Below are 72,089 nucleotides of genomic sequence, written 5' to 3'. Positions count from 1 at the left end.
AACTCTTCTGCGAGAAACAAAACTCCCGTAACTCTGCGAGAAACGAAACTCCCACAACTTCTCATGACGTTGGACACTTACCGCTTCCGCTTCCATAACCACAAACCACATCCTAAAGAACTAACGCATCACATTAATATACCTAAAGGTCGCACGTTACATGAAAACAATTCTCGAGTTTACTCAGAAGGGTACTAAACCTTAGAAAAGGACAAGTGACAAGGACAAAATCCGCAAGAACTTGTAAAGATTGTTGGGATCATAAGCAATCAAGGATATACAATGAATGAAGAGTGCCAGAAAGAAAATCACTTTGGCAACCTCAAGAATTACACTTGAATCAAAGAAGTCCGATAGGAACGATAAAAGGAAAGGTAGTGCAGTAGTTATACCAAAATCAAGCTGAGTCAAAGAAGTGTGAGTTTTACAGAAGAATGTCTAAAACCGAAGACAAGGCTTATAAGACTCAAGAGTAGGATTAAGATTACTTCCGAATGCATTGCTCATGAAGAGTGAAAAACTTTTCAAAAACTATTTCACGTTTTCAGGGAAAAGGTGCGCAACAAACACTATGTAAAAGAAATAACAAAAGTATAATTGTGGCATTACGTTAATACAATTTCATGTTGAAATCGATTATGTAGAGTTTTTAAAACAAAATGAACACCGGTTTGGTTAAGAGCAAAAATATTTCCTCAAATATTTTAGAAAGATATTTATGTGTACAACTTAACCAAAAGCAAGCATAAAACTCAGAAGAAAATCAAATGGTTGTTCAAATGTCTCAAAGTTCATATTCAAACAAGCGTATATAAAAGTTATAGCAAAGATGGAAAAAGAAGTTAAACTCTATTTAGAAAAGAATATCCAAGGTAAAAATTTTTGCGAACACACCTTCAACAAAAACAGGGTTCCGCGTACGCGAACACCCTTCCGCGTACGTGAGTGTGTGAAACAGAAAAGCTAGTCCGCGTAGAATGCCAACTGCTGCGTACGCAAATGTCTGAAAAAGTTCATCCTCGCGTACGCACGCCAGCACCGCGTACGCACAATAAGTGCATGCTAAATTCAAAACAACTTTATCAAAATTTGAAGTATGGTTTCAATTACAATCAAGCAACAAAAAAAAATTTGATTTACAATATCTTTAAAGAGGAATCAAAACATCTTTAAAAAGGTTCAAAATAAAACTCCTAGAGTATACTTGAAATCACCACTTTACAAGAATATTCGAGAAGATTAAGACACACTAAAAAGGAAATCAACTCATCAATAGCAAATTCCCAAGAAAGAATCTTTGACTAAAGAACTGGTAAGAACAATGAGAGGATAAACGATGCACTAAATTGGAATAAATTCAAGCTGACTCGGATGAGTATGAGATTCACAAGAGAAGAAAAACTAAGACTAATGGTGATGTTCATAAAAGTAAAGGAATATAAAAAAAAGGTTAAATTACACAGTTAGTCCCTACACTTTCAGTGAAATTGTAAATTGGTCCTTATAGTTTAAAAGTTTCTAATTGAGTCCCTAAAAAAATTAAAATTTGTAATTAGGTCCTCAATAACGTTTACTGTCAAAAAATACACATTTACCATAATGTCCACTTCTTCTTTTTTCTTTTCTTCCATTATCCTTTCTCTTCCCCTCTTCCCCTCTCTTCTTCACAGGCAGCCATGGATAAAACCATGAATGGAAATTCCCAACACTAATGGCAATAAACTTCACTCCAAATAAGAAACATCCATATAACAACAGATAAGTACAATCCATAACATTCTCCCTCAGTGATTGAGTATAGTAACTATAAGAATAATAATCATATCAACCAAGAAAAAAAGAGAACCATTTATCCACATTAATCCTAACCAAGACAATCAATAGTCATATTAATCCTTTCTAGCTATTAATGTATCTGAAACTCCTCTTCTTCCAACAAACTGAAATCACTAACGACGTTGTTTTTGCTATTGTTGATGTTGCTGGTGGTGGTGGTGTTAGGGTTTGGAATTGGATCCACGACGATTGGAGTTGGAGAGGGAAGAGCAGAAAAGGAAGCGAAAGAAGTAGAGGGAGCGATAATCAACGGCGGCGGCGGCACGTGGTGGATGGCGGTGGTGGCGCCACCGATGTGAAGCTTTTGAAGGAGATGCTTCATTTTGGGCATGGGTGTGGATTGAGATCAGGATGAGGATCATGAACGCAGGCACGGAGTACGGTAGACAATTAATTTAATTAGGTTGGTTGGTTTGGGTTTGTGTACAAGTTTTCAAGTTTGAGGAAGAAGAACAGAAATCACCACCACTTAAATTAACCGCTCACAGTTTCTCTCTCATACACACAAACCCCATTCATTCATTCATTCCCTCCAATGCCTACTCTTCTTCTCGTGTATATGAGGAGCAACGTGTTTCTTCAATTCATGACGTTCTTTCCTCTTTCTCCTCTGTTTTGGAAAGTGGAGAAGTGATAGTGAGAGGGCTGGGGAGTGGGAAGGGGATGGGTTAGGTATTTTTTAGTCATTTTCAAATTGTTAAATTATAGTGTTGGTCCCTATATTTTTACTAAAATTGCAAATTAGCCCTTACTGCTAAACATGTGCAACTCACATGTTTAAAATAGCGAATATTCTGAAGAATATTCCATTAAATCAAACGGTGTTTGAACGGTAGGGACCCAATTACAAATTTTAATTTTCTTCAGGGATCTACTTACAAACTTTTAAACTATAGGGACCAAAATTTCACTGAAAGTGTAGGGACTAACTGTGTAATTTAACCTAAAAAAAAATAGAACCAAGTATGACATCCATAGAAATTAAAAGTTTAAGAAATTAGCCCAATATTTCAAAAGGACAACAAGTGCATAAAATAATGTGTTAGGCTAAATCAAATCCAATTTAAAATAATTTAGGTAAAGTTTGTCAAACGAAGATCAACAGAATAAAGGCGAAAATATTTTCTTTCAAAAATTTTGAAAAATACCTAAGAACATACATAATCAAATAAAGATATGCATAAGAACTGTAGTAAAGCTATTAGAAAATCAAGTTGTATTTAGAGTAAGTATAATTCCATAAACCAGTAAAAGAACATGTGAGGTATTAGAAATAAATAGTTTTTAAATTGTATAAGGAATACTCAAAGTTTTATATAGATAAGTGTATATTGAATCAAAAGCGATTTTATAAAAATTTGAAATTGGTTGTAAATACAGTCAAATAAGAGAAAATCTGAATAGCAATTTCTTTAAAAAATAGACTCAGAATAAGGACTTAAAAAGGTAGACTGCATCAAGACAAGTTCAAAGTTATGTAAGATATTAAAGAACATGTAAGATATTAAAAATAAATAGTTTTTAAATTCTATAAGGAATTTTCAAAGTTTTATATAGATAAGTATATATTGAATCAAAAGCGATTTTATAAAAATTTGAAAATTGGTTGTAAATACAGTCAAATAAGAGAAAATCTGAATCACAATTTCTTTAAAAAATAGACTCGAAATAAGGACTTAAAAAGGCACACTGCATCAAGAGAAGTTCAAAGTTATGTCAAAAAATTACATGAATCAAGAAGAAGAGTTTGAACAGAGAAAGACAGATACACCAAGAATTTCAAACAGGCATATACAATTAGGATCAAACAAGAATGCATATGAACAGAAATATAGGATTGGAAAAACCAAACTGCTTTCCAAAAGCTAAGGCAAAAAGAATAAGTGTAGAGTGTGTGGGTGAGGGGGTTGGGTAGCTAGGGTTAGGATTAGGTCAAAAATTAGGGTTTTAATTTGGGGATTTGGGTTTAATTTGAGTAAGGTAATTTTAATAAAATTGGAGCATAGAGTTTTAATTTGAAAAACTAATTTAATCTCTATAATTATTTTAAAATATTATTTGTGGTAAAAAATACTAATTGATTTTCAATCAATTTCTCTAATTGAAAATACATAATAATATAATTAATTTTCTTTATCCCTAAAACTTAAAGTATTGAATTATCAAAATATAAAGTATTTAAATTAAGTCATATAAAATTTTTATTATTTAACAACTACTAACTTTATAATTTAAATATAGAGAATAATTCAATAATTATAAAATTAGATAAAATCCTAATTTAAATAACCCAAACCTCACTATTTTTGAATTTCTAAAACTTTAAGTCATAAATAGGAAAATAATTCATAATTATAGAGTTTAGATAAAAACCTTAATTTATTTAAATTCTAATTAATCAAAGCTGCCTTTGATTATCTTTAATTAAATAATTTTTGAAATTAAAACTGTAAATAAATATATAATTTTAAATTAGTTCATAATAAACTTTTCAAAAATTCAGCGTCTTACAATTTTCTAAACTCATTTCATTCCAACACCACCCCAAAACCAATTCCAGGCATTACCTTTACACAATTACCAAGTTCAATTCATTCCCTAGCCACTTAAACCCCAAACAATCAAATCCAATCCATCAAAAACCCAATTAATCCAATTCCAATATAATAATTCATTTTCCAACATTATCCTACCAATAATCAAACCAATAATCAATTCATAAAACAAATTCTCATTATTCCAACAACCAATCACTCATGACAAATACACCACTTACCATGACTTACCAAATAGGAGATACCTAATCCTATCACAGTCTTCGGCCCAATTTTCATATCATAATTCAAGCTACCATTGATAAGCAGATATTTCATACAATTTTTTAGCATTATTTTCTTATTTTTAGATTCTACTATGAGTTTGTGTGTTTTTATGCAATTTCAGGTATTTTCTGGCTGAAATTGAGGAGCTGGAGCAAAGTCTGATTCAAAGACAGAGAAAGTACTGCAGATGCTGTCTAGATCTGACCTTCTTGCACTCGTTCTTAACGACTATGGAAAGCTGACTTTCAGATCTTTTCAGCAATGTATAATAGTCTATACTTTGCTTCAGATTAGAAGGCCCAAAACGGGCATCCAACGCCAGCCTCCTGCCCTATTCTAGGCGACCAGCGCCCAAAGGAGGAGACTAGCATCCAAACGCCCAAACAGGACCCCCTAGCCAGCGTTCAACGCCCTAGAGGCCTCATAGCACGTGGATCTCATCAAAGCTCAGCCCAAACACTCACCAAGTGGGCCCCAGAAGTGGATTTTAGCACTAAAATACTGTTTTACCCTTTCTTATGTAATCCTTAGCCATTAGTTTAGTATTTAAGGGATATTTTACATCTTCTTCCAGACTTTTCAGCATATTTTCGAATTCCATCACTGTATTTTCTATCAGTATGAGTTTCTAAACCTCCTGCTGAGTTCTATGAATTAATAAAAATACTACTATTTCTCTTTAATCTGTGTTTGATTCAATTCTAAGATGTATATTTGTTTTTCAACATGATAAATGGGATGATCTGTGACAATCAGCTCCATTCTTCATACTAAGACCGTGTGCCTGACAACCACCCGTGTCTTTTTGGTTCCTTTTGCATACTTGACTGGAAAGCATCGAACCGCCAGCTTGATTATACATCTCTTAAACGGCTAATCCACGACTTCGTTGGGGACTTCTCGAGACACCAGTTCAGTTGAGGAATGGGGAGATTAGGGTCTCTATGGTAGAGGGTAAAACCCAAAGGCGCAGCATTCTCTGATTTGGAATATTGGACCTTGTCTGTGGCGTTTTGAGTAGGATCACTAAGGAAATAGACTGCTAGAGCTTCACCTCCGTTTAAATTGGATGACTGCGGCCATACGACGTTTGATCTGAAGCAGAGAAGATTGGCACCCACAGCCATACAGCGTTAGTCACATATAGCCTGCCATAGAAGAAATCATTCACAATTGAAGAAGACAGTAATACCAGAGTTAATCCAGAAAGACAAAGCAACTCCAAGCCTTAACCATCTAAGATTTAAGATTATCATTGTAAACATATCAACCTAGTTCAGATCTCATAAATCCAACAACTCCTCTGGCCGCCTGACTAAGACCTACAAAGTAACCATAGCTTGCTTCAAACCACAATCCTCATGGGATCGACCCTGACTCGCTCAGGTAATTGGATGACCCAGTGCCCCTGTTGGTTCAGCTGTACAAAGTGTGGGGATTCGTGCACCAATCATCCAACCAATTAATCACAATAACAATTAATTCTATTCAATCCTATCCTAGGGACAATAAACCTAGGATTTCTCACAATTTTATATAATGCCTACCTAAAACCAAAATCCGTACCTTTTTTACGGTGGTTTCAACCTCGCAAAATTCTCTCTCCGGTCAATTTCAAATCCAACCAGTTCAAGCCCCATCAAAATCTCACTGCTTTGATCTTCAACTCAACCCCGCACCAATCCCATGCTAAGAAAATCTGCTTTGCGCCAAATTCAAGCCAAACAACTCCTAATTCATCTAATCTCATCAATTTTCTCATAGTTCAAGTCTAGATTTTTTGCATATAGTGAGAAAATTTGGGAGATTGAAATTTCTTATCTTGTCTCACATAACCTTGAGTTGAAACTCCACTTAAACTCAAGATTGAACCTCCCCTAAACATTAAAAGTCAAAATTTTCTCAACACCTCAACCAAAAACGCAAAATTGAAGAGAAAGGGAAAATGGGATAAAGATTTTGAAGTTCCTTACCACAACATTTAGAGGGAATCGAAGAGCACGACAAAGGTCGCATGGTCACAAACTAGTCTTCGATCGGAGCTACGGTTTGGAAGATATGTGAATTTAATTATATACATGAATAGTAACTTAGGGCAAGTTCTTCACTCTCTTCTCCTCTATCGTGACTCTCTCTTTCTTTCAACAATGGGGAATGGTTGTGAGGAGAGTGTTAGTGTATGGGTTTGGACTTGGGCTTGGGTCCAATTGAAGGCTTATTGTGATTTATGTCTGTGTGGCTCAACTTACGGCCAAAATCTTTAAAATAAGTGTTTTAATTCATATCTTAAATATTTTTATTTCTCCCAATTATAAATTTTAAATTCTTAACCATTTTTGTTTATGATTAGTTTATTACTTATCATTTAACTGGATTTTATACTATCTCTCTCTCTTTCTCTCTTTTTTGTTGGAACTTTCACTCTCACATTGTTGTTGTTTATGTTGTGGATTAGCGGTATGCATATTTGATTCTATCCTCTATTTGAAAAGTGTGTTAAGAATCCAAATTCTTTTTTGGCGCCGTTGTCGGAGAGTGTTCGAGTTTGGACAACTGACGGATTGTCTTGTTCCTTAGATCAGGTATTGTCTTTAATTTTGTTAGATTTTCCTTTTATTTTCTTCTTCTTTATTTTCGAAAAAAAATTAAAAACTTTTCAAAAAATTTTTTTTGTTTAATCTTTGTTTTTGGTTTGAGTCTTTTCTTTCTAAAACCTTTTCAAAAATAGTTTTTTTTGTTTAAATCTTGTGTCAATCTTAAAGTTTGGTGTTTTCTTGTGTCTTTTCTTTATAATTTTCAAAAATTTAATCTTTGGTTTTCAAAAATTTTAAATTTGTTGTCTTTTGCATGTTCTTGTGTTCTTTGAATTTTTTGAGTTTTGTTCTTGGTGTTCTTCTTGATCTTCAAAGTGTTCTTGTTTTTCTTTTTGTTTTGATCTTAAAATTTTTAAGTTTGGTGTCTCTTTGTGTTTTTCTTCTCAATTTTCGAAAATTAATCTTCTTAGATCTAAAAATTTTAAGTTTGGTGTCTTTTTGTTGTACTTCTCTTTCCTCAATAAATTCAAAAATAAAAAATATCTTTTCTAACTTAATTTTAATTAATTTTTGAAAATTATATAAAAAATTCGGATTTTAAATTTAAAATTTTTATCTTATCTTATCTTGATTTTAAATTTCAAAATTCATATCTTTTCAAAATCAAATCTTTTCAAAAATCTTATCTTTTTCAAAATCCTATCTTATCTTCTTATCTTTCTTCAAAATTCAAAAATTTAAAATCCAAAATTCAAAAAAAAAATCTCATCTTATCTTATTTCAAATTTTAAAATTCAATTTCAAAAATTCAAAAAATTCAAATTTTAAATTTCAAAATTTTAAAAATTTAACCTTTTCAAAATTCAAATCTTTTTCAAATCTTTATTTTATCTTGTTGACTTTTTCAAAATTCAAAATTTAAAACTTCAAAATTTAAAATTCAAATTTCAAAATTCAAATTTCAATTTTATATTTTAAATTCAAATCTTTTCTAATCTTCTATCTTATCTTATTTTCAAATCTTTTCTTAAATTAATTACTTATCTTCTCTCTCGTCTTTTTCAGAAGTTCCTAACTACTTCTTCTCTCTTCTAATTTTCGAAAATTTCTTTCTATTTCTCTCTCTTCTTTTTCGAAATAAATAAATAAATAAAATAAAAACAAAAAATATTTTAATTCTTGTTTATCTTTTCTACTTCTAATTCTTCAACTTTCTTTATTCGAATTCTTCTTCTGCTTCTTCTATCCTCATTCTTCTTTCTCTTCTTCTACCTTTCTTCATCATGAACCCAAATGGGAATGAGGAGTTCAGAAGAACTCTGGGGTCATATACAAACCCCACTGCTGACTTCTATAGAAGAAGTATTAGCATACCACACATTAGAGCAAGTAGCTTTGAACTAAATCCTCAACTCATTACTATAGTGCAGCAAAAGTGTTAGTACTCTGGACTTCCACAGGAAGAACCTACTGAGTTTCTGGAAGATTTCTTAAAGATTGCTGACACAATACACAATGAGGGAGTAGACCAAGATGTCTACAGACTATTACTCTTCCCTTTTGCTGTAAAGGACCAAGCAAAGAGGTGGTTGGATAACCAGCCGAAAGATAGCTTGAAAACTTGGAAACCGTTAGTAGACAAGTTTTTAAATCAATACTTTTCTCCAAGAAAGATGATCCAGCTGAGGCTGGACATCCAAAGCTTCAAACAAAGAGATAGTGAATCTCTTTATGTTGCCTGGGAGAGATATAGAAGGATGCTAAGAAAATGTCCCACTGAAATGTTTTCAAGATGGGTACAATTAGACATCTTCTACTTTGGACTTTCAAACATGGCTAAAATGTCTTTGGACTACTCTGCTGGTGGATCCATACATATGAGAAAGACCATTGAAGAGGCTCGCGAGCTTATTGAGACAGTTACCACTAATCAGCATCTGTACTCATCTGCTGAGACTTCTATAAAAGGAGAGGTTAAGGCAATATCTACTGAATCTAACCCTCGAGAATAGGATGGCCCATTGACTCAGTGTTCGAGGAAAAATTATCGGTAAAGATTTTTCACAAAAATAAGCGCGTTGTAAGTATAATTCTAAACCGACAATTCAACCTCAATCAAATTTAATTTGTTTGTCAGTTAAGCAAACCCAGTAAAAATAAGCCGAGGTATTAAACCTCGGGTCGTGTCTCAAGAAATTACAGGGAAGTGTAGTTATTATTGGTTATGCGAAAGTATCTTTTTGGGTTTTTAAATGTTGAACAAGGAATTTAAATGACACAGAAATAAAATAATAATTAAGAGAAGTCTTAGCAAGGATTGATAATTGGAATTCCTATCCTCATTATCAACGTCAATTGTGATGGTAATTACAAATTGCACTCGCTTAGTTAACCTCTAACAAATGAAGGAAAGTCAAGCGAGAAAATCAACTTGAATTCACAAGTCCTAATCAGATACTAGAGTTAGTGAAGTTCAAGCTAACTAGCTAGTTTCAATCACCAACCAACAAGAGACTTTGATGATTCAAGAGTCTCCAATTAATCAATTTAAGCTAAGAATATAAAAATCTAACTTAAAACCCTCCCAAACATTTTATCAAATACTTGGAAGGCACACTATAAAAGCATAGAAAAGCAATAAGAGATAATAAAATCCAAACAACCAATTGAAAGCATTAATAACATAAATTGAAGAAAGTAATCATAAATATGAAATACCTCAAATTGCATTAAATAGAAAATCAAATCTAACATGAGAATTCATAAATTAAAGTGGATAAATAAATAAATCACCAAGAGAAGAGAAACTAAAGTGCTAGAATAAATAAGAGTAGAAGAGAAACTAAATTAAAGTTAAGTAGAAATCTAAAATTGAAAATAGCTAAACCTAAGAATCCTAAAACCTATAGAGAGGAGAGAGCCTCTCTCTCCAGAAAACTACATCTAAAACCTAAAATTATGTGAATGAAATTTGTATTTTAATGAATGAATCATTGATTTCCCCACTCTGCAGCCTCTAATATGTGTTTTCGGGCTTGGAATTGGGCTAAAACCAGCCCAAAATTGCCCCCAGCGTCTTCTGCAATTTCTGCACGTGGCGCATGTCACGCATACGCGTAAGTCACACGTACACGTCGATGGTCTTCTGCGCGTGTCACGCGTACGCGTCTCTGTGCAACTTCGCTTGTCACACGTACGCGTCAGTTACGCGCACGCATCGCTGTGAAAATCTCCAACTCACACGAACGCGTGAGCCATGCGTGAACGTCGATCCTCGCTGGTCATCTCCTTTGCTTCTTGTGTTCCTTCCATTTTTGCAAGCTTCCTCTCCATTCTCTAAGTCATTCCTGCCCTATATAGCCTGAAAATACTTAACACACAGATCACGGCATCGAATGGTATAAAGGACATTAGAAATTGACAATTTAAAGGCTTAGGAAGCAAGTTTTCAATCATAGAACAAAATTAGGAAGGATTTGTAAAACCATGCAAATTGTATGAATAAGTGTGCAAAGAATTGCTAAAAATCACTCAATTTAGCACAAGATAAACCATAAAATAGTGGTTTATCAATCTCCCCACACTTAAACATTAGCATGTCCTCATGCTAGGCTCAAGAAAACCAAAAGAATGAATGGGGGAAAGTAAGACTCATGCAATGCAGCCTATGTAAATGAATGCAACTATACGCTAAGATGTTTTGACCTACTTGGTTAGAAGTAAACAAGTTTTCCAAGACAAACATAAATCAGATTCCACTCTACTCTTCTCTAGTCATGCTTTCTAAAACTTTGTTCTTCATCTAACCAATCAACAAATATTTAGTATACATACGCAAACATCATGAGGTCTTTTCAAGGTTGTAATGGGGCTAAGGTAAGGGTGAGGATATATGTATGGCCAAGTGAGCTATAATATGAATCTTTGACTAACCTAAGTTCTCACCTAACACACACACACTCTATATAACTCTAAAATCATGTCTAGCTACCCAAAAATCCCACTTTTGCATCACATACTCCTGTATTAATTTTTTTTAATTCCATCACATATGCATTGATCTTTTATTGAACTTTGCATTGGGGTGATTTTATCCCCTATTTATTTATTACTTTATATATATATATATATATATATATATATATATATAAATGAAAGCATAATATATCAATGCATATGGTTTTTCAATTTCTACATGAGTAAGCACCCAAATTCCCAATATTTTTTTCAATAAAACACAACACATTCTCATCAACCCAAGTTTCCACAATTCCCCACACTTAGTTGACACACACTACCTTAAGCTAACCAAAGATTCAAATCAGGTAATTAATTATTTTTTCGCTTAAGGCTAGTGATGTGGTAATATAAAGAACAAATGGGGATTAAAAAGGCTCAAAGTGGCAACCAAAGACAGATGGAATGGTAGGCTATTTGGGATAAGTAAGCTAATATCAAATGATGGCCTCAATCATATGTATGCATGCAAATACACTAAACAATGGACATATAGAATGAAACAAACTATAGATTACAATCATAGAGAAGGAAACACACAAGAGTAGAATTATGGTTAAATAATGTAACCATATAATTAAGCTCAAAATCTCACAGGTTGTGTGTTCTTAGCTCAAAAACCATGTTCCAAATTAAAATCTTCAAACAAGTTTAACAGAGAAAAGTTTTAATTTAAATTAGTGAAATGCTATAAAAAGGGTCTTGAAAAAGAACTTATCACTCCAACCAAGTAGTGGTAGAAGAACATGCACAAAATCAAACAAACATACAATCAAAAATGCAAATGCAACAACTAATTTAACAAGAAAAATTAAATATTGGTGTTGAAATAGGAAATAACTAACCCACGGAAGTCGGTATCGACCTTCCCACACTTAAAGAAGGCACCGTCCTCGGTGCATGCTAAGATGTGCAAGTGGACGGGTGGCTCCAACTGACGCTTTTTCTCCAAAGAATGTGCGTTGAAACTTGTTTGCCGCCCCATGTAAAAGTTATCCGTTTTCCTTCTGGATGGCCATCCTGAAAGAAGAGAAAAGGGAAGAAAACTAACCTAGGAACAAAGATAGAAAATAAATAAAATATGGGTGGGTTAGTGCCAAATAACGAGATTCTCAAGTACATGGTAGCTACAACATGTAAGTAAGAAAATAGTAGAAGCAAATGGCATGTTAATAGTGTAAAAATTGCAACAAAGGGGAAGAGAGAGTGGGTCATGAAAGACAATATAAGTTCATATCAATGCAAGGGAATATAAGTATCATATAAGATTAGCATTGACTTAAATAATATTACCCAGTCAGGATAAAACAAGTCATGAAGCACGAGAATAATGCAAGAGATATTTAACAGTTGAATAAGAGCATTTAATACCAATGGTAAAATAATAGACTGAGAAAAGAAAATAAAAATATGCACAAGATTAAAATGCGATGAATGAAAGTATGCAAATAAATTAAGTAAGAGAAATTGAAAGAGAATATGGATGAGAAGTTAAAGAAACAAAGAAGAAGAAGAAAGCAAGAAGGGAGGAGGAAAGAAGGAGAAAGGAGAGAAGAAAGAAGTAAGAAATGAAAAACAGGGTGCGACGCGCACGCATGCATCACACATAAGCGTGAAAACTGAATTAGCCATGCGACGCGTAAGCGTCTCCCACGCGTACGCGTGGGTGGCAAAAATTGCACAGTGACGCGTGAGCGTCGTTCATGTGTACGCGTGACTACTCACGCGACTCCAGCGCCATGGCATCACAACTCTCTGTTCAAGCATCCTTTTACGCTGATTGGCAAGCCCATGCGTACGCGTCACTGACGCTTACGCGTTGATTGGCAAAAATGCAGGGAATGCGTACGCGTGCTTCACGCGTACGCGTGGAGTGGCTTGTGCGTCACGTACCCCTCCTGCGTATTTCCATCGCAACTCTCTGGTCAATTCAAAGGTGTTGCACATTCACGCATGATGTGTACGCGTCATAGACGCTTGCGTGTCAAATGCTCTCTTTTTTTTATGCAGAATGCAAGTGATTATGCAGAATTTTATAAATGAACACTGAGAAAAATAAAATAAAACTAATAAATAAAAGTGACGATCATACCATGGTGGGTTGTCTCCCACCTAGCACTTTTAGTTAAAGTCCTTAAGTTGGACATTTGGTGAGCTCCTTGTCATGGTCGCTTGTGCTTGAACTCATCTTGAAACTGCCACTAATGCTTGGACTTCCAATAAGCTCTATTAATTCCAAGTAAATTACCCAAGCTTTGATGGAGTTCTTCACAAGCCTTGAGCTCCCAAGGTTGATCCTCTTGTATGCCGGGATCCCAAATCCTGTTTCTACACCCGTCTTCAAGTTGATCATCATGATTCCATCTGGGTGGTTTAGCCTTGGAATTCTCATTTAAGCACCCAAATATCCTCCTAGACCCAATCAATTGAGAATTATACCAACCCTTGCAATTAGGCCTTGAGCTTCCAACCATAACGAACCTAGGATGGTGTTACCAACCGCTAACCATCTTTCTTTTACTCTTAAAACCTCAAATAGCTCTAAGTTATCCATCCGTTTCAAGCAGACCATATTCAAGTGGAAAGGTAGAGTTTAAGGATAAGAATTTTATCCACTTGAATATTTGTGTTGGTTGGTAATGGCTTGGGGGGAGGTATCTCCAGTGGCAGCCTTGCCAATGTATGCTTTACTCTCTTGGGCTCTTCTTTGATGATCTCCACCTCTTGACAAGCTTCTGCAACATTAACCTCTTCCTCTAGTTCAATGGGAGAGGGTTCAATTCTAGGTAAAAACTCATTAATTATTTAATCCATCTCATGATCAACCTCCTCAAAGTCTTCAACCATGATATGCCTTGGAGGTTGTACACCCTCTTCAACATCAAATTCAAACGTCTTGGAAGGAGGCTCTATGACTTGAGTTTCCCATGGAGGTTCCGCATCTACTAAGTCCTCAACCACTTCCTCTTCTTTGATAATTTCAGTTTTCTCCACTTGGTCTAGTACGAAATCTAACTCTTCCTTGATAACTTTCATCTCTTGACAACTTTCTTCAATTCCCCCTATATCTTCAACTACTCCTTCATCTTCAAGGGTCTCTCCTACCTCCACTTTTTAGGCCTCCTCTTGCTTCTCTTGAAGTATGTATGCGTGAACCCGATCCATTATGTCCCTAAGATGATCCCTTCTCTCTTGTTTCATGTCAATAGCGTAATTGGGATCATGTTGCTCTTGGATTGATGGATATGGGTGAAAAGTAAGTGCACCAGAGCTTGAGGGTTGAGTATTGGGGGTAAAGAATGGATCCACACGAGATATAAGAGCTTGGAGAGTAGAGGTGAGACCGGTGAGAGCAGAGGTAAGTGTAGTTTGAAGCTCCTATTGCCCTTGACGAATAACACTAAAGGTATCATCTATGAGAGCTTGGGGTGGATAGGAGGGTTCATTTGTTGGGAGAAAAGGCTCATAATATAGAGGTGGTTCTTCTTGATAAGGGTATGGAGATGGTGTATATTGAGGTGGTGATTCTGGGTACGGTTCATATAGTTCGTATGGTGGTTGGTATGGTGGATAAGGGTTAGGGTCATATGGAGGTGAATGGTGAAAAGGGACTTGTGAGTATGGTGGTTCAAGACTATGTTGAGGAGGGGGTTCATAGGCATATGGTGGGGCTTGTTGGTAACTACAAGGGGTCTACCATATCCATTGTCTTGGTACGCACCTTGGAATGGCTCTTGCTCATAGTAAATTGGTGGAGGTTGATTGTCACGAAAAGGTTCACCATAACCATTGTCTTGGGGGGCATCATAGAATGGTTGTTGCTCATGGCACATTGGAGGAGGTTGTTACCGAAAGGGTTGATCAAATCCTTGTGGCTCTTCCCATCTTTGATTGTTCCAACCTTGATGCAAGCTTCCATTGTAATCTCCTCTTCCTACAACATGATTGTAACCAAACTCATAGCCAAAGGGGTGCGAATTCATAGTAACAAAAGAAATTAAAAACAAAAACTAATAAGAAAATAATGATAATAAACTCCTAAAACTAGAAACAACTAACAAAGAAACGAAAAAACAAAATTATTCACAATATTCACATAACCAATAATAAGGCACACGTTTGCAATTCCCCGGCAACGGTGCCAAAAATTGATGGGAAAAAAATCGTCGGTAAAGATTTTTCACAAAAATAAGTGCATTGTAAGTATAGTTCTAAACCGACAATTCCACCTCAATCAAATTTAATTTGTTTGTCACTTAAGCAAACCTAATAAAAATAAGCCGAAGTATTAAACCTCGGGTCGTCTTTCAAGGAATTGCAGGAAAGTGTAGTTATTATTGGTTATGGAAAAGTATCATTTTCGGTTTTTAAATGTTGAACAAGGAATTTAAATGACACGAAAATAAAATAATAATTAAGAAAAGTCTTAGCAAGGATTGATAATTGGAATTCCTATCCTCATTATCAATGTCAATTGTGATGGTAATTGTAAATTGCACTCGCTTAGTTAACCTCTAACAAATGAAGGAAAGTCAAGCAAGAAAATCAACTTGAATTCACAAGTCCTAATCAGAGACTAGAGTTAGTGAAGTTCAAGCCAACTAGCTAGTTTCAATCACCAACCAACAAGAGACTTTGATGATTTAAGAGTCTCCAATTAATCAATTCAAGCTAAGAACATAAAAATCTAACTTAAAACCCTCCCAAGAATTTTATCAAACACTTGGAAAGTAAAATATAAAAAGCATAGAAAAGCAATAAGAGATAATAAAATCCAAACAACCAATTGAAAGCATCAATAACATAAATTGAAGAAAGCAATCATAAATATGAAATACCTCAAATTGCATTAAATAGAAAATCAAATCTAACATGAGAATTCATAAACTAAAGTGGATAAATAAATAAATCACCAAGAGAAGAGAAACTAAAGTGCTAGAATAAATAAGAGTATAAGAGAAACTAAATTAAAGTAAAGTAGAAATCTAAAATTGAAAATAGCTAAACCTAAGAATCCTAAAATCTACAGAGAGGAGAGAGCCTCTCTCTCTAGAAAACTACATCTGAAACCTAAAATTATGTGAATGAAAGTTGTATTTTAATGAATGAATCATTGATTCCCCCACTCTGCAGCCTCTAATATGTGTTTTCGGGCTTGGAATTGGGCCAAAACCAGCCCAAAATCGACCCCAACGTCTTCTGCAATTGCTGCACGTGGTGCATGTCACGCGTACGCATCGATGGTCTTCTGCGCGTGTCACGCGTACGTGTCAGTCACGCATACGCGCCTCTGTGTAGCTTCGCTTGTCACGCGTACGCGTCAGTTACACACATGCGTCGCTGTGAAAAGCTCCAAGTCACGTACACGCGTGAGCCATGCATGCGCGTCGATCCTCGCTGGTCATCCCCTTTGTTTCTTGTATTCCTTCCATTTTTGTAAGCTTCCTCTCCATCCTCTAAGCTATTCCTGCCCTATATAACTTGAAAACACTTAACACACAGATAACGGCATCGAATGGTATAAAGGACATTAAAAATTGACAATTTAAAGGCTTAGAAGCAAGTTTTCAATCATAGAACAAAATTGGGAAGGATTTGTAAATCCATGAAAATTGTATGAATAAGTGTGCAAAGAATTGCTAAAAACCACTCAATTTAGCACAAGATAAACCATAAAATAGTGGTTTATCACTCATCAACTACACACCCTTGCCCAGCAATTACTGGAATTGCAAGAGGCTTTGCAAGAAACTCAAGCTTCTAATAGGAATGTAGAAGCCCAGCTGAATCAACAAGACAGCAGTTATCTAAGTAGATAACAGAGGAATGCCAGGCTATCCAACTGAGGAGCAGAAAATCTTTAAACACCCAACCTCAGTACAATAAGAAAGAAAAGCCTACAGAGGAACACCAGGCTGATGCCCAAGACGTCTCTGAGGGCATTGAATGCCAAAAAAGGAATGTCATTGGGGGCACCAACAAGGGCGTTGAACGCCCAAAAGGGAATGGCATTCCTGGCGTTAAACACCAGGAAGGGGGCAGCAGTGTGGACGTTGAACGCCCAAGCAAGGGAGGCCAGTCACATACTGATAACAACCTTCCTAAGCAAGCTAGTAACCCCCCTTCCAACACACACGGCACTCAGCCTTCATCAACCAAGGATGATGAGTATAGGGCTAAGATGCCATTTTCTCAGAAGCTCCGTTAAGAGAAAAAAGATAAACAGTTTACCCGCTTTGCGGAGTATCTCAGAACACTAGAGATCAAGATCCCTTTTGCAGAGGCTCTTGAACAGATACCTTCTTATGCTAAGTTCATGAAGGACATTTTGAGTCATAAGAAGGATTAGAGAGAGACGGAAATAGTCTTCTTCACTAAAGAGTGCAGTGCAATCATTCAAAATAGCTTACCAGAGAAACTTAAAGATCCTGGGAGTTTTATGATACCATACACTCTAGGTGATGCTTGTATAAGGACAGCTCTATGTGACCTTAGAGCAAGCATCAACCTAATACCTACTTCATTAATAAAGAAGCTTTGCTTGACTGAGGAAGTCAAACCAACCCGCATATGCCTTCAACTTGCTGATGGTTCTATTAAGATACCATCAGGAGTAGTCGAAGACATGATTGTCAGGGTTGGACCCTTTGCTTTTCCCACTGACTTTGTGGTGTTGGACATGGAAGGGCACAAGAATGCATCCCTGATTCTAGGGAGACCCTTCCTAGTTACAGGACGAACCCTCATTGATGTTGAAAAAGGGGAAGTAACCCTGAGAGTGAATGAGGAAAAATTTGTATTGAATGCTGTAAAAGCCATGCAGTATCAAGACACCCCAGAGGAATGCATGAGTATTGACCTCATTGATTCCCTAGTGGAAGAAGTAAACATGGCTAAGAGTTTCAAGGAAGGGCTAAATGACATCCTTACTGATGAACAGCCTGACTTGGAGGATCCTTTGGAAACTCCTAAGGAAAAGGAGAAGACTCCAAAGCTTGAGCTCAAGCCACTACCATCCTCCCTGAAATATACATTTCTGGGAGATGGAGATACTTATCCTATGATCATAAACTCTGCTTAGAGCCACAGGAAGAAGAAGCACTAATTCAAGTGCCTAAGACACATATGACTGCCCTTGGGTGGACTATAAGTGACCTTAAGGGCATTAGCCCGACCTGATGCATGCATAAAATCCTGCTGGAGAATGACGCCAAACCAGTGGTGCAACCACAAAGGTGGCTGAATCCAGCCATGAAGGAAGTAATGTAGAAGGAAGTCTCTAAGCTCTGGGAGGCTGGGATTATTTATCCCATTTCGGATAGTCCCTGGGTGAGCCCTGTCCAAGTTATTCCCAAGAAGGGAGGCGTGACAGTGGTTCATAATGAAAAGAATGAACTAATTCCTACAAGGACAGTTATAGGGTGGCGTATGTGCATTGACTATAGAAGACTCAATAACGCCACCAGGAAGTATCATTTTCCTTTACCATTTATTGACCAAATGCTAGAGAGACTAGCAGGGCATGCATTTTATTGTTTCCTGGATGGATATTCCGGGTACAATCAAATAGCAGTGGATCCACAGGATCAAGAGAAGACAGCATTCACATGCCCATGTGGCATGTTTCCCTACAGGCGAATGCCCTTTGACTTGTGCAATGCACCTACCACCTTTCAGAGATGTATGCTGTCCATCTTCTCTAATATGGTAGAGAAGTTTCTTGAAGTGTTCATGGATGACTTCTCTATCTTTGGAGACTCATTTGACTCCTGCCTTGATCATTTGGCCCTATTTCTGAAAAGATATCAAGAAACAAACCTAGTTCTAAACTGGAAAAAATGCCACTTCATGGTAACTGAAGGCATTGTTCTTGGGCATCGAATTTCAAACAAGGGAAAAGAAGTAGATTAAGCTAAGGTGGAAGTGATTGAACGATTGCCACCACCTACTAATGTCAAGGCAATCAGAAGTTTCCTGGGACATGCAGGATTCTACATGAGGTTCATAAAAAGATTTTTTAAAAATTACAAAATCCCTGTGTAATCTCTTGGCCACTGATGTCTCGTTTGTCTTTGACCAAGAATGTCTGCATGCCTTTGAAACCCTGAAAGCTAAGCTTGTCACTGCTCCTATCATCTCTGTACCCAATTGGGACTTGCCATTCGAACTAATGTGTGATGCCAGTGATCATGCCATTGGCGCAGTTCTGGGGCAGAGACATGACAAGCTTCTGCATGTCATTTACTATGCTAGTTGTGTACTAAATGATGCGTAGAAAAATTACACTACTACAGAAAAGGAGCTACTTGCAGTTGTTCATGCCATTGACAAGTTCAAATCCTACCTAGTAGGATCTAAGGTTATTTATCTACACTGACCATGCTGCTCTGAGGTATCTACTAACTAACCAGGATTCTAAGCCCAGGCTCATAAGATGGGTATTACTCCTACAAGAGATTGATATAGAAATCAGAGACAAAAAAGGTATAGAAAATCAAATAGCTGACCACTTGTCTCGGATTGAACCAGTGGCAGGGACCTCTTCTCCCTCCATTGACATATCCGAAACATTTCCAGATGAGCAACTCTATGCCATCCAGACTGCACCTTGGTTTGCAAATATTGCAAACTACAAGGCTATAAGGTTCATTCCCAAGGAGTTTAATAGGTAGCAAGCCTGGAAACTCATGCATGATGCAAAATACTACCTGTGGAATGAGCTATATCTCTTTAAGAGATGCTTGGATGGAATAATCCGACGCTGTGTTTCTGAAGAAGAGGCACAGAGAATCCTATGGCATTGCCATAGCTTAGACTATGGAGGACACTTTGGAGGTGAGCGGACAGCCACCAAAGTTCTCCAAAGTGGCTTCTACTGGCCCACACTCTTCAAGGATTCTAGAGAGTTTGTCTGTAACTATGACAGTAGCCAGAGAGCTAGTAATCTCCCTCATGGTCACGGCATGCCTCAATAGGGATCCTAGAGATTGAGTTGTTTGATGTGGGGTATATAGATTTCATGGGACCCTTCCCGCCTTCATACTCAAACACCTACATTCTTGTAGCAGTGGATTATGTGTCTAAAAGGGTTTAAGCAATAGCATCACCCACTAATGACACTAGAGTAGTGATAAAGTTCCTCCAAAAGAACATCTTCAGCAGATTTGGTGTCCCTAGGACACTAATTAGTGATGGAGGTACTCATTTCTGCAACAGACAGCTGGATTCTGTCTTAAGCCGTTACGAAGTTCGCCATAAAGTAGCAACACCGTATCATCCCCAAACAATTGGGCAAACTGAAGTCTCAAATAGAGAACTAAAGCGAATTCTAGAGAGGACAGTAAGCACCTCTAGAAGAGATTGGGCTAAAAAGGTTGATGATGCTCTGTGGGCATACAGAACAGCTTTCAAAACCCCCATTGGAACCTCACCATATCAGCTGGTATATGGGTAATCCTGTCATCTGCCAGTGGAACTAGAACATAAGGCCTATTGGGCTATTAGATTCCTTAATCTTGATGCTAAAGCAGCAGGAGAGAAATGGCTTCTCCAACAAAATGAGTTGGACGAATTCCACTTAGATGCATTTGAAAATACAAAGATCTATAAGGAAAAGGCAAAAAGGTGGCATGACAGCAAGATATCTTCCAGAGTCTTTGAACCAGGACAGAAGGTCCTGCTCTTCAACTCAAGACTCAAACTATTCCCAGAGAAACTCAAATCCCGTTGGACGAGACCGTTTGTGGTTACTAGTGTGTCACCTTACGGGCACATAGAGCTTCAAGGTAAAGAAAATAGATTCACTGTCAATGGACAGAGGGTTAAGCATTACCTTCAAGGAGATATAGAGCCAGGAGGCTCAACATTGTTACTGAGTTAAGTACAGTGAAGTCTAGCTAAAGACATTAAAAAAGCGCTTGTTGGGAGGCAACCCAATGATTATTCGTATATTATTTTATTTTTTATTAATTTTTAATCTTTTATTTTCTAATTATTTCTATTTTAATTAGTTTTTCCTTATAATTTGTTTTTAATTAGGTTGATTTTAATATCAATGATCACGAACAGTGCTTAAACAGAGGCAGAATGATATAGAACAACAAATAGAATACCCTGGAGAAGGGATCTCTATGGCATTAAACGCCAGAAAAGAGTGGCAATTGGGCGTTCAAACACCCATGGAGGCAGCAAGCCTGGCATTAAACGCTAGCCAGGGAGCCCTGGCTAGGCGTTCAACGCCCCATGGGGAAGACAAGCCTGGCGTTAAACGCCAGCCAGGGAGCCCTAGCTTGGCGTTTAACGCCCAAGAAGGAAGGCAATATGGCGTTGAACGCCAGAATGGGTGCCATTCTGGACGTTCAACGCCCAGCAAGCAAAGGGAGCAACGTTAAACACCAGAATGCAGCCATTTGGGCGTTTAAACGCCAGCTAGACAATATGGGAGGTAATTTCCAAAATCTTATCTTTTCTTTATCCAATCTATCTTTTTCAAATTCAATTTTGAATTTCTTTGATTTTCAAATCAATTTTTGTTTAAATATTTCAATTTCAATTTAATTTCAAATTTAACATATTTTCAAATCTTTTCAAATCTTTTTCAAAATCTCATATCTTTTTCAACTAGTTTTCAATTTCTTTCAATTCTTTCCTTATCTTTTGAAATTCTTGTTCCTATCTTTTATTAAACTTTAAAATCTTTTTCATACTTCTTATCTTATCTTTAAAATCTTTTATATCTTTTTCACATCTTTTCTTATCTTTCAAATTTAACAACTTATCTTTTCTATCTTTTTCAAAACTTCTTTATCTTTCTTCAAAGATTATTTTCGAAATTCCCTCCCCCTCCCTATATATATGTGTGTCTGTGCCCCCTTTCCCTGACTCACCACCTCCCATTCAAATTCTATTCTCTTCTTCTCCTCTACTTCACTTCTCTTCTTCTTCCTTTCTTACCTTTTTCTTGAGGACGAGAAAATCTTCTAAGTTTGGTGTGGAAGGAGCCATGTTCTCTCATTAAAAATTTGAATCTCATGGCTCCAAGAAGTGGCAAGACCGTCCCAAAGAACAAAAAAGAATATAACCCAACAGTTGTTTTCAAACCTGTTCGATTCCTTACCAAGCAACATAAAAAACATTATCACAAGATAATGAGTAAAAGGCCAGTAATCCCTGAGGTGGGATTCAAATTAGGAGAAGAAAAATACCCGGAGATCCAAGAGCAAATTCGAAGGAGAGGCTGGAAGATTCTAACTAATCCTGAGTTTAATGTTGGATATCACATGATCCATGAATTTTATGAAAATCTGTGGATGACAGATAAGCAAAAGAAAGATGGAACAGCATTCCATACTTTTCGCACTATGGTCAAGGGGATGATCATCTATTTTCATCTGGATAGGGTGAGAGAGATCTTCAAATTACCCTTGCAGAGGGATGACCCTGAATCCTACAATAGAAGGGTAGTAGCCAACCCAAAGCTGGATCAAGTCCTAGAGGACATATGCCTACTTGAAACTCAATGGATTAAGAATGCAAAAGGCAAGCCAAACTAGCTGAAAAGGGTGAACCTCAAGCAAATTGCTAGAGGATAGCTGGACTTCATTGGGCGTTCTATACGCCCCATGAGTAACCACTCTGAAGTCACTATTCCAAGAGCTATGATAATTCACTGCATCATGATGGGAATGAGGTAGAAGTCCACCAAATAATCCCCTGTGAGATCTACAAGTTGGCAAACAGGATGTCTACTAATGCGATGCTGGCTTATCCAAATCTCATCTTTCACCTACGCCAAGAGGCTAAGGTTCTAATCCATGTGGACAATTTTATTCCAGTGGAAAGCCCAATCACCAAGCATGTGATGGGAAATTCCAAGATACAAGAGGATCAACCTAAAAGGAAGGCACCTGAGCCTCCCCAAAAGATCCCTCTAATTGAGTATTGGGACCAGCTGAAGGCATCTGTGATGCACTTGCAAAGCACCTTAGATCAACTCAGAGAGGAGCAGAAAGATCAGACTAGCATGATTTGCAAACTGATCAAGGAGCAAGAGAAGCAGGGGCGTGAGATGGAGGAGTTGAAGCGCCAGAAGCTCTCCCCTGAAGAGCCCAACACCCTTCAAACTGAAAAGCCCAGCGCCCCTCAAGCTGAAGGTTGTTGAGTTTCAACCCTGTGACTATTCCAAATCCTGTTTCATGTATTTCCATCCTAATTTAAAGTTACATGATCACTAGTAGTATTTAAGTCTTTTTATTTTTATTTTATTTTATTATTGTCTTTTAATTTAAGAGTTGCATGAGCATTAACAAAAATAAAATTTTATTTTCCAGTTAGCCATAAAATATTCCTTTTATCATCATTAAACATGAATAAAATAGTGATTTTTTTAGAAAAATTAAAGATGCATAAATTTTTGAGTTGTACAATAATGAATAATAAACTATTTTGATGTGGTGGCATTGCTTTAGTTTTCTGAATGTATGGATGAACAGTGCATATTTGAAGTTGAAATTAAGGATGCTAGCTCTTGAAAGAATGATGAAAATGGAAAAGTATTATTAGTGATCTGAAAATTCCAAATTTTGATTCTTGAAGCAAGAAAAAACAGCGAAGAAAAAGAAAAAGCATATTTCAAAAAAAAATGGCGAAAAGAAAAGAAAAATAGAAAAAGAAAGAAAAAGCCATTAGCTCTTTAAACCAAAATGCAAGAGTAAAAAGCCAATAACCCTTTAAACCAAAAGGCAAGGGTAAAAGGATCCAAGGCTTTGAGCATCAATGGTTAGGAGGGCCTATAAAGAATAAAATCATGGCCTAAGCGGCTCAACCAAGTTGTCCCTAACCGTGTGCTTGTGGTTTTAAGGTATCAAGTGAAAATTTTGAGATTGAGTAGTTAAAGTCGTGGTCCAAAGCAAAAAGAATGTGCTTAAAAACTCTGGACACCTCTATCTGGGGATTCTAGCAAAGCTGAATCACAATCCGAAAGGGTTCACCCAGTTAAAGTGTCTGTGGCATTTATGTATCCGGTGGTAATACTTGAAAACAAAGTGCTTAGGGTCACGGCCAAGACTCTGAAAGCTATGTTCAAGAATAAAAAAGAACTAAACTAGGAGAGTCAATAATATCATCTGGATTCTGAGTTCTTAAGGAGACCAACATTTCTAAGTTTCAATGGATAGTGAGATGCCAAAACTATTCAGAAACAAAAAGCTACTAAGTCCCACTCATCTAATTGAAACTGAGCTTCATTGGAAACTCTGAGATTTATTGTATCTTACTCTTCTTTTTATCTTATTTTATTTTTAGTTGCTTGGGGACAAGCAACAGCTTAAGTTTGGTGTTGTGATGAGCAGATATTTTATACGCTTTTTGGCATCATTTTCATATAGTTTTTAGCATGTTTTGTCTAATTTTTATTAAGTTTTCATAGATTTTAGTGTTAAATTCACATTTTTGGATTCTACTATGAGTTTGTGTATTTTTATGCAATTACAAGTATTTTCTGGCTGAAATTGAGGAGCTGGAGCAAAAGTCTGATTCAGAGACAGAGAAAGCACTGCAGATGCTGTCCGGATCTAACCTCCTTACACTCGGAAGAGCTTTTCTGGAGCTGCAAAAGTTTAAATAGAGCATTCTCAATGGCTATGGAAAGCTGACTTCAAGAGCTTTCCAGCAATATATAATAGTTTATACTTTGCTTCAGATTAGAAGGCCCAAAACTAGCGTCCAGTGCCCAAAGGAGGAGACCAGTGTCCAAGCGCCCAAAGAGGACCCCTAGCCAGCGTTCAATGCCCTAGAGGCCTCATAGCATGTGGATCTCATCAAAGCTCGGCCCAAACACTCACCAAGGGGGCCCAGAAGTGGATTTTAGCACTAAAAGACTGTTTTACCCTTTCTTATGTAATCCTTAGTCATTACTTTAGTATTTAAGGGATATTTTACATCTTCTTCAAGACTTTTCACCATATTTTCGAAATCCATCATTGTATTTTCTATCGGTATGAGTTTCTAAATCTTCTAGGTTGAGGGGAGGAGTCCTGCTGAGTTCTATTAATTAATAAAAGTACTACTGTTTCTCTTCAATCCGTGTTTGAATCAATTCTAAAATATATATTCGTTCTTCAACATGATGAATGGGATGATCCGTGACAATCAGCTCCGTTCTTCATATTAAGACCACGTGCTTAACAACCACCCGTGTCTTCTTGGGTTCGTGTGAATACGTGACTGGAAAGCACCGAACCGCCAGCTTGATTATACATCTCTTAGACGGCTAATCCACGACTTCGTTGGGGACTTCTCGAGACACCAGTTCAGCCGAGGTATAGGGAGATTAGGGTCTCTGTGGTAGAGGCTGGAACCCAAACATTCTCTGATCTGAAAGCTTTGACCTTGTCTGTGGCATTTTGAGTGGGATCACCAAGGGAATAGACTGCTAGAGCTTCACCCCCGTTCAGATTGGATGACCGCGGCCATACGCATTTGATATGAAGCAGAGGAGATTGGCGACCGTGGCCATATGGCGTTAATCACATACAGCCTACCATAGAAGAAATCATTCACAATTGTAGAATACAGTAATACCAGAGTTAATCCAGAAAGACAAAGCAACTCCAAGCCTTAACCGTCTAAGATTTAAGATTATCATTGTAAACATATCAACCTAGTTCAGATCTCATAAATCCAACAACTCTTCTGTCTGCCTGACTAAGACCTACAAGATAACCATAGCTTGCTTCAAACCACAATCCTTGTGGGATCGACCCTGACTCGCTCAGGTATTACTTGGACAACCCACTGCACTTGCTGGTTCAGCTGTACGAAGCCAGGGGATTTGTGCACCAACTATCCAACCAATTAATCACAACAACAATCAATTCTATTCAATCCTATCCTAGGGACAATAAACCTACGATTTCACACAATTTTATATAATGCCTACCTGAAACCAAAACCCATACCTCTTTGACGGTGGTTTCAACCTCGGGAAATTCTCTCTCCGGCCAATTTCAAATCCAACCGGTCCAAGCCCCATCAAAATCTCACTGCTTTGATCCTCAACTCAACCTCGCACCGATCCCATGCCAAGAAAATCCGATTCACGCCAAATTCAAGCCAAACAACTCCTAATTCATCTAATCTCATCAATTTCATAGTTCAAGTCTAGATTTTTTGCATATAGTGAGAAAATTTGGGAGATTGAGATTTCTTAGCTTGTCTCATGTAACCTTGAGTTGAAACCCACTTAAACTCAAGATTGAACCTCCCCTAAACATTAAAATCAAAATTTTCTCAACACCTCAACCAAAAATGAAAAATTGAAGCGAAATGAAAATGGGATAAGGATTTTGAAGTTTCTTACCACAATATTTAGATAGAATCGAAGAGCACAACTGATGAGCGGATATTTTATACGCTTTTTGGGGTTAATTTCTTGTAGTTTTTAGTATGTTTTAGTTAGTTTTTAGTATATTTTTATTAGTTTCTAGAAAAAATTCATATTTCTAGACTTTACTATGAGTTTGTGTGTTTTTCTATAATTTCAGGTATTTTCTGGCTGAAATTGAGGGAGCTGAGCAAAAAATCTGATTCAGGCTGAAAAAGGACTGCTGATGCTGTTGGATTCTGACCTCCCTGCACTCAGAATAGATTTTTTGGAGCTACAGGAGTTCAATTGGTGCGCTCTCAAATGCGTTGGAAAGTATACATCCAGGGCTTTCCAGAAATATATAATAGTCCATACTTTGTTCAAGAATAGACGACATAAACTGGCATTCAACGCCAGTTCCATGTTGCATTCTAGCGTTAAACACCAGAAACAGGTTACAAATTGGAGTTAAACGCCAGAAACAGGTTACAACCTGGCATTTAACTCTAAAAACAGCCTAGGCATGTGTGAAGCTCAAGTCTCAGCCCCAGCACACACCAAGTGGGCCCCAGAAGTAGATTTCTGCACTATCTATCTTAGTTTACTCATTTTCTGTAAACCTAGGTTACTAGTTTAGTATTTAAACAACTTTTAGAGATTTATTTTGTATCTCATGACATTTTAGATCTGAACTTTGTACTCTTTGACGGCATGAGTCTCTAAACTCCATTTTTGGGGGTGAGGAGCTCTGCTGTGTCTCGATGAATTAATGCAATTATTTCTGTTTTCTATTCAAACATGCTTGTTTCTATCTAAGATGTTCATTCGCACTTCAATATGATGAATGTGATGATTCGTGACACTCATCACCATCCTCAACCTATGAACGCGTGCCTGACAACTACCTCCATTCTACCTTCTATTGAATGAGTATCTCTTGGATTCCTTAATCAGAATCTTCGTGGTATAAGCTAGAATCCATTGGCAGCATTCTTGAGAATCCAGAAAGTCTAAACCTTGTCTGTGGTATTCCGAGTAGGATCAGGGATTGAATGACTGTGACGAGCTTCAAACTCACAAGGGTTGGGCGTAGTGACAGATGCAAAAGGACCAATGGATCCTATTCCAGCATGAGTGAGAACCGACAGATGATTAGCCGTACGGTGACAGCGCACCTGGACCATTTTCACTGAGAGGACAGATGGTAGCCATTGACAACAGTGATCCACCAACACATAGCTTGCTATAGGAGGAACCTTGCGTGTGTGAAGAAGATGACAGTAGGAAAGCAGAGATTCAGACGACAAAGCATCTCCAAAACTCTAACATATTCTCCATTACTGCATAACAAGTATTTATTTCATGCTCTTTTATTCTTTGCAATTCAAACTGAAAATTATAATTGACATCCTGACTAAGAGTTACGAGATAACCATAGATTGCTTCAAGCCAACAATCTCCGTGGGATTCGACCCTTACTCATGTAAGGTATTACTTGGACGACCCAGTGCACTTGCTGGTTAGTGGTACGAGATTGCATGTTTTAAGTTTGGTGTCAATTGCATGCTTTTCTTTGTCTTTTAATTTTCGAATTGCATGTTCTTGTTCTTCTTTGATCTTCAAGTTGTTCTTGTCAATTTTTCTTGTTCTGTGTCTTTTCTTGTTTTTCTTGTGCTTTTTCAAAATATCAGTTTTCAAAATTTTTTTTATTAAATACCTTATTAAAACACGTTAAATTTATAGCTCAATTGGCTAGAGCGTTGTACTTATGTTCTCGGTAATTGGCTATCTCCCTTTTAAAACCTCTTTTTCAAAAATAATTTTTCTTTGATTAAATCTTGTGCCAAACTTTAAGTTTGGTGTTTTCTTGTTAATTTTTCTTTAGTTTTCGAAAATTTTATTTTGGTTTTCTAAAAATTTTAAGTTTGGTGTTCTATCTTCATGTTATTGTTGTTCTTGTGAGTCTTCAAAGTGTTCTTGAGTCTTCCTTGTGTTTTGATCTTAAAATTTTTATGTTTGGTGTTCCTTGGTGTTTCCCTCCAAAATTTTCAAAAATAAGGAACATTAGATCTAAAAATTTTAAGTTGTGTGTCTTTTGTGTGTTTTTCTCTTTCATCATAAAATTCAAAAATCAAAAAAAATAAAAATAAAAAATATCTTTTTTAACTATTTTTAAGCAAATATTTCGAAATTTTTTTTTCATAAAAATTCATATCTCAATTTCAAAATTTTATTTTATCATATCTTTTTCAAAACCTCCTAACCACTTTCTCTCTCCTCATTTTTTTTGAAAATCTTCATAAAATATTTTCAATTCTCTTTTTTTATTGCAGTTTTTATTTTATTTTATTTTATTATTTCGAAATTTTTTTTATAAAATAAATAAAATAAATCCACATCATCTCCCTTTCTCCATCATGGACCTAAGTGGAAATGAACAGTCCAGAAGGACTCTGGGGTCATATGCTAACCCCACTACTGCTTCATATGGGAGTAGTATCTGTATACCCTCCATCGGAGTCAGTAACTTTGAGTTGAATCCTCAGCTCATTATCATGGTGCAGCAAAGTTGCCAGTATTTCGATCTTCCACAGGAAGAACCTACAGAGTTTTTGGCACAGTTTTTACAAATTGCTGACACAGTACATGATAAGAAAGTAGATCAGGATGTCTACAGATTATTACTATTTCCATTTGCTGTAAAAGACCAAGCTAAGAGGTGGTTAAATAACCAACCTAAGGCTAGCATAAGGACATGGAAACAGCTGTCAAAAAAAATTCCTAAATCAATACTTCCCTCCAAAACGGATGACACAGCTAAGGCTGGACATCCAAGGCTTTAAACAAGGAGATAATGAATCTCTTTATGATGCCTGGGAGAGATACAGAGAGATGCTAAGAAAATGCCCCTCTGAAATGTTTTCAGAATGGGTGCAGTTAGACATCTTCTATTATGGGCTTACAGAGAAAGCTCAGATTTCTCTAGACCACTCAGCTCGTGGATCTATACACATGAGAAAGATAATTGAAGAAGCTCAAGAGCTCATTGATATAGTTGCCAGAAATCAGCATCTGTACCTAAGTAGTGAATCTTCCATGAAAGAAGAGGCTAAAACAGTAACTGCTGAACTCAATCCTATAGAACAAATTACAGAATTCAATCAGCAATTAGATTTTCTAACAAAACAGCTGGCCGAATTCAAGAAAATACTACAAGACACAAGAATGGCTAATATGAATATGGAGGTACAGTTGAAGCAAACAGAACAGCAGTTATCAAAACAAATAACAGAAGAGTGCCAAGCAGTTCAATTAAGAAGTGGGAAAATATTAAATACCTCACTTCAAGGCAGCAGGAAGCCAAGAAATGAACAAACTGCTACCCAAAATCCCTCTGAGGACAGTAAGAGCCCAGAGAGGAGTGATTCTGGCGCTCAAACGCCAGAAAAGGGTGGAGATCTGGCGCTAAACGCCCAACCCATGCTCAGTTCTGGCGTTCAAACACCAGAAACAGGCAAGGAGTTGACGTCAAACACCCAAAGGAGGCTCAGTTCTGGCGTTCAAATGCCAGAAACAGGTAAGAAGTTGGCGTCCAACGCCAATCAAGCTTCTAACCCTGGTATTCAAATTCCAGTGAGGGATCAGACACACACAAGTGCTGATGGCAACCCCTCTAAAAAGGCTTCTCTAACCACATCTGTAGGAAATAAACCTGCAGCAACTAAGGTTGAGGAATACAAAGCCAAGATGCCTTATCCTCAAAAACTCCGCAAAGAGGAGCAGGATAAGCAATTTGCTCACTTTGCAGACTATCTCAGGACTCTTGAAATAAAGATTCCGTTTGCAGAGGCACTTGAGCAAATACCATCTTACGCCAAGTTCATGAAAGAGATCTTAAGTCATAAGAAGGATTGGAGAGAAACTGAAAGAGTTCTCCTCACTGAATAATGCAGTGTAGTCATTCTGAAAAGCTTCCCAGAAAAGCTTAAAGATCCCGGGAGCTTTATGATACCATGCATATTAGAGGGTGATTGCACCAAGACAGCTTTATGTGATCTTGGGGCAATCATCAACCTAATACCTGCATCCACTATCAGAAAGCTTGGTTTAACTGAAGAAGTCAAACCAACCAGGATATGTCTCCAACTTGCTGATGGCTCCATTAAATACCCATCAGGCATGATTGAAGACATGCTTGTCAGGGTTGGGCCATTCGTCTTTCCCACTGACTTTGTAGTGCTGGAAATGGAGGAGCACAAGAGTGCTACTCTCATTCTAGGAAGACCTTTCCTAGCAACTGGATGAACTCTCATTGATGTCCAAAAGGGGGAAGTAACCCGAGAGTCAATGAGGATGAGTTTAAGTTGAATGCTGCAAGGCTATGTGGCATCCAGACACACCAAAAGACTGCATGAAAGTTGATCTCATTGACACTTTGGTAGAGGAGATCAACATGGCTGAGAGTCTCGAATCAGAGCTGGAAGACATCTTTAAAGATGTTCAACCTGATCTGGAGGATTCAGAGGAATTGAAAGAGCCTCTGAAACTTCCTTAGGAAGAGGAAAAAGCTCCTAAACCCAAGCTCAAACCATTACCACTATCCCTGAAATATGCATTTCTGGGAGAAGGTGACACTTTTTCGGTGATCATAAGCTCTGCTTTAAATTCACAGGAAGAGGAAGCACTAATTCAAGTGCTAAGGACACACAAGACAGCACTTGGGTGGTCCATAAGTGACCTTAAGGGCATCAGCCTAGCTAGATGCATGCACAAGATTCTATTGGAGGATGATGCTAAGCCAGTGGTTCAACCACAGAGGCGGCTAAATCCAGCCATGAAGGAAGTGGTGTAGAATAAGGTCACCAAGTTACTGGAGGCTGGGATTATTTATCCTATTTCTGATAGCCCCTGGGTGAGCCCTGTCCAAGTTATCCCCAAAAAGGGAGGCATGACAGTGGTTCATAATGAAAAAAATGAACTGGTTCCTACAAGAACAGTTACAGGGTGGCGCATGTGTATTGACTACAGAAGGCTCAATACAGCCACCAGAAAGGATCATTTTCCTTTACCATTCATAGACCAGATGCTAGAAAGACTAGCAGGTCATGATTATTACTACTTTTTGGATGGCTATTCAGGCTACAACCAAATTATAGTAGATCCCCAGGATCAAGATAAAATATCATTCACATGTCCATCTAGAGTATTTGCCTACAGAAGGATGCCATTTGGGCTATGTAATGCACCTGCAACCTTTCAGAGATGCATGCTCTCTATTTTCTCTGATATGGTGGAAAAATTTCTGGAAGTCTTCATGGATGACTTCTCAGTATATGGAGACTCATTCAGCTCCTGTCTTGATCACCTGACACTGGTTCTGAAAAGATGCCAAGAGACTAACCTGGTTTTAAATTGGGAAAAATGTCACTTTATGGTGACTGAAGGGATTGTCCTTGGGCACAAGATTTCGAACAAAGGAATAGAGGTGGATCAAGCTAAGGTAGAGGTAATTGAAAAATTACCACCACCTGCCAATGTTAAGGCAATCAGAAGCTTTCTGGGGCATGCAGGATTCTATAGGAGGTTTTGATGGGATATTTTCGTGGAAAAACGAATTTCTCCAAAACACCCAAACTTAACCGGCAAGTGCACCGGGTCGCATCAAGTAATAATAACTCACGGGAGTGAGGTCGATCCCATAGGGATTGAAGGATTGAGCAATTTTAGTTTAGTGGTTGATTTAGTCAAGCGAATCAAGATTTGGTTGAGAGATTTGTGATTTGCAGAAATTAAATTGCATAGAGAGTAAAGGGAATGGGTAATTGGCATGAAATTAAAGAGAACAGGAATTAAAGTGCTGAATCTTAAAGAACAAGAAATTAAATGGCAGAAACTTAGAACGCAAGAAATGTAAATTGCAAAATCTTAAAGTGCAAGAAATGTAAATGGCTTGAATTGTAAAGGGAATCGGGAGTTGGATTTGCAGAAATTAAACAAGGAAAAGTAAATTGCAACAAACAGAGAAGTAAAGGATGTCTTGAATCAAACCGGATCTTAAAACAGAAATGTAAATAAGCATGAAAACAGTAAACAGGGAATGGGAAATGGGAAATCCGGATCTCAGGACCCAAGAGACTAGAAAACCAAGTCTAGATCTCAATGCCTTCCTAGATCCAACAAGAACAATTGCAAAGGAGATTGTAAATTGCAAAGAAAGTAGATGACGAAGCAAGTAACCGAAACTGAAATTCAATTAAGCAGAAAATTAAACAAGATCCCAAGGTGAGATTGAAACAGAATTTCTTCAATTCTCCACCCAAAATCCAAGACAAGAAAAGTAAAGAGTGCTGGGCAAGAACAAGGAAGAAGAGAGATCAATTCTCCCCCCAAATTCTCTTGAATTAAACAACAATGCTAAGAAAAATAAAGGTGAGCTCTCAGCAAAACCGAAAAGAAAGCTGTTCTGAAAAACTAAAAAGGGAAGCTCTCTTAAAACTTAAATTCTAATCTATTTATACACTTTCTTCAAATGGTCTTCAAGCCTTCAATTGGGCCTTTGCTCTTGGTGGAATTGGGTTGAGAGAGGCCTTGGTTGATTGCTCTTGGAGTTTGGAGAAGAACCGAATTGAACCAGGTTAGAATCATGAAAGCTTGAGTAAAAGTTGGAGTAAAAGTTAGGGTCTAACTTTTGCTCCAACTTTTCACATCAGCACCCTTGTTTTGCTGATACCAACGTTGGGGCAAAAGATAGGGGTCTAACTTTTGCTCCAACGTTGGCCTCCCCTTAGTTATTCATGGCGCCAACGTTAGCCAGAAAGTTAGGGGCTAACGTTGGCGCAAACTTTTGCTAGCCCAGGGAGTTTTTCAGGCACCAACGTTAGCCAAAAAGTTAGGGGCTAACGTTGGCGCAAACTTTTGGTGCATCCAGGGAGTGTTTTTCATGCCAAAAGTTAGCCAAAAAGTTAGGGGCTAACTTTTGGTCCAGCTTTTGCCCAAAAGTTAGCCAAAAAGTTAGGGGCTAACTTTTGCTCCAACTTTTGCCCAAAAGTTAGCCAAAAAGTTAGGGGCTAACTTTTGCTCCAGCTTTTGCTTCCTGGTTCATAATTAATTCAAGACTTAAGTCATTCCTCCTAGCCATTCCTTCTTGCATCAACCTTTCTCCAAGCTTTCTTCACCTATCATTAATCAACCAAACACATCAAAGCTATGCTCAAAATCATGAGATATTCATTCTTTCATAATATATGACAATTATAGCATAAAACCTCATGAAATAGCATGAATTCATACATGGTTGATTAAATCAAAGGAAACATGAAAATCTACCCAATTGGCTTGCTTTTGTCTCAAGAAAGTGCATAATTCAATTGAAAACAAAAGAAAAAGGCTAGTGAAACTAGGCTAAGATGACTTGTCATCACAACACCAAACTTAAAGCTTGCTTGTCCCCAAGCAAGAAATGAATTATGCTCATAGGTTCTTTCACTTAAGACGGATTGAAGAATAAATTGTAAGGTCCTGTGAGTGAAGTGATTAAGTGTCAGTGGGGTGAACTCTAAATCATATGCTCATACAAGGGTTTCAGTGCTCACTAGTCCTCACATATTGGAAGTCTTAGGTCTTAGGATTTTCATCTAAATGGTATTATGGAGATCTCTTTATATGTAGTCACCTTGAAGCAGCTTATAGTTTCTGTGCTTTGACCTTGACTCTAAGTGTCATGTCTCAAAGCAGCTCTTTAGATAAGCTTTCAATCAATACTCCTAAACCAGTTGGTTTTAAGATATTAGGTGTTAAAGCACCCCTAAGGATTTACTTGCTCAAGCCTCTTTCCTTGACACAGCTCAACCACAAGCATTTACTAGGCTAACAACTCTTTGAGTTTTGTTTCTTCTCTCTTTTTCTGCCTAGTAATTGATGCTCAGAGCCTTGGGCCATGTTCTCTTTGCTTTTGTATTTTCTTTATTTTCTTTTGTTTTATTTGCTGCTTCTTGGATCAATAGATTTTTGAGAATCTCCACAATACTTCTTTGAACTTCATGTCCTGCCTATGAGCTCCCATGCAAGTTTTCACAAGCATGCAACCTCAATACATAATCATACAACTAGAACCGCCACTTCTCCTAATCTTTTGCTTGCCTCAAAATTGTTTAATTCCTCAATCCTTCTTTTCAAAGAACTTTCATGTGATGCATTTTTGAACATTGAGTGCAAACAAGTTTTGAAGAGAAAAATGTTGTGAATGACCAAGCATCTTGCTTATTGAATTACAGAAAAACTATGCTATGCAGATAGATAATCAGGGAAACTAAACCACTCTCAATCATAGCAGTGTTTGATGTAAGATAATCACTTAACAATACAACCTTTTGGAGTTCGCTTGCTTCACTCCTCATCATCATCATCACTGATCCACACATTCCTCTTTCATTTTTTGGTTGATGATGCTTAATCCTCCCAAAGGCTTGTATGATGCTCTGCAATGATATTGAAAGTTGCTTGTTCCCCAAGCACTTGAAAGAAGAAATGGTTAGCTTGCATGATTTATTTGTGGGCTTTTGAACTTACTTTGGTGTGGGAACACCAAACTTAGTACCTTGCCAATGGTTCTCATGCATTGAATTAACCATGTGTGAAACTCTTTTTCTTTTTTTTTTTCTTTTTCAAAATCAATAAAACTGAAAACTAGGAAACAGCAGAATAGTTAACTAGTTCATCCAACATGCTTGAAGCCAGCATTATGCAGAAAGTGAGAATGTGTTTTATGATGGGATTTTGGTGGAACACCAAACTTAGAATCCTTCATTCTCCTTTAGATTGTTTTGGTGTGCAACACCAAACTTAGCTTCTTGCATTATAGATAAAACTAATTAACCTTTTTATTAAAATAGTTATGAACAGAAGACTACCTCCGGTTGGGTTGCCTCCCAACAAGCGCTCTTTTATTGTCACTAGCTTGACATCCTTCATCCTCTGATCATGGAAGTTGAGGTTTCTGTTGCCTTTGGTTTCCTCCTCTCACCGTAGGCTTCTCCTTGATAGTTGTTTCTTTTCCCGTAGCCTTCTCACTGTTTTCTATAACTGCTTTCCCTTTCAACCCAGCAGCTTTTTCACTATTCTTTGAGTCATCTTCAGTGGCTCTTAGGGACATATTTCCCTCTCTCTCGCCCAGTTTAGCAAGGTTTTGAACCAGTTGTTCCATGTGCCTTTCAATTCTCTTGAGATATGCCTCTTGGTTTTTCCTTATATCCTCCTGCTCTATTATTGTCATTTCTTGAATTTTCATAAACCTTTCCATCATCATTTCTAGAACATAGAGTCTTTGGAAGTTTAGGATTGGTTGTGGCTGTGTTAATTGTGGTGATTGATGTAAGTCATTTTGGGCGGGTGGTGAGGTAGGACAGGGCTGGAGGTGTGTATATTGGGATGGTGTGTAATGATTTTTGTTGGTATGGTGGTGTTTTTGCAGGTTTGGGAAATTGGGGTTGTTATAGTTGAAGTCCCTTTGTTCCTGATGCTGAGATTCCCTCATTCTTAGATAAGAATGTGGTTTCCATGGTGGAAATTGTGCATTCACTGTGGCAGAATGTAGAAAATCAATTTGTCTAGCTATTGATTCCAATTGCTGCTGAGTTTGGTGGTATAGCTGTTTGTTTTGATTCATGATTGCTCTCACTCCTTCAAGATTCATTACTTCCTTCTCTGAAATTGCATTCCGTGGTGTCTCAAATGAGTGTTGGTTATTGGCTCTTTTGTCACTGAACTCTACAGTTCCTTGGATGGTTGTTGTTGCCTTGAGTAGGCCATCTGAGAAGTAATCTACTGCTCTTCTTGTTTCTGAGGTTAATCCTTCATAGAACGCTTGAAAATCCACCTTGTCACTTGCTTTCTTGTATCTTTCCCATGCTTTGAACAATGGTTCTTCCTCTCTTTGTATGAATGGATGTATTCCTTCTTTCATCTTAATGTTTTGTCGGGATGATGAGAATTTGGCTAGGAACTTAGCAACCAAATCATCCCAACTAGTGATACTTCCTTGGGGAAAGGTTTCAAGCCATTGTGCCGCTTCATCCTTCAGTGAGAAAGGAAATAACAAGAGCTTACAGGTATCATGGTTTACACCATTGAGATTGACAGCACCACAAGTTTTCAAAAAAATGGATAGGTGTTGTTCAGGGTCCTCCAATGGATTTCCACCATAGGAACAATTGTTCTCTATTAGTGTAATGAGTTGTGGCTTCATGTTGTGGTGTTCTTCTTTCTCAGAAACTCCTTCTTCAATGATATCCTTCCCTTTGGCTGCTCTTCTTCCCTATGACATATAAATCAACAACGGAACACACAGTGATACTTTTGCAAATTGAGTGTAGTCAGTTGAGACAAAACTTCAAACAGTTAGTGGGTTAGTCAAAAATTAAAGAAAAAGTGCTTGATCTAAACTGCCACCTCACTTAATCATTGTCAATCTAATCAATCCCCGGCAACGGCACCAAAAACTTGATGGGATATTTTCGCGGAAAAACGAATTTCTCCAAAACACCCAAACTTAACCTGCAAGTGCACCGGGTCGCATCAAGTAATAATAACTCACGGGAGTGAGGTCGATCCCACAGGGATTGAAGGATTGAGCAATTTTAGTTTAGTGGTTGATTTAGTCAAGCGAATCAAGATTTGGTTGAGAGATTTGTGATTTGCAGAAATTAAATTGCATAGAAAGTAAAGGGAATGGGTAATTGGCATGAAATTAAAGAGAACAGGAATTAAAGTGCTGAATCTTAAAGAACAAGAAATTAAATGGCAGAAACTTAGAACGCAAGAAATGTAAATTGCAAAATCTTAAAGTGCAAGAAATGTAAATGGCTTGAATTGTAAAGGGAATCGGGAGTTGGATTTGCAGAAATTAAAGAAGGAAAAGTAAATTGCAACAAACAGAGAAGTAAAGGATGTCTTGAATCAAACCGGATCTTAAAACAGAAATGTAAATAAGCATGAAAACAGTAAACAGGGAATGGGAAATGGGAAATCCGGATCTCAGGACCCAAGAGACTAGAAAACCAAGTCTAGATCTCAATGCCTTCCTAGATCCAACAAGAACAATTGCAAAGGAGATTGTAAATTGCAAAGAAAGTAGATGACGAAGCAAGTAACCGAAACTGAAATTCAATTAAGCAGAAAATTAAACAAGATCCCAAGGTGAGATTGAAATAGAATTTCTTCAATTCTCCACCCAAAATCCAAGACAAGAAAAGTAAAGAGTGCTGGGCAAGAACAAGGAAGAAGAGAGATCAATTCTCCCCCCAAATTCTCTTGAATTAAACAACAATGCTAAGAAAAATAAAGGTGAGCTCTCAGCAAAACCGAAAAGAAAGCTGTTCTGAAAAACTAAAAAGGGAAGCTCTCTTAAAACTTAAATTCTAATCTATTTATACACTTTCTTCAAATGGTCTTCAAGCCTTCAATTGGGCCTTTGCTCTTGGTGGAATTGGGTTGAGAGAGGCCTTGGTTGATTGCTCTTGGAGTTTGGAGAAGAACCGAATTGAACCGGGTTGGAATCATGAAAGCATGAGTAAAAGTTGGAGTAAAAGTTAGGGTCTAACTTTTGCTCCAACTTTTCACATCAGCACCCTTGTTTTGCTGATACCAACGTTGGGGCAAAAGTTAGGGGTCTAACTTTTGCTCCAACGTTGGCCTCCCCTTAGTTATTCATGGCGCCAACGTTAGCCAGAAAGTTAGGGGCTAACGTTGGCGCAAACTTTTGCTAGCCCAGGGAGTTTTTCAGGCGCCAACGTTAGCCAAAAAGTTAGGGGCTAACGTTGGCGCAAACTTTTGGTGCATCCAGGGAGTGTTTTTCATGCCAAAAGTTAGCCAAAAAGTTAGGGGCTAACTTTTGGTCCAGCTTTTGCCCAAAAGTTAGCCAAAAAGTTAGGGGCTAACTTTTGCTCCAACTTTTGCCCAAAAGTTAGCCAAAAAGTTAGGGGCTAACTTTTGCTCCAGCTTTTGCTTCCTGGTTCATAATTAATTCAAGACTTAAGTCATTCCTCCTAGCCATTCCTTCTTGCATCAACCTTTCTCCAAGCTTTCTTCACCTATCATTAATCAACCAAACACATCAAAGCTATGCTCAAAATCATGAGATATTCATTCTTTCATAATATATGACAATTATAGCATAAAACCTCATGAAATAGCATGAATTCATACATGGTTGATTAAATCAAAGGAAACATGAAAATCTACCCAATTGGCTTGCTTTTGTCTCAAGAAAGTGCATAATTCAATTGAAAACAAAAGAAAAAGGCTAGTGAAACTAGGCTAAGATGACTTGTCATCAAGTTTATAAAGGATTTTTCAAAAATTGCGAAACATCTAAGCAACCTGCTAGCTGCTGACACGCCATTTGTGTTTGACACAGAGTGTCTACAGGCGTTTGAAACACTGAAAGCTAAGCTGGTCACAGCACCAGTCATTTCTGCACCAGACTGGACATTACCATTCGAATTAATGTGTGACGCCAGTGACCATGCCATTGGTGCAGTATTGGGGCAGAGGCATGACAAGCTTCTGCATGTCATTTATTATGCTAGCCGTGTTTTAAATGATGCCCAGAAAAATTACACAACCAAAGAAAAAGAATTTCTTGCAGTGGTTTATGCCATTGACAAGTTTAGATCATACTTAGTAGGATCAAAAGTGATTGTGTACACTGACCATGCTGCTCTTAATTATCTACTTACAAAGCAGGATTCAAAACCCAGGCTCATAAGATGGGTGTTGCTTCTGCAAGAGTTTGATATAGAAATAAGAGACAGAAAAGAAACCAAGTGGCTGATCATCTATCCCAGATAGAACCAGTAGAAGGGGCGTCCTTTCCCTCTATTGAGATCTTTGAAACATTTCCGGATGAGCATTTGTTTGCCATTCAGAAAACACCATGGTTTGCAGATATTGCAAACTATAAAGCTGCAAGGTTCATACCTAAGGAGTACAGCAGGCAACAAAAGAAAAAATTAATTACTGATGCAAAGTACTACTTGTGGGATGAACCCTATCTCTTTAAGAGATGTGCAAATGGAATAATCCGTAGGTGTGTGCCTAGAGAAGAAGCACAGAAGATCTTATGGCATTGCCATGGGTCACAATATGGAGGCCATTTCGGAGGTGAACGAACAGCCACCAAGGTCCTCCAATGTGGCATCTACTAGCCTACACTCTATAGGATTCCCGAGAGTTTGTACATAACTGTGACAGTTGCCAAAGAGCTGGTAATCTGCCTCATGGTTACGCCATGTCTCAACAAGAAATCTTGGAGATTGAGTTGTTTGATGTATGGGGTATTGACTTCATGGGGCCTTTCCCACCATCATACTCAAACACTTATATACTGGTGGCAGTCGACTATGTATCCAAATGGATAGAGGCCATTGCCACACCCACTAATGATACTAAGACAGTGCTGAAGTTCCTCCAGAAACATATCTTCAGTAGATTTGGTGTCCCTAGAGCACTAATTAGTGATGGGGGCACTCACTTCTGCAACAAACAGCTTTACTCTGCTATGGTCCGGTATAGAATTAGCCACAAGGTGGCAACTCCATATCATCCACAGACAAATGGGCAAGCTGAAGTCTCTAATAGAGAACTAAAAAGAATCCTAGAACGGACTGTAAGTACCCGTAGAAAGGATTGGGCGAGAAGCTTGGATGATGCTCTGTGGGCTTACAGAACAGCATTCAAAACTCCTATAGAGACCTCTCCATACCAGCTTGTGTATAGTAAGGCCTGTCATCTGCCCGTGGAACTGGAGCATAAGGCCTATTGGGCAACCAGATTCCTAAACTTCGATGCCAATTTAGCCGGAGAAAAAAGATTGCTCCAGCTAAATGAGCTAGAGGAATTCAGACTCACTGCTTTCGAAAATGCCAAGCTTTACAAAGAGAAAGCAAAAAAGGTGGCATGACAGAAAGCTGTCATCTAGAGTCTTTGAACCAGGACAGAAGGTTCTGCTGTTTAACTCTAGGCTCAGGCTATTCTCCGGGAAACTGAAATCCCGGTGGAGGGGACAATATGTGATTACAAGTGTGTCACCATATGGCTATGTGGAGCTTCAAGACAGTGATTCTGATAAGAAGTTCATTGTTAATGGACAAAGAATTAAGCATTATCTTGAAGGCAATGTTGAGCAAGAGTGCTCAAGGTGAGGCTAGATTAAAGGCTCAGCAAGGTCCAACTAAAGACAATAAAGAAGCGCTTCCTGGGAGGCAACCCAGCCATTAGCAAAACTTTTTCTTATTTATTTTTTAATTATACAAGTTTAATATAAATAATCTTCAAGGTAAAGAATCAATTGCATAGGTTCACAGGGTTGCAGAAGGATTCAGAATACAAAACAGCAAAAAGAAGCTCACTGGTGCGAAAAAGCCAGTAAGAGCTGTTTTGGGCGTTAAACGCCCAAAAGGAGCATCTACTGGGCGTTTAACGCCAGTAGAGATAGCCATCTGGGCGTTAAACGCCAGAAAGAAGAAGCTTCTGGGTGTTTAACGCCAGATTTACAGCATCCTGGGCATTCAGCAAAACGCCCAGTGCCAAAAGGGTTTATGGCGTTTAACGCCAGCTAGAAGCAACAGTTGGGCGTTAAACGCCCAGACCAAGCACCAACTGGGCGTTAAACGCCCAAAACATGCAGCAGTTGGGTGTTTAACACCAGGATTGTGGGGAGTAGGTAATTTCGTTTTCACTTCAAATTTTTTTCACTTTTCATGTTTCAATTCATAATTTCTTGCATAAACATATTACAAATCCTAATTTTTCAAATCCTTTTTCAAAGATATCAAATGTATCTTAATTCTAAACATAAACCTTTTTTTAAAATCCTCTTCAACTTCTTTTCAAATCTTTTTCAAAACAAATCTATCTCTTTTCCTACTCAAATTTTTTTTACTCATCAATATTTATTTTTCAAATCTTCACAATATCTTTTTCAAAACAAAGCTATCTTTTTCAAATATCTTTCAAATTATTCGTATCTTTTAAATTTTAAAGTGCATCCTTTTCCTATCATACTTATCTTTTACAAATCATATCTTCTATCATATCTTCTTCAAAATTTTCGAAACCCACCCCCCTTCCCTTTAAATCCTGGTTCGGCCTCACCCCCACCTTCACAATTCGGACTTGGCTCTCCTCATCTCCCTCTTCTTTCCTTTCTTTTGCTTGAGGACAAGCAAACTTCTAAGTTTGATGTGTTTATCCATGATCACTAAGCCAATACCCACTAAGATCATGGCTCCAAAGGGAAAACAAACCAACTCAAGAGGCAAGAAAGAGAATATTCTAAAACCACTTTGGAATCAAGGAAAGTTCTTAACCAAAGAACATTCAGACCATTACTACAAAATAATGGGTCTAAGGTCAGTGATCTCAGAAGTTAAATTTGATCTGAAAGAAGACGAATATCCGGAGATCCAAGAGAAAATTCGAAACAGGGGCTGGGAAGTCCTAGCTAATATTGAAACAAAGGTGGGAAGAAACATGGTTCAGGAATTCTACGCTAATCTGTGGCAGACAGACAGGCAGAGAATAGCTGAAACCGCATTCTATGACTATAGAACTCTGGTCAGAGGGAAGATTGTTCACACCCACCCTGACAAAATAAGGGAGATCTTCAAGCTGCCTCAACTGCAAGATGACCCAGACTCCTTTAATAGGAGAATGATGAGATCAAACCTGAGCTTGGACAAAATCCTAGAGGACATATGCCTCCCTGGAGCCAAATGGACAACCAACACAAAGGGTGCCCCAAACCAACTCAAAAGAGGAGATCTCAAACCAGTCGTCAGAGGCTGGCTGGACTTCATTGGGCGCTCTATACTGCCCACTAGCAATCACTCTGAGGTTACCATCAGAAGAGCAGTGATGATTCATTGAATTATGCTTGAAAAAGAAGTGGAAGTTCATCAGCTGATTGCTTGTGAGCTTTACAAAATTGCAAACAAGAACACCAAAGATACCAGATTGGCTTATCCAAGCTTGGTCTCTCTGTTATGTAAAGATGCTGGGGTAAAAATGGGAGTAGATGAGTATATCTCAGTTGAGCAACCAATCACCAAAAAGTCTATAGAAAGACAACAAGTACAGGACAACCCCATCAAGAGGAAAGCACAGGAGTTCCTCCCGAAAATCCCTCAAATTGAATACTGGGAGCGCCTAGAAGCATCTGTCACCAAGTTGCAAGAAGTTGTAGATCAACTGAAGGAAGAACAGCAAAATCAAAACAGCATGCTCTGCAAACTGCTTAGAGAACAAGAAGAGCAAGGGCGTGAACTGAAAGAACTGAAGCGCCAGAAGTTATCTCTTGAAGGACCAAGCACCCCACAGACTAAAGAGGCATCTACCTCCCAAAGCAAAGGTTGTTGAGTCCTAATCTTAGCCTTAACTCTGTGATAATTGTTCTTATTTGAATTTTACCTTAGAAGTTATATATGAGTAGTAGTAATTAGTATCTCTATTTTGATTTTATCTCCAATTAAGCTATAATTTATTTTTCTCATCATCATTAAACATGAATAAAATAGCAGATTTTTTAGAATAAGGAGGCAATATTTTTTCGAGTTTTTAATAAGGAAAATTCTAATTATTTACATGTGGTGGCAATGCTTTTTGTCTTCTGAATGAATGCCTGAACAGTGCATGTTTTTTATATTGAATTTTATGAATGTTAAAATTATTGGCTCCTGAAAGAATGATGAACAAGAAAAATGTTATTGATGATCTGAAAAATCATGAATTTGATTCTTGAAGCAAGAAAAAGCAGTGAAAAAAAAAGGAAGAAGAAAGAAGAGAGAGAGAGAAAAAGCAAGCAGAAAAAGCCAATAGCCCTTAAAACCAAAACGCAAGGGTAATAAAAAGGATTCAAGGCTTTGAGCATCAGTGGATAGGAGGGCCTAAAGGAATAAAATCCTGGCCTAAGCGGCTAAACCAAGCTGTCGCTAACCATGTGCTTGTGGCGTGAAGGTGTCAAGTGAAAGCTTGAGACTGAGCGGTTAAAGTCAAGATCCAAAGCAAAAAAGAGAGTGTGCTTAAGAACCCTGGACACCTCTAATTGGGAATTTTAGCAAAGCTAAGTCACAATCTGAAAAGGTTCACCCAGTTATGTGTCTGTGGCATTTATGTATCCGGTGGTAATACTGGAAAACAAAGTGCTTAGGGCCACGGCCAAGACTCTTAAAGTAGCTGTGTTCAAGAATCAACATACTAAACTAGGAGAATCAATAATACTATCTGAATTCTGAGTTCCTATGGATGCCAATCATTCTGAATTTCAAAGGATAAAGTGAGATGCCAAAACTGTTCGGAAGCAAAAAGCTACTAGTCCCGCTCATCTAATTAGAATCTGAGCTTCACTCAAAACTCTGAGATAGTTGATGAGCGGATATTTTATACGCTTTTTGGGGTTAATTTCATATAGTTTTTAGTATGTTTTAGTTAGTTTTTAGTTTATTTTCATTAGTTTCTAGGAAAAATTCATATTTCTGGACTTTAATATGAGTTTGTGTGTTTTTCTGTAATTTCAGGTATTTTCTGGCTGAAATTGAGGGAGCTGAGCAAAAATCTGATTCAGGCTGAAAAAGGACTGCTGATGCTGTTGGATCCTAACCTCTCTGCACTCGGAATGGAATTTATGGAGCTACAAGAGTCCAATTGACGCACTTCCAATTTCGTTGGAAAGCAGACATCCAGGGCTTTCCAGCAATATATAATAGTCCATACTTTGCTAAAGGATAGATGATGTAAACTGGCGTTTAACACCAGTTCCATGTTGCAGTCTGGCGTCCAGCGCCAGAAACACGTTACAAGTTGGAGTTCAACGCCAGAAACAGGTTACAGCCTGACGTTGAATGCCCAAAACAGCCCAGGCACGTGAGAAGCTTTAGTCTCAGCCCCAGCACACACCAAGTGGGCCCCAGAAGTGGATTCCTGCACTATCTATCATAGTTTACTCATTTTCTGTAAACCTAGGTTACTAGTTTAGTATTTAAACAACTTTTAGAGATTTATTTTGTATCTCATGACATTTTTAGATCTGAACTTTGTACTCTTTGACAGCATGAGTTTCTAAACTCCATTGTTGGGGGTGAGGAGCTCTACTGTGTCTCGATGAATTAATGCAAGTATTTCTGTTTTCCATTCAAACATGCGTGTTCCTATCTAAGATATCCATTCGCACTTCAACATGAATGTGATGAACATGACAATCATCATCATTCCCCCACAAATGTGTGCCTGACAACCACTTCCGTTCCACTGTAGAATGAATGAATATCTCTTGGATCTCTTAATCAGAATCTTCGTGGTATAAGCTAGATTGATGGCAGCATTCAAGAGAATCCGGAAAGTCTAAACCTTTTCTGTGGTATTCCGAGTAGGATTCAGGGATTGAATAACTGTGACGAGCTTCAAACTCGCGAGTGCTGGGCGTAGTGACAGACGCAAAAGGATAGGAAATCCTATTCCGGTACGATTGAGAACCTGCAGATGATTAGCCGTGCGGTGACAACGCACCTGGACCCTTTTCACTGGAAGGATGGATGGTAGCCATTGACAACGGTGATCCACCAACACATAGCTTGCCATAGGAGGACGTGTGTGCGTGAATCAGAAAACAGAGGAAAGCAGAATTTTAGAAGACAAAGCATCTCCAAAACTCCAACATATTCTCCATTACTGCATACAAGTATAATTTGTGTTCTCCCCTTTTTACTTTTTACAATTCAAATTAAAAATTATTATTGATATTATATCCTGACTAAGAGTTACGAGATAACCATAGCTTGCTTCAAGCGAACAATCTCCGTGGGATCGACCCTTACTCACGTAAGGTATTACTTGGACGACCCAGTGCACTTGCTGGTTAGTTGTGCGAAGTTGTAAGAGAGTAATGTGAACATTGACATTACAATTTTGTGCACCAAGTTTTTGGCGCCGTTGCCAGGGATTGTTTGAGTTTGAACAACTTACGGTGAATCCTGTTGCTTAGATTAGGAAAATTTTGTCTTTTGGGTCAGAGTCTTTTATATTCTTTTCAAAAAAAATTTTCAAAAAAAAAATATTTTTCCTTAGTTATTAAAAATACTTCTTCAAAACAAGTGTTACATTTACAGCTCAATTGGCTAGAGCATTGGTCTATGTTCTTGATGATTGGGCACCGGTTTTATTAAAAATCTTTTTCAAAAATAATTTTTCTTGATCTTGTGCCAAACTTTAAGTTTGGTGTTTTCTTGTTAATCTTTCTATAATTTTCGAAAATTTTAGTTTGGTTTTCTAAAAATTTTAAGTTTGGTGTTCCTTCTTCATGTTCTTGTTGTTCTTGTGAGTCTTCAAGGCGTTCTTGAGTTTTCCTTGTGTCTTGATCTTAAAATTTTTAAGTTTGGTGTTCCTTGGTGTTTTCCCTCCAAAATTTTCGAAAACAAGGAGCATTAGATCTAAAAAATTTTAGATCTTGTGTTATTTTATTGTTTTTCTCTTTCCTCATTAAATTCAAAAATATCTTTTTCCTCTATTTTAAAGTAATTTTTCGAAAATCAATTTTAAAAATTCAGATTTTTTCTATTTCAAAATTTAAAACCCTTTTCAAAAAAAAATTCATATCTTTTTCAAAACTTCCTAACTACTTTCTCTCTCCTCATTTTTTCGAAAATCTTCACCCATTTTTATTTATTTTATTTTAATTTATTTTATTTTCGAAATAAATAAATAATTAAATAAATAAAAATATTTCTTCTCTATTTTACATCATCTCCCTTTCTCCATCATGGATCTAAGCAGAAATGAACAGTCCAGAAGGACTCTGGGGTCATATGCTAACCCTTCTACTGCTTCATATGGGAGTAGTATCTGCATACCCTCCATTTGAGTCAGTAGCTTTGAGTTGAATCCTCAGCTCATTATCATGGTGCAACAAAGCTGCCAGTATTCCGGTCTTCCACAGGAAGAACCTACAGAGTTTCTGGCACAGTTTTTACAAATTACTGACACAGTACATGATAAGGAAGTAGATCAGGATGTCTACAGATTATTACTGTTTCCATTTGCTGTAAAAGACCAAGCCAAGAGGTGGTTAAATAACCAACCTAAGGCTAGCATAAGGACATGGAAACAGCTGACAGAAAAATTCCTGAATCAATACTTTCCCCCAAAACGGATGACACAGCTAAGGCTGGACATCCAAGGCTTTAAACAAGGAGATAATGAATCTCTTTATGATGCCTGGGAGAGATACAGAGAGATGCTACGAAAATGCCCCTCTGAAATGTTTTCAGAGTGGGTTCAGTTAGACATCTTCTATTATGAGCTTACAGAAAGGGCTCAGATTTCTCTAGATCACTCAGCTGGTAGATCTATCCGCATGAGAAAGACAATTGAAGAAGCTCAAGAGCTCATTGATACAGTTACCAGAAATCAGCATCTGTACTTAAGCAGTGACCCTTCCATGAAAGAAGAGGCTAAAACAGTAACTGTTGAACTCAATCCTGTAGAACAAGCTACTGAATTCAATCAGCAATTGGACTTTCTAACATAGCAGTTAGCCGAATTCAAAGATAGACTACAAGAGACAAGGATGGCTAATATAAATATGGAAGAACAATTGAAGCAAACAAAATAGCAGCTGTCAAAACAAATAACAGAAGAATGCCAAGCAGTTCAATTAAGAAGTGGGAAAACATTAAATACCCCACCTCAAGGCAGCAGGAAGCCAAGAAATGAGCAAACCACCCAAAATCCATCTGAGAACAGTAAGAGCCCAGGAAAAAATAATTCTGGCGTTAAAACGCCAGAAATTGGGTGAAAGGCTGGCGCTGAACGCCCAGACCATGCTCAGAACTGGCGTTCAACGCCAGAAACAAGCAAAGAACTGGCGTTGAACGCCCAAAAAAAGCACAGTTTTGGCATTCAGACGCCAGGAACAGATGAGGAATTGGCGTCTAACATCACTCCAGCTTCTAACTCTGGCACTCAAATGCCAGAGAGGGATCAGACACACACAAGTGCTGATGACAACCCCTCTAAAAAGGCTTCTTCAACTATTTCTGTAGGAAATAAACCTGCAGCAACCAAGGTTGAGGAATATAAAGCCAAGATACCTTATCCACAAAAACTCCGCCAAGAGGAGCAGGATAAGCAATTTGCTCGCTTTGCAGATTATCTCAGGACTCTTGAAATTAAGATTCCGTTTGCAGAGGCACTTGAGCAAATACCTTCTTATGCCAAGTTCATGAAAGAGATCTTGAGTCATAAGAAGGATTGCAGAGAAACTAAAAGAGTTCTCCTCACCGAAGAATGTAGTGCAGTCATTCTGAAAAGCTTTCTTGAAAAGCTTAAAGATCCCGGAAGCTTTCTGATACCATGCACATTAGAGGAAAATTGCACCAGGACAGCTTTATGCGATCTTGGGGCAAGCATCAACCTAATACCTGCATCCACTATCAGAAAGCTTGGTTTAACTGAAGAAGTTAAACCAACCCGGATATGTCTCCAACTTGCTGATGGCTCCATTAAATACCCATCAGGCGTGATTGAGGATATGATTGTCAGGGTTGGGCCATTCGCCTTTCCCACTGACTTTGTAATGCTGGAGATGGAGGAGCACAAGAGTGCTACTCTCATTCTAGGAAGACCTTTCCTAGCAACTGGACGAACTCTCATTGATGTCCAACAGGGGGAAATAACCCTGAGAGTCAATGAGGATGAGTTTAAGTTGAATGCTGTCAATGCCATGCAGCATCCAGACACACTAAAAGACTGCATGAAAGTTGATCTTATTGACTCTTTGGTAGAAGAGATCAACATGGCTGAGAGTCTCAAATCAGAGCTGGAAAACATCTTTAAAGATGTTCCACCTGATCTAGAGGATTCAGAGAAATTGAAAGAGTCTCTGAAATTTCCTCAGGAAGAGGAAAAACCTCCTAAACTCGAGCTCAAACCATTACCACCATCCCTGAAATATGCCTTTCTGGGAGAAGGTGATACTTTTCCAGTGATCATAAGCTCCGCTTTAAATCCACAGGAAGAGAAAGCACTAATTCAAGTTATAAGGACACACAACACAGCTCTTGGGTGGTCCATAAGTGACCTTAAGGGCATAAGCCCAGCTAGATGCATGCACAAGATCTTATTGGAGGACAATGCTAAGACAGTGGTTCAACCACAGAGGCGGCTAAATCCTGCAATGAAGGAAGTGATGCAGAAAGAGGTCACCAAATTACTGGAGACTGGGATTATTTATCCTATTTCTGATAGCCCCTGGGTGAGTCCTGTTCAAGTTGTCCCTAAAAAGGGAGGCATGACAGTGGTTCATAATGAAAAAAATGAATTGGTTCCTACAAGAACAGTTACAGGGTGGCGCATGTGTATTGATTACAGAAGGCTCAATACAGCCACCAGAAAGGATCATTTTCCTTTACCATTCATAGACCAGATGCTAGAAAGACTAGCAAGTCATAATTATTACTGCTTTTTGGATGGCTATTCAGGCTACAACCAAATTGCAGTAGATCCCCAGGATCAAGAGAAAACAGCATTCACATGTCCATCTGGAGTATTTGCTTACAGAAGGATGCCTTTTGGGCTGTGTAATGCGCCTGCAACCTTTCAGAGATGCATGCTCTCTATTTTCTCTGATATGGTGGAAAAATTTCTAGAAGTCTTCATGGATGACTTCTCAGTATATGGAGACTCATTCAGCTCCTGTCTTGGTCACCTGACACTGGTTTTGAAAAGATGCCAAGAGACCAACCTGGTTTTAAACCGGGAAAAATGTCACTTTATGGTGACTGAAGGGATTGTCCTTGGGCATAAAATTTCAAACAAGGGAATAGAGGTGGATCAGGCTAAAATAGAGGTAATTAAAAAATTACCACCACCTGCCAATGTTAAGGCAATCAGAAGCTTTCTAGGGCATGCAGGATTCTATAGGAGGTTTATAAAGGATTTTTCAAAAATTGCAAAACCTCTAAGCAACCTGCTAGCTGCTGACATGCCATTTGTGTTTGACACAGAGTGCCTGCAAGCATTTGAAATTCTGAAAGCTAAACTGGTCATAGCACCAGTTATCTCTGCACCAGACTGGACATTACCATTCGAATTAATGTGTGATGCCAGTGATCACGCCATTGGTGCAGTACTGGGGCAGAAGCATGACAAGCTTCTACATGTCATTTATTATGCTAGCCGTGTTTTGAATGATGCCCAGAAAAATTACACAACCACAGAAAAAGAATTGCTTGCAGTGGTTTATGCCATTGACAAGTTTAGATCATACTTAGTAGGATCAAAGGTGATTGTGTACACAGATCATGCTACTCTTAAATATCTACTCACAAAGCAGGATTCAAAACCCAGACTCATAAGATGGGTGTTGCTTCTGCAAGAGTTTGATATAGAAATAAGAGACAGAAAAGGGACAGAAAACCAAGTGGCCGACCATCTGTCCCGGATAGAACCAGTGGAAGGGGCGTCCTCCCCCTCTATTGAGATCTCTGAAACCTTTCCGGATGAGCATTTGTTCGCCATTTAGGAATTACCATGGTTTGCAGACATTGCAAACTACAAAGCTGCAAGGTTCATTCCCAAGGAGTACAGCAGGCAACAAAAGAAAAAATTAATTACTGATGTAAAGTACTACTTGTGGGATGAACCCTATCTCTTTAAGAGATGTGCAGACGGCATAATCCGTAGGTGTGTGCCTAAGGAAGAAGCACAAAGGATCTTATGGCATTGCCATGGGTCACAATATGGAGGTCATTTCGGAGGTGAGCGAACAGCCACCAAGGTCCTCCAATGTGGTTTCTACTGGCCTACACTTTACAGAGATTCCCAAGAGTTTGTACGTAACTGTGACAGTTGCTAGAGAGCTAGTAATTTGCCTCACAGTTACGCCATGCCTCAACAAGAAATCTTGGAGATTGAGTTGTTTGATGTATGGGGTATTGATTTCATGGGCCCTTTTCCACCATCTTACTCAAACACTTATATTCTGGTGGCAGTTGACTATGTATCAAAATGGGTAGAGGCCATTGCCACACCCACCAATGATACTAAAATAGTACTAAAGTTCCTCCAGAAATATATATTCAGCAGATTTGGTGTCCCTAGGGTACTAATCAGTGATGGGAGCACTCACTTCTGCAACAAACAGCTTTACTCTGCCATGGTCCGGTATGGGATTCGCCATAAGGTGGTAACTCCATATCATCTGCAGACAAATGGACAAGCTGAAGTTTCTAACAGAGAACTAAAAAGAATCCTGGAACAGACTGTAAGTACCCGTAGAAAGGATTAGGCACGAAGCTTGGATGATGCTCTGTGGGCTTACAGAACAGCATTCAAGACTCCTATAGGGACCTCTCCGTACCAACTTGTGTATGGTAAGGCATGCCACCTGCCCACGGAATTAGAACATAAAGCCTACTGGGCAACCAGATTCCTAAACTTTGATGCCAAATTAGCTGGAGAAAAAAGATTGCTCCAGCTGAATGAGCTAGAGGAATTCAGATTCACTGCTTTCAAAAATGCCAAGCTTTATAAAGAAAAATAAAAAAGGTGGCATGACAGAAAGCTGTCATCTAGAATCTTTGAACCAGGACAAAAGGTTCTCTTGTTTAACTCTAGGCTCAGGCTATTCCCCGGGAAACTGAATTCCCGGTGGAAGGGACCATATGTGATTACAAGTGTATCACCATATGGTTATGTGGAGCTTCAAGATATTGATTCTGATAAGAAGTTCATTGTTAATGGACAGAGAATCAAGCACTATCTTGAAGGCAATGTTGAGCAAGAGTGCTCAAGGCTGAGGCTAGATTAAAAACTCAGCAAGGTCCAGCTAAAGACAATAAAGAAGCGCTTGCTGGGAGGCAACCCAGCCATGGGGCATCACTTCCTCTAAGCATTTTGCCATATTCTTGATTTTATTTGTTTATATAAAGTTCATTGATACTAAGGTAAAGAGTCAATTGTATAAGTTTACAGGGTTACAGAAGGATTCTGCACACAAAACAGAGAAAAAAGAGCTCACTGGCAAGAAAACGCCAGTAAAAGTCTGTTTTGGGCGTTCAATGCCCAAAAGAAGCATCCACTAGGCGTTGAACGCCAGTAAGGATAGCCATCTGGGCGTTAAACGCCAGAAAGAAGCATCTTCTGGGCGTTGAAAGCCAGAAAGAAGCTCCTTCTGGGCGTTTAACGCCAGATTTACAGCGTCCTGGGCGTTCAAAAAAACGCCCAGTGACAAAGGAGTTCCTGGCGTTCAACGCCAGAAAGAAGCAACAGCTGGGCGTTGAACGCCCAGGAGAAGCAGCAGTTGGGCGTTGAACGCCCAAAACATGCAGCGTTTGGGCGTTCAAACGCCAGGATGGTGGGGAGGAGGTAAATTCATTTTTTCTTCATATTTTTCATTTTAATCTTAATTTTCATGTTTCAATTCATGATTTCTTGCATAAACATGTTACAAACCCTGATTTTTAAAATCCCTAATTTCTAAAAACCCTACTTTAAAAATATCAAATGTATCTTAATCCATAAGCACAAATCCTTTTTTTCAATCCAATTCAACTCTTTTTCAAATTTTCAAAACAAATCTATCTCTTTTCATTCTAAAATCTTTTCAACTAATCAATATCTTTTTTTTTAAAATCTCCATATTATCTTTTTCAAAAATCCAAATTTATCTTTTTCAAATATCTTTCATATCTCTTCAATTTTAAATTATATCTTTTCTTATCATACTTACTTCTTTTTAAATCATATCTTCTATCTTATCTTTCTCCCTATTTTCGAAAATCCACCCCCCCTCCCTTTTAAAAACACATTCGGCCTCCTTCCTCTCATCCACCATTCAACACTAGCTCTCCTTCTATCCCTCTCATTTCTTTTCTTTTGCTTGAGGACAAGTAATCCTCTAAGTTTGGTGTGTTTATCCGTGATCACTAAACCATACCCACTAAGATCATGGCTCCTAAAGGAAAACAACCCACTCCAAGAGGCAAGAAAGAGAGTGTTCCAAAACCACTTTGGAATCAAGGGAGGTTCTTAACCAAAGAACATTCAGACCATTACTACAAAATAATGGGTCTAAGATCTGTGATCCCGGAAGTCAAGTTCGATCTGAAAGAAGATGAATATCCAGAGATCCAAGAGCAGATTCGAAACAGGAACTGGGAAGTCCTAGCTAATCCTGAAACAAAAGTGGGAAGGAATATGGTTCAGGAATTCTACGCTAATCTGTGGCAAACAGACAGGCAGAGAATATCTGGAGCTGCCCTCTATGACTACAGGACTGTGGTCAGAGGAAAGTTTGTTCACATCCACCCTGACAAAATCAGGGAGATCTTTAAGCTACCTCAGCTGAAAGATGACCCAGACTCCTTCAATAGGAGAATGATGAGAACAAACAAGGGCCTGGATAAGATTCTAGAGGATATATGCATCCCTGGAGCCAGGTGGACCACCAGCACGAGGGGTGTCCCAAATCAACTCAAGAGAGAATATCTCAAACCAGTCGCCAAAGGATGGCTGGACTTCATTGGGCGTTCTATATTGCCCACCAGCAACCGTTCTGAAGTCAATATTAGAAGAGCAGTGATGATCCATTGCATTATGTTGGGAAAAGAAGTAGAAGTTCATCAACTGATCCCATCTTAATTCTACATACTTGCCAACAAGAACTCCAAGGATGCCAGGTTGGCTTATCCAAGCCTAATCTCTATGCTCTGCAAAGATGCTGGAGTAAAGATGGGAATAACAGAGTATATCTCAGTGGAGCAACTAATCACTAAAATCACAATGGAAAAACAACAAATGCAAGATGACCCCATCAAGAGGAGGGTGCAAGAATTCCTACCAGAACTCCCTCAATTTGAATATTGGGAGCATCTTGAGGCATCTGTCACTAAGTTGCAAGAAACCATGGACCAAATGAAGGAAGAACAGCAAAATCAAAATAGCATGCTTTGCAAACTGCTCAGAGAACAAGAAGTGCAAGGGCATGAATTAAGAGAACTAAAGCGTCAGAAACTATCTCTTGAAGGGCCAAGCACTCCACAGACTAAAGAGGCATCCGCTTCCCAAAGTCAAGGTTGTTGAGTTCTGATCTTAACCTTAACCCTGTGATAATTTTTTTTTATTATTTGAGTTTTACCTTAGGAGTCATATAGTAGTAATTAGTATCTATATTTTGATTTTATCTCCAATTAATCTATAATTTATTTTTCTCATCATCATTAAACATGAATAAAATAGAAGATTTTCTTTAGGATAAGGAGGCAATATTTCTCGAGTTAATACAAGAAATTCTGATTAATTACATGTGGTGGCAATGCTTTCTGCCTTCTGAATGAATGCTTGAACAGTGCATATGTCTTTGGAATTTGATGTTCTTGAATGTTAAATATGTTGGCTCTTGAAAGAATGATAAACATGAGACATGTTATTGGTAATCTGAAAAATCATAAAAATGATTCTTGAAGCAAGAAAAAGCAGTGAATACAAAGCTTGCAAAAAAAAAAAAGCAAGCAGAAAAAGCCAATAACCCTTAAAACCAAAAGGCAAGGGTAATAAAAAGGATCCAAGGCTTTGAGCATCAGTGGATAGGAGGGCCTAAGGAAATCAAATCCTGGTCTAAGCGGCTAAACCAAGCTGTCCCTAACCATGTGCTTGTGGCGTGAAGGTGTCAAGTGAAAACTTGAGACTGAGCGGTTAAAGTCAAGGTCCAAAGCAAAGAGAAGAGTGTGCTTAAGAACCCTGGACACCTCTAATTAGGGGCTTTAGCAAAGCTGAGTCACAATCTGAAAAGGTTCACCCAATTATGTGTCTGTGGCATTTATGTATCAGGTGGTAATACTGGAAAACAAAGTGCTTAGGGCCACGGCCAAGACTCATAAAAGTAGCTGTGTTCAAGAATCAACATACTGAACTAGGAGAATCAATAACACTATCTGAATTTTAAGTTCCTATAGATGCCAATCATTCTGAGCTTCAATGGATAAAGTGAGATGCCAAAACTGTTCGGAAGCAAAAAGCTACTAGCCCCGCTCATTTAATTAGAATCTGAGCTTCACTCAAAAACTCTGAGATATTATTGTTTCTTGAATCATTTGTATTCTATTTTATTTATCTAGTTGCTTGAGGACAAGCAACAGTTTAAGTTTGGTGTTGTTATGAGCGGATATTTTATACGCTTTTTGGGGTTAATTTCATATAGTTTTTAGTATGTTTTAGTTAGTTTTTAGTTTATTTTCATTAGTTTCTAGGAAAAATTCATATTTCTGGACTTTACTATGAGTTTGTGTGTTTTTCTATAATTTCAGGTATTTTCTGGCTGAAATTGAGGGAGCTGAGCAAAAATCTGATTCAGGCTGAAAAAGGACTGCTGATGCTGTTGGATCCTGACCTCTCTGCACTCGGAATGGAATTTCTGGAGCTACATGAGTCCAATTGACGCGCTTCCAATTTCGTTGGAATGTAGACATCCAGGGCTTTCCAGCAATATATAATAGTCCATACTTTTCTCAAGGATAGATGACATAAAATGGTGTTCAACGCCAGTTCCATGTTGCAATCTGGCGTCCAGCGCCAGAAACACATTACAAGTTGGAGTTCAACGCCAGAAACAGGTTACAGCCTGGCGTTGAACGCCCAAAACAGCCCAGGCACGTGAGAAGCTTTAGTCTCAGCCCCAGCACACACCAAGTGGGCCCCAGAAGTGGATTTCTGCACTATCTATCATAGTTTACTCATTTTCTGTAAACCTAGGTTACTAGTTTAGTATTTAAACAACTTTTAGAGATTTATTTTGTATCTCATGACATTTTTATATCTGAACTTTGTACTCTTTGACAGCATGAGTTTCTAAACTCCATTGTTGGGGGTGAGGAGCTCTGCTGTATCTCGATGAATTAATGCAAGTATTTATGTTTTCCATTCAAACATGCGTGTTCCTATCTAAGATATCCATTCGTACTTCAACATGAATGTGATGAACGTGACAATCATCATCATTCCCCCATGAACGTGTGCCTGACAACCACTTCCGTTCCACCGTAGAATGAATGAATATCTCTTGGATCTCTTAATCAGAATCTTCGTGGTATAAGCTAGATTGATGGCAGCATTCAAGAGAATTCGGAAAGTCTAAACCTTGTCTGTGGTATTCCGAGTAGGATTCAGGGATTGAATAACTGTGACGAGCTTCAAACTCGCGAGTGCTGGGCGTAGTGACAGACGCAAAAGGATAGTAAATCCTATTCCAGTACGATTGAGAACCTGCAGATGATTAGCCGTGCGGTGACAGCGCACCTGGACCCTTTTCACTGGAAGGATGGATGGTGGCCATTGACAACGGTGATCCACCAACACACAGCTTGCCATAGGAGGACGTGCGTGCGTGAATCAGAAAACAGAAGAAAGCAGAATTTCAGAAGACAAAGCATCTCTAAAACTCCAACATATTCTCCATTACTGCATACAAGTATAATTTGTGTTCTCCCCTTTTTACTTTTTACAATTCAAATTAAAAATTATTATTGATATTATATCCTGACTAAGAGTTACGAGATAACCATAGCTTGCTTCAAGCCAACAATCTCCGTGGGATCGACCCTTATTCACGTAAGGTATTACTTGGACGACCCAGTGCACTTGCTGGTTAGTTGTGCGAAGTTGTAAGAGAGTAATGTGAACATTGACATTACAATTTCGTGCACCAATAGTATTGCTTCTTAATTTCTTTTTATCCTATTTCATTTGTCTAGTTGCTTGGGGACAAGCAATAGTTTAAGTTTGGTGTTGTGATGAGCGGATATTTTATACGCTTTTTGGGGTTAATTTCTTGTAGTTTTTAGTATGTTTTAGTTAGCTTTTAGTATATTTTTATTAGTTTCTAGGCAAAATTCATATTTCTGGACTTTACTATGAGTTTGTGTATTTTTCTATAATTTCAGGTATTTTCTGGCTGAAATTGAGGGAGCTGAGCAAAAAATCTTATTCAGGCTGAAAAAGGACTGCTGATGTTGTTGGATTCTGACCTCCCTGCACTTGGAATGGATTTTTTGGAGCTACAAAAGTCCAATTGGTGCGCTCTCAAATGCGTTAGAAAGTATACATCCAGGGCTTTCCAGGAATATATAATAGTCCATACTTTGTTCAAGGATAGACGACGTAAACTGGCGTTCAACGCCAGTTACATGTTGCATTCTGGCGTTAAACGCCAGAAACAGGTTACAACCTGGCGTTTAACTCTAGAAACAGCCTAGGCATGTGTAAAGCTCAAGTCTCAGCCCCAGCACATACCAAGTAGGCCCCAAAAGTAGATTTCTGCACTATCTATCTTAGTTTACTCATTTTCTGTAAACCTAGGTTACTAGTTTAGTATTTAAACAACTTTTAGAGATTTATTTTGTATCTCATGACATTTTAGATCTGAACTTTGTACTCTTTGATGGCATGAGTCTCTAAACTCCATTGTTGAGGGTGAGGAGCTCTGCTGTGTCTCGATGAATTAATGCAATTATTTCTGTTTTCTATTCAAACACGCTTGTTTCTATCTAAGATGTTCATTCGCACTTCAATATGATGGATTTGATGATTCGTGACACTCATCACCATCCTCAACCTATGAACGCGTGCCTAACAACCACCTCTGTTCTACCTTCGATTGAATGAGTATCTCTTGGATTCCTTAATCAGAATCTTCGTGGTATAAGCTAGAATCCATTGGCAGCATTCTTCAGAATCCGGAAAGTCTAAACCTTGTATATGGTATTTCGAGTAGGATTCAGGGATTAAATGACTGTGACGAGCTTCAAACTCACAAGGGTTGGGCGTAGTGACAGACGCAAAAGGACTAATGGATCCTATTCCAGCATGAGTGAGAACCGACAGATGATTAGCCGTGTGGTGACAGCGCTCCTGGACCATTTTCACTGAGAGGACGGATGGTAGCCATTGACAACGGTGATCCACCAACACATAGCTTGCCATAGGAGGAACCTTGCGTGCGTGAAGAAGATGACAGTAGGAAAGTAGAGATTTAGACGACAAAGCATCTCCAAAACTCCAACATATTCTCCATTACTGCATAACAAGTATTTATTTCATGCTCTTTTATTCTTCGCAATTCAAACTGATAATTATAATTGACATCCTGACTAAGAGTTACGAGATAACCATAGATTGCTTCAAGCTAACAATCTCCGTGGGATTCGACCCTTATTCACATAAGGTATTACTTGGACGACCCAGTGCACTTGCTGGTTAGTGGTACGAGATTGCAAAAGTGTGATTGTGATTTCGTGCACCAACAACAAAGGTCGCATGGCCACAAACAAGTCTTCGATCGGAGATACGGTTTGAAATTTATGTGGATTTAAATATATACATGAATAGTAATTTAGGGCAAGTTCTTCACTCTATTCTCCTCTATCGTGGCTCTCTCTTTCTTTCAACAATGGGGAATGGTTCAATTGTGTTAAGTGAGGAGAGTGTTAGAGTATGGGCTTGGGCTTGGGCTTGGGCTTGGGCTTGGGTCCAATTGAAGGCTTATTGTGATTTATGTTTGTTTAGCTCAACTTATGGCCAAAATTTTTAAGATAAGTGTTTTAATTCATATCTTAAATATTTTTATTTCTCCCAATTATAAATTTTAAATTCTTAACCCTTTTTGCTCATGATTAGTTTATTACTTATTATTTAGCTGGATTTTATACTATCTCTCTCTTTCTCTCTTTTTTGTTGGAACTTTCACTCTCACATTGTTGTTGTTTATGTTGTGAATTAGCGGTATGCATATTTGGTTCTATCTTCTATTTGAAAAGTGTGTTAAGAATCCAAATTATATGAAATCATTCAAAATTCTTTCTTGGATTTCACTGCTGACTATTTTCATTCATGCTTGAGAAAGTCAAAATTCATTTTGGATTAGATTTTGTGAATTTTCAGATTATTGATTACTTGCAATCATGATAAAAATTACTTTAGATATCAAAGCCAAAATTCTATCATCTGGTTGATTTATATAGACTATTGCAAGGTAATAGCTTACAATAGATTTTGGCAAAACAGAGAAAGTATGGTCCAATTTATATTGAAGATAAACCTCTTAGGGTGATTCAATCACCGCCTCTCTCACCCTCATTGGCAATACAGTCGCATAGATTAGAGACCATTGGAGCAAAGCAAAAAATGTTGATAAGCACAACAATAACCCCTAAATTAGTAAGTAGAACCATTTTCATTCATTTTATTTTTCCAGCTCTTATTTTCTCTATTTTATTGTATAAGTTTATTATAATATCTTTGCTCATGTCAGGATTAATGCATAGTCTAACTAACATTGTTGTTGCAGTTTCTGAGGATGATAGTAATTCATAGTGCAGTTTGCTTTAAGTTCAGTAGCAGATTTGCTTTAAGACACTAAAGCTTTAATTTTGTTACAATTGTTTGAACAGGACATGCTAATTAGTTTGCACTAATCACATGTAAATGTGTCACTTACACAATATTTATTATCATGTATTTTTTTTTAACATATAAATAATTTTATCTATTTGTCTTTTAATGATAAGTCAAATACTAATGCATAATCCTCCTACAACTATTTCAGCACTAATGACAACACTAGTCACATGTAAATGCTAATACAGTTGAGAAATAATGTAATGGTTCGGGTTTTCAATCTAATAGAACGAGTATCTCTTTGGCAAGATTGACATACAGCTCAAGCTTGTTCTCGAAAACTCAGCAAGTACTGTCACTGCCTACTATGTAAGATTATCACTCTATCTCCTCATATTAGTTAATAATTCTCATTGATTGATTGATTTATATATGTATATGACTTTTTTTCTCTTATAAAAAATACATATTGTAATGTCCAAGCTTTTATAATAAAATAATATTTTGCAAAAATTTGATTTTTTCAAAATTAGTTTTAGTGCCAATTTCAAAATCTTAAAAGAAAATAAATAATAATGTAATATTATATTTATGTTATTATTTTATTTTATCCGCTATATTAAAATAGAGTTTTTATAATAATATTATTATCAAGTTTAATATCTACCGATATAAGTAAATATCGGTACTCTTTGATGAACTTAGCACTGTTAATATTTATCATAGATCTTTTATCCTTATAATCATTATGTTACTAATGTTATTTATATTAGTAACTAATATATTTACCTCCATATGTATTATCACTTGTGTTTTAATACATCGTAATTATCCGTTTAAGATATTTATAACTTGAATTGCTGACTTAGCAGCTTAAACAAGTGACACAAGCCCCCCTTTATTAATTACATCTTATCATTATCTTCTTAATCTCACTTCTTTCTTTCTTCTTCACTGAACCAAAAAGAAAGAGAAAGAACCGTTCGAGATTCCATGGAAACCATGAACTTCTGAGTTTGATTTTTTGAGATCCGTAACTCTCGTCTAAGATCTAAACCGATTAAAGTGTTCGTCTTTTCTTCATCTTCACAATGGTGCCAATTTTTCTAGAGGGAAGTTAGGCGTGGAGTAGCTGTCCTCTCATGCATGGTTCGGCCGAATGGTGGTGTTGGTGGAGTAGTCGATTTTTTACGTTCTCTTCTTACATTTCTCGGTCAGAGAACTTCCTTGGTGCTTTGGTGTTTGTGGCTACAACAAGGAGATAGGGTTTGGTCATTTTGTAATAATTAAATGTGCTTTTGATGTGTGATTGATAAATTAATGTTTGGTATTTAAAATTGAATGAGTTTGTGCTTGATTTTGGTAGAAAATTTGATGTTTTCCAAACTTTATTGTTAGGCCATTATGAAATAGCCATGAACTGAACTATTATTGATTGATTTGGGGTTGATTTCAAGTGTAATTCTTGAAAAACTTGATAAGATTTAGTGGTGAAAAGGTTAAAGTGAAAGCTGAGAAAAAATCGGTAATCGAAAAGTTCAAAAAATGATTTAAAACTCAAATAAAAAACTCAGAGAAAATCAATAAGAAGGTTTGGCTTTCTTGACGAAGGAATAACCACTAACATTTGATTTATTTTTAAGTGTACAAATATAATTTAGTAAAAAATTAAAGTTAAATTAGTAATTATACAAATTTAGGGAGTATTTTAGATATTAATAAAGAAGTTTAGGGATAAGACGGATATTTTATAAAAATACAAAAATATTTTTGGGTAATTATAACATTTGTAAAGATATTTTAGTAATTTATAAATTATATTGGGTTAAAAATATAAATATTTTAAAAGCTAGAAGTTAAGAGTGTAATTCCTAAAAACTTAAGGATAAAATTTTAATAAACAAGTTTTTTATATCAAAATAATAATGTTATTACTCTTTTTTTATAAATACTAGTTTACACTGTATATACATGATAAGCACTTAATGCATAATCCTTCCGCATCTATTTCAGTACTAGTCACATGTAAATGCTAATGCAACTAACAATTGCGTGAGTTCTATTCGCCTAAACCTTTGCTTAATTTGCAGGGTTAATTTATTTTCCTCTCGTGATGCTGGTTTATTTTGAAAGCATAATTATTTTCTAGCGTATGTCAAGTTAATTTAATTCTGCCTAAAATTGACATTATTTGTCTACCATAACAAAATTAATTTAGGTGTTCGGATGCATTCTTGTTTAATTAGCAACTTATTATGAAAGCTAATTTGTTAAATTTTTTATGTAGGGCGTGCTTAAATTATACAAATCTTTTATTTTCTCCTGCTTCTTCTTATTTGGAATCTAAAGCCCTTGAAAATAAGTTCATATTGAACAACATGCATCTCTAAAATTTGTATTTGTATCCTTTTTAATTTTAATGTTAATTATTTTTAATCTGTTATATTTGTTTTTTTATTAGTACTTTTTAATAGCTGAAATAGAAAATATATAATCTGTAGATTTAGAAAAGAATAGAAGAAATGACTAGTATTAATTTAAACATCAGTTCACTTGAGATAATGATGCTTTCAATTATGAAGCACCACAAAATAGATATATCCATAGTATCCCGCTGTTATGATGAGTTCTTGTAACATCATACTTGTGTCATACATACATAAATATTTATGTACATGGTGTTCTCTAATTATTATATTATATGTTTAATACATATTATTTTAATATTTTGTTATTGTAATTAATGTGATTCAAAAATAATAGTAGTGTATTATATTGATTTTGTTTTAAAATATTTTTTATTCAAATATGTAATATTTTAATTTTTTTTCTACATTTTTATTATCTTGCTTAAATATTTCTTTTAAATAATAAATTATTATTAGTAGTATAATAATGTGATTCTAATATTCATATTAATTTTTTAAAAATAATATTGACGGATTTGTGGAGGTTTGGAACCTCTACAGAATAGCCATTCTTTTTGAAATGGAAAATTTTTTTTGTGGAGATTTTGAACCGCTACAAACATTAACCAAGAACTGCCACAAAACATCAACACAGAACCCCCACAAAAGAAATAGAAAATCGTCACTAAATGACATTGTGGAGTTGTGAAAAACCACCACAAAAGAGTTCGTAGCACCTCAAATTTTTAGATTTTTGAAACTACTACAACACTTTTATGGGGTATGAAACCATCACAAATAAGAGAAAAAACTGTCACAAATAAACAAAAACCTTGTAGTATATGTTTGACAGCTAACAATGTTCAAATTTTTTTTTATGGGCTCCTAGTTTTAATATTATCCTTCTATAATTATACATGTATCTTTAAGTCTAAGTATAGTAATATATCGCCACCGTTGATTTACAACTTAAACGTAAAGTTTTGTATAGTAAAATTTTACAAATATCTCCTTAAAAATATTCTATGTAACATGAATATATGTAAAAATTAAGACAATTACATATTTTCATTGATTCATTTATTTAATTTGAATATGATTTATTCTCAATTTATTTTCATACTCAATCCTTGATTTTTATATAAGTTCATTATCTCAGATATATTATAAGTATTTCTAATAATGTGGACAAACTCTTGTAATCGATTAAGATTAGCATTGGATTTATAGTCTAATTAGATAATTATACTGTAAATAGAAATATAATATAATAATATAAGAAGGTATGATATAATTGAAAACTCTAATTCCCTTCTTGACATTAATTTTAGAGATTTTTATTCTATTCTCTCTGATTTCTATCTAATTCTCTCTATCTATTAATACAATATCATACCATAATCATAATTTATATTGACCACCGTTTTTCTATCTATTACTTATTTGAATATATAATTAAAAGTATAAGTAAATCGTTGCAAAAAAAACTACAATTTTTATATACAATGTTGCATCTTGATTTAGTTTTATGATCATCATTAAATTACGAAAAATATTGTAATATTTTATATTTTAATTTGAAATCAATGTACTGATAAATATTAAATATTTATAGCAATGTAAAACATATTTTTTGACAATGAAAAATTGATCAACAATGAAATAAAAAAGATTCGACATAAAAAAATTAAAATAAACATTACAATTTGAAAAGGAGTACGGCAATATAATTTTTATTTTATTTTTTAAATTTAATAAGTATCAAGTTAATTATAAATTAAATAATAAATAAAAATTTATGGGTGATTCTACATTTGTGTTAATTAATTTAATATAAAATTAATTTTTTTTAAAAAATTGCAATAATAACATAAGAACATGATCAAGTGAAAGAAATTTATGCTAATAGTGTCTATTGGTTGTACTTGGTAAACAATAAATTTTAGTTGCACTAAAATAAAATCATCATTTATTTTTGTATTATTTGAAATTTTTGATATGGTATGGTTTCATAAAAGCATGGGTATTAAAAGATTAAAATTAACTCTTTTTAATTAATTCATAGTATCACTTGTGGTTGTTAGTTGATCTCAAATTTTGTTTTGAGCACAATCTTTGAAGATTTCGTCCTTTGATTTAGAGAATATCCACCTTATTTGTTAAAATAAATTATAAGTTCATCTTATTTATTTTTTATTCAACTTTATTATTTGAACATGGTTAATCAAATTCCAGCTCTTTTTACTTCATAGTTTCAAGCGATTTAATTAGGATTTAAATATCTCAAAATCGAAACTTCTTTGACAAATACAACTCTATTTACTATTTATTCTACATAATAAAAGAGTAGAAATTACGGTGAGTTAAAATTTATATTTTTATTTAATATTATATAATTATGTCTCATTTGTGTCGAGTCTATACATAAAACAATATAATGAAAGAAAAATTTGTATATCATTATTTAAATTATTTGTTTTTGTCATAAAGTAATCTATAGATATCGAATCTTATTAAAATTTTATGTCTTTTGGTATTATATTTTATAGAGCATTGAGTAAATATTTTTTTTACATATTATATTAGGAAATTATCCACTAAAATTCATTAGAATTAAAATTTTACTACACACATAAAACTTTATTTGGTCACATTATTTATTTAGTTTACATCAATTAAATTGATAATTTATTTAATTATTATAGGGGCTTTTCAAAAAAGAATTTTGTTATATTTTTATTTTCTCTCTCCATATTTTCCAATATATCATTTCTATTATAATATAATCTCAATGATATATTTTATTGGTTTAATTACTCTGTTGGTCTTTATAGTTTCACGAAATTTTTAATTAGGTCCCTATACTTTTTTTCCTTTTAATTAGGTTCCTGCACCAATTTTTTTTTCAATTAGGTCCCTCTTGGTAGTAATTAGCTTAATTGTATAGGGACCCAACTAAAAAAAATTGGTACTCAAATAAAAAGAAAAAAAGGTATAGGGACTCAATTGAAAAAAAAATTGGTGTAGAGATCCAATTAAAAGAAAAAAAGTATGGGAACCTAATTAAAAATTTTGCGAAACTATAGGGACCAACAGAGTAATTAAACCTATTTTATTTTATTTTATTTTTTATATATAAAGTTAAATATCTGTCTTTTATGACTTTCACATTACAAAGGTGAAATATTTCTTTTAACAAAATATATATATGTGGAGTAAAGTTGTCACATACATGCCTTATTTTCTAACTAAACTGTTTTAATATATACTAATAATTTTCCAATGCTTATTTTTAGTCTATAAACAGGATATTCACCATAGAGCATGGTAACTAATTCTTCGTTAGCTTGAAGGCATTTCAATAAATAAAATACTTTGAATGAAAATTTAAATAAATATCTAATAAATTTTGTTCAACACCATTTTTATATTTCTTGATTAATTAATAAAGTTATCAAGTAATGTTGAGCTAATCCATAGATTTGGTTTAAAATTTTAATTTACTTCGTTCAATTCAAAAGTTGATATTTATAATTCATGTTAGTCTCTCGAATATTTTCTATTAACAGCGTGCTGACATAATATATTGACATGGTTTGACCATATTAATGAGATGATGACATGCTACACATAGATCGGATAATAACTGCATATCGTGATATTTATTTGATTCACACTGTTATCGGATTGCGGATACCATACTTGTATCTGTAGATCTACGAATTCGTAATGAATGATAGATAAATAAATAAATAAATAATATATGTGAGAGAAAACCCTAATTTTAAATTCATTCCTTCTCCCATTTTGCGATAAATCCCTTTCTACTGAGTCTTCTTCCATTCAGTGTCGCTCTCCCACCCACTCACCCAACCTGACTAGTTTCTCTGTCTTCTCACCCTCAGGCATCATTCATTGACCACCACCGGCATCGTTCCCCCTTCTCACTCGCCTTCATCATCTTCTACTGCCTGGTGTCCTCGAGTATATTAAAGATTTCTCTCGTTCATTGTGGTTTACTGGTTCAATGCACTCGCCACCTCATCATTTGCTCCCGAAAACTTCGTTGCTTTTTGAGCTTTCCTGTCTCACTAGTTCTTGCTTCTCCATTCTCTTTGGTATTCCTCGCCTATGTTTGTGTTCCTAGTTCTGGTTGCTTCTGTTCTACACTTTTTCTTCGATATGGCGATTCTGCACTTTTACTTGTTCCAATCTCTTAGCCTTGCGCCTAGTTCTGCACTTCTATTAGAGATTTTGAGTGCTCCGATTTGGATGTCTAGATTCAATTTTTTTTTTGGTTGAGTTGCTGTTGTTTTGGTTTTAGTTCTGAGTTGCTACTAAATTGAATTATTGTTATTGCTGCTGAATTTTAAATTATTGCTTAATTATTAATTTTAATTTTCTTACATAATCTCTCTAAAGTGATACAATATTCTTATTTTACTTCATTAAAATCTATTTATTCACTGATTATATTATTTTCATCTAATATTGACCAAAAGAACAGGGCTAGTTTAATGTTTGTGTGCCCACTTTCTTTGATAAGTTAATTATTTATACTTTTGACTATACAATAGTTGTGATTTAATTTTAATAGAAATAAATATTTTAAATTATTTTTTTAAATATATCCGACATTCGATTCGATTTATTCTACAAATATGCAGTCAAATTAGATTCGAGCATTAAAAATACAAATATTGTATCCAATCTGAATCGATGAGTTTAGTGTGGCTCGAATCTAGATTTTGCCCATATTCGATCTAATCCGATCTGTATGCAACCTTAGACAGTGGTGCCACATCGCAAAACACAGTTTGTCCACATGACACTTTATCATTTGTTGACGTGTCACTCAATGGTGTCATTACAAATAAATGGCTTAATTTAATCTCTGAATTTTATTAAACGAATTAAAATTATCGATATTTTTAAATATATTAATTTTTTATTGTTCACATATTTGTGTAGAGACCACTTTTATTCACAACTTTTAATTTTAGAGACTAAATTGAGTAGCTTACCGACAAAATTCAGGTAAATTAAGTCACCTGCAATGATGGCATGCCTGTGACTAGAAGTGTTCAAAACCGATCCAATCCGAACAAAATAGAGCAACCGAACCGAAAAAAATAGATAACTGAACAAACCGAAAACTGAAAAAGTAAAATTTTGCAGTTTTTTGTTCAGTTCGGTTCGGTTTTCGGTTCTGACACCAAAAACCTGAATCGAACCAATAGATTTAAATATATATAACTTAATTTTACAAAAATACCCCCACTTACCCTAATCCTAATATACCACTGCTCTCTCTCTCTCTCTCTCTCTCTCTCTTTCTCTCTCTCTCTCTCGCCACACACTGCCTCACTCATGCTCATTGACGCTACACTCTCTTCTCTGAGTCCCAGACCCACACATCTACTCCTCTTTGCCGTCGTCGTCCAGCAACCACCATCGTTATCAGTCTCTTAGCGCCGTCATTCTCAGTCTCTCTGCATCGCTCAGCGCTGTCGATTTCATTGTCAGAACCTGAGAATTTGAGCGACTGAGCGAGCCCCTTTTCCCGCACCTTCCGTCTCCGACAATCGTAGCGTTGTCATGCTCCAGCCATCTGGGCCTTCGTCTCTGGTTTTTGGTTTGTTGCCATTGAAGCCGTGTTGTTTGTCCGCCCATTCGTCTCCCTCGTTGAAGCCGTGTTGTTCGTCCGCCCATTCATCTCCCTCATTAAAGCAATGACATAGCCATCTCCCTCGCAGCCACTGAAGCACCATCGTATCTCCGTTTCTAGCCCCGTCATCTCCATCGTCTCACCGTCTAGCGTCTCTGTCATCCTTCCCTGCATCTGGAAACTTTGCTAATGTTTTATTTGTTTTTTCGTTATGATTTTTTGCTTATTTACTCTGATTCTTTTTCTGATTTTTTATTCTTTTCTGATTCTTCCTCATGAGTTTTTGTCTAGGATTTTGGATTTGATTATTTCTTGATTCTGATTATAAGTTGTATTCTGTCTTTTTATTATAATTTTTTTATGATTATTTGTTTTGGGTTCTTATTTTTTATCTAGGATTTTGATTCTGTTTTGATTAAATTCTATTTTGATTTTTTTTTCTATTCTGGTATCTAGGAATTGGATTGTTTTGATTTTTTTCCTATTCTGGTATCTGGGATTTGATTCATAGTCCCCTAGATATGATTTGATGATTAGAATAGGATATGTTTTCAAATCAATTTAAAAATTGAACAAACCGAACCAAACCAAACCGAGTTAATTGGTTTGGTTTGGTGTGGATGGTTTTAATAAAAAAAATCTAACCAAATCGAACCGCGTTATTAATATAAAATTGAATCGGATGGCTTTTTCTTAAAAAAAACCGAATCAAACCGCACCGCGAACACCCCTACCTGTGACATACAGATAAATCACAAAGAAACACGTGGACAATCATTTTTTGTCACATAATACCACCATCCATAAACACATTAACATGTCTTGTGTCGTTAATTGATATGTCATCACCCAAATTACACATGATCGAATCATATTCTAACATGTGACATTGATTGTCCATGTTAGTATGTCATGTCAATATGTCATATCAACATATCGTAAAGAAAAATATTTGAGGAATTAATGTGAGTCACCATTATTAATTTTAAGAACTAAATTGAGTAAATTGAATTTTCAAAGACTAGTATGAGGTGTGTGTACCTTTGTGAAACAATTTGAATATTGAATCAATAATTTTAATAATTATTTTATTTCTAATAAAATAAAAAATTAAGAATAATCAATGAGATAAATTTATATTGAATACTTTTCGAATCTTCAAAAAAAATCATCAATGCATTAATATTATAAAATTCATAAAACAAAGATGATAAAAATAATTTTAATTTTTTTTATAATGAAAAAATAAGGATTATGAAAGTTAAATACACAATTTCAAACTCAAATAGATTGCTTAAAATTAAACCATTAAACAATATATAAGGACAATTTCATGTAATAATCACTATATACAATATTAATGATTCATTAGTAAAAAAACATAAGCTATTGATAAAATTAAAAATTAGTTCAATAATTGTAGATACATTTCAATAAATGATGCAACATGACGATTATTTGGCTATGATATTCAAGAAAAAAAAATATATCTGCAATTAGTCTTTCATTTCATGATTTACATTGTAGAAATCTTCTTATATACATGATATTGTTGAAAAGATAAAATATCACAAGTCTATATTTTTGGGTTAAATAACAAGTAGCGGGTCATATACTCATACTTGAAATTTGAATTATATTCACTACAAGAAATTCGTCGGATACCGTCAGATTTAGCGTCGGAATAAATCCAATGGTATAAACCTGGCCAGTAATTATTTTATCGGCAGATTTTTTGTCTGCCGCTAATTACCGTCGAAATATGCTGCCGATAAACTTAAATTTTAAATTTTTTAAAAATTTTGTTTAAAAATTTAATATATAATTTTAAATATTTAAATTTAATCATTTTTAACTAAAATGTCTGAACATACAACACTAATTAACTCAAAGAACAATTAACTCAGATAATAATAAAGGTAGAAATTAACAACAAAGAATAAGTCAATAATTAACTCAAAAAATAAACAAGTTCAGATTAATCCAGAGAATTAACAACAATCAACTAATTAACATAGAAAATAATTAACTCAAGCAACACCAGAATAGAAATTAGAACAATGCAGTTGGAGATCTTACACTTGCAGATTCATTCGAAAGAGCAACACCAGATCCTATTAATCTTTCTGTGTTGTCAATGTTCTCACTTGAACTAATATCAAACTACATGATTATCACAGAATTTGAAAACAGAATCATAAAAATAGAATTAAAAATCAGAATAATAAACACATAATTTGAAACACAAAATTATCAAAATAGAATTAAAAATCAGAATCATAAACAAAATTTCAAAGACAGAATTATTAAATTAGAATTAAAAAAACCATAAATCATCACTAACAATTTCAAAAAAATAGCAGAAGACATCGGTGAAGAAATAGCAGAACAATAATCAATAACCAAGAACCAACCTAACACGGAGGCTCCATTCTTGAGGACAACGACGTGGAGGGAGGTCTTACTGTGCATGGAGGATGACAGCATTTGGTGCGTGCTGCTGTTGTGCGTGGAGGAGGACGGCGGCTGTTGGTGTGTGGAGAACGACGGCAACTGCTGGTGCGTGGCGCTGTGGAGGAGGACGGAGAGAGAATCGCTTCGAGGATGAAGGAGGGAGAGGAAAGGGTCACGCCGCCGCGGACGCGAGTCAGGTTGCTATGGGGAGGCGTCGGGGGCGGAGAAGAGGGAGGAGTTTTGTTGCTGTAAGAGGCTGAAAGAGGGAGAGGAGATTCGGCACTAGGAAAGTGGAAATAGGGGTGTTTCGGCACTGTGAAGAGTGAGACTGAAGAGAAAGAGGAGGTTTAGAGAGAATGGGTATTTTAAAAGAGGGGAGAGAGCGCGCTATTCCAATTTAGAGCAAATTCACTGTCGGATTTACCAGCGGATAAATCCGACGGTAATGCATTGCGCATGACCAAAATGTAGCATTCTATTAATTGAGCTTTACTGACGGATTTATCTGACAGTAATTCCAACGATAATGATCACACAAATTTTTCTTTTATTTTTCCTCCAAAAATTACCAGCGATTTTACCGTCAGAAAATCTAATCCGACAGTAATTTTTTTATCTGAAGAATTTATTACCAAATTTTCTGGTAAATCTGCCGCTAACGTCCAATGGTAAATCCAATAGTATTTAGCATTTTTTTTGTAGTAGTTGTTTCTAATAAAGTTTGTTTGAAAGAAAATATTTCAAATTGAAAAGTTGACTTATGTGCGTGCAAGTAATAATCAGTTTATATTTAATTTTATTTTCATATATGTATAATGATTTAAATTTGAAGTCTTAACAACATGTATTTTGCATTAATTTCATTTGGTATATAAACTACAAAATTTTATCATTGTTGTCCACTTTATCAGAAAAAAATTCTATACTTTACTCCTACAGCACCTCCCTATACAATAGTCAAGGCTCTAGGTTGAGTAGCACGAGCAACTTTTAATTGTTAAGGGGATAAAAATAAATAAATATTTTCCTGTTCCAACTTAATTCTTCAGAAGATTTATGTTTCCTCCCTCAAATAAGTCTATCCAATCTTTGTTTAAGAATGAAATCTTATTGGAACTATCCCATTCATCCTTCGAATTCATATCCCGTCTCGTATCTCATGAAATAGGATTAATTGAGAATATGTAGTTGCTTTATAAATGTCTTAAAAATAGGATTTTAAACAATATTTTTTTAAGTAATTCTAAAAGTTATTATACATGATTCCTCTTAAATATTCAAAGAGGATGCGAATTTTTTGTGCTATTTATAAGGACATATATTTTGCTCTTGAATTTTCACAAGATGATAGAAAATTCATCATAGATGTCATTAAAGAGTAGGCTCATAGATCTCAATATCATATGTCATGAGGTTGTTTGTTATTCTACTAATACTACTACATACTTGACTTTTACTAACATTTAAAAAATGTTACTAAATCATATTAAAATGTTACTTATGTACATTAGTAATATTTTAACAAATGTTAAATATACTCTATGTTACTAAAGAGTTTTACTAATATTTTTTTTAAAGATTTAATAACATTTAGTAAAAATGTTGCAAAATATATTCTATAGTAATATTATGAGAAATGTTACAATAGACCTTTCTTGGTAACACTTAAAAGAATGTTACAATAGATATATTTTGTAACACTTAGAAAAGTGTTACCATAGATATTTTTTGTAACACTTAAAAAATGTTACAATAGATATTTTATGTAATACTTAGAAAAATGTTACCAGATATTTTTTGTAACACTTAAAAAATGTTACAAAAAATCCTTAGTAACATTTTTTTTAGTTATATTATACTATTTTTTATTTTATATTATACACAATATAAATATACTAAAATTAATTACTACAACATAAATATTTCATTAAATTCACAAATTAAAAAAATAAAATTTTTATAACCTCTTTCATTAATCAATAGTCATTGTACAAATTTGTTTCGTGATGCAAATAAAATGAGAAAAGAAAAAAAAATACTTATAGCACTATAAAAAAGAAAAGAAAAAATAATACAAAGTACAAAAAAAAACTTGGTCCTTATTCATCGGATGATAGATGTACAAATTTCAGACTAATCAACTTCAATTCAAACAGGTCCAAACCTTCTATATAGCTAACTGATAATTACATGGGCCTTATTCATTAAAATCTGGTTCTCCATCAGTTTCTTTGAAATTACTGCTTTTCTGCCAATCATCAACAAAAAAGGAACTATTTTCATAACAAGGTAAACTACACTAATATTTTGCTTCAACAATTTTCCTACTTAGTAGTATGAAAGGTCCACTGATTAAGCATTAAAGGGAACATTGGTACAGTATGCTGAGTGCATCAAACTTCAAATAATTGAACTAGCTGGATAACATAGGCATTTACCATTCAGTTATGATAAAAGTATATCCGAGCCTAATTAAAATATGATATATATAAAATTCCACATAAATGGCGTTATATATTTTACATATAATGCATAAAAGATAAGTTTGAG

The sequence above is a fragment of the Arachis hypogaea genome, chromosome 18 (assembly GCF_003086295.3).
Source record: "Arachis hypogaea cultivar Tifrunner chromosome 18, arahy.Tifrunner.gnm2.J5K5, whole genome shotgun sequence".
In the NCBI taxonomy this organism is placed as follows: Eukaryota; Viridiplantae; Streptophyta; class Magnoliopsida; order Fabales; family Fabaceae; genus Arachis; species Arachis hypogaea.
This window is presented reverse-complemented; position numbering follows the sequence as displayed.